The sequence below is a fragment of the Vitis riparia genome, chromosome 13 (assembly GCF_004353265.1).
Source record: "Vitis riparia cultivar Riparia Gloire de Montpellier isolate 1030 chromosome 13, EGFV_Vit.rip_1.0, whole genome shotgun sequence".
NCBI classification, from domain to species: domain Eukaryota; kingdom Viridiplantae; phylum Streptophyta; class Magnoliopsida; order Vitales; family Vitaceae; genus Vitis; species Vitis riparia.
This window is the reverse complement of record NC_048443.1, coordinates 19319133-19391221: the sequence shown is the minus strand read 5'-3', so window position 1 is coordinate 19391221 and position 72089 is coordinate 19319133. Positions and strand designations below refer to the sequence as shown.

The 72089-nt window shown below is 34.1% G+C and overlaps 3 protein-coding genes across 3 annotated transcripts; 2 read left to right on the top strand and 1 right to left on the bottom strand.

Moving 5' to 3' along the window:
• Positions 1-22903: 22903 nt before the first annotated feature.
• LOC117928393 lies at positions 22904-24004 on the bottom strand. The gene has a single exon (XM_034848282.1). The coding sequence runs from the start codon at positions 24002-24004 to the stop codon at positions 22904-22906; it is 1101 nt and encodes a 366-aa protein (XP_034704173.1).
• An 11865-nt stretch (positions 24005-35869) lies between these two features.
• Positions 35870-50208, top strand: LOC117928086 (neutral/alkaline invertase 3, chloroplastic-like). Its single transcript, XM_034847885.1, has 7 exons — positions 35870-36004; positions 36493-37278; positions 38172-38337; positions 38440-38651; positions 48436-48929; positions 49035-49083; positions 49509-50208. Exons 2-7 carry the CDS (start codon positions 36571-36573, stop codon positions 49833-49835), a joined length of 1956 nt encoding a protein of 651 aa, XP_034703776.1. The 5' UTR covers positions 35870-36004; positions 36493-36570; the 3' UTR covers positions 49836-50208.
• Positions 50209-53129: 2921 nt separating this feature from the next.
• LOC117927851 (serine/threonine-protein kinase D6PKL2-like) lies at positions 53130-55714 on the top strand. The gene is made up of 2 exons (XM_034847544.1): positions 53130-53872; positions 54730-55714. Exons 1-2 carry the CDS (start codon positions 53313-53315, stop codon positions 55532-55534), a joined length of 1365 nt encoding a protein of 454 aa, XP_034703435.1. The 5' UTR covers positions 53130-53312; the 3' UTR covers positions 55535-55714.
• The last annotated feature ends 16375 nt before the right edge of the window (positions 55715-72089 follow it).

Sequence of the window (72089 nt, the reverse complement as noted above, 5' to 3'; positions counted from 1 at the left end):
TACCTTCTGCAATTTTAAAAATATTGAGTTTATACTGAAAGTGCTTGTTTAAAAGACACTTTCCACAATTTCCATTCAAACAGTGGAAAATTTCGAATTTATACTGAAGGTGTCTCTTGAAGAGACACCTTCCATAATTACAAAAAACTGAAATTATATTCGGACGCCTTTCATAATTTTTAAAAAATTGGGTTTATACTGAAAGTGTCTCTTGAAGAGACTTTCAACAATTTTTCAGTGAAAATATCGAATTTTGAAAAGGGACATTCTACAATTCCCAAAAAATAAAATTATACTAAAGGTGTCTCTTCAAGAGACACTTTCCACAATTTTCATTATTTGTTAAAAATTTTCGCTTTATACTGAAAGTGTCTCTTTAAGAGACACTTTCCACAATTTCCATACACAGTAGAAAATTTCGAATTTATACTGAAGGTGTCTCTTGAAGAGACACCTTCCACAAAAGAAAAAAAAAATCTATCTCTTAATTAGTATTACCTACTGTACAACCAAATGTTTAAGTTTATCACCTGTATACATTATAATCAGTATTTTCACATTCAATCCAAAACCAATGAAAACAAGTAAATCAATAGAGAATAATAGCACCTTTCCAAAATAGTAACAATACTATTTTGTGTAAAATAAGTCCAAAATAGATAGAATACTATAGAACTTACGTTAATAAAAAGTTAGTTAATCCAAAATATAACAAGTAAAAACATACATCTTGAGTATCTGTCCAAAATAATGATATGCAAAATACTAATAGTATCCAAAATATAAGTCATATGTAGTAACATCCTCAATGTGTACCGCACGAAGGAGCCTTCCTCTTCCGTAGTGGACGTCTATGATGTGCATGCTCCACTGTTGGCTCTATGGGGCTAACATGTAACCCTCCATGAGCTCCACGACCACGTCTCCTACCACGTCCTCGACCATGTCCTCGACCACGATTAGTCTCTTGTCCTTGTTGATCATCATTTGCTATATGAACTAACTCCTCATGAACCAATGTAGCCTCTATCGATGGTGGTGATGATGCAACAAGTGGTACTACAGGTGGAGTGGATGGCACCTCCATAGGTGTAATAGGAGTCTCCTGAACAGGTGGCAGGCTAATGTCAGTCGATGGTGCATCTCTAAGAACAGATGTATGGCTAGTCCCTCTCGTATGAGCCCCTCGCCCTCTAGTCCGTACACCTCCTATAAGTCAAATAAGAGTTAAATTAAATTCTTATAAAAATAAAATAAACTTTAATAAAAAGATAAAACATAACAATTACCAATAGCTCGTGGAATGACCCAGTCCGAGTAAGAAACCGAATAGTAATGGAGCGATACCACACCATGTATGGATCATGATACCCTAATGAACCTATAGCCATCTCGCCTCTAGCAATATGCTCACGCCTAGAGCTCCAACGTCGAATGTAGTCTCCATGTCGAGTAGTCCAATCAACATCATGTCTACCTCTCAAATCACATTTGTGTAAGATTGACTCATTATCACATGGTTGAGGAATCCCTTGACGAAAACCAAACTGCCGCAATACTCGATCAGGTCTATGCCATTCAATTATGTGGAAACATATCAAAGGTGAGATAGTGCACCATATATCTTTCCTAGCAGTACAATAATCAGGAAGACCAACATTCATGTCATCAACATAAGGCTGCCATATAATCTGTACCCAAGAAACGTTAGATATAATCAGTGGTATAGAATTTGTTTAGAGAAACAAGTATAAGAAATGAATCACACTTTTATCACCTGATCTGCTGTAAGTCGATCAAGATGGTGCCTATACTGAGCTAAGACGTGCATGCTAATCGAAGTAGTCCGAAACTCATCTCTCCACCTATAAAATTAAAATAACAAAGCATAGTTAAATAAATAAAAAATGTTAGAATTTAAGTTTATGCATGTATCCTCATAATAGTAAAATTTGTCGTAATTTTATAATATATACCGAATGGCCAATAGAGGTGGAGGCAGCTGGTCACCATGTGGAGCTACACGTAAACGATGAGGTGTAATAAATGGGAACCTCTCTCATACCCATAACTGGAGCAAAATCAGTGTGCCAGATATATCATGTGTATCAATATGAGAAGCTCGACACAACTGTCGATAAAGCCAGGCTAAACATGCACTACCCCAACTATACCTACCAGCAACCTCAAAATCCTCTAGAAGGGGTAAAAACATAATATGCACCTTATCGCTAGACTTTCCTGAAAATAGAAAACCTCCAATGAGCTGTAAGATATAAGCCCTAGTATAACGCTGAATAGACTAATCATCAGCATCTGGTGCCAAAGTAGGGAAGCTTTGACTCAACCATGTAAGATGAAGGCGCTGGCCATCTATGTCTGTATCTCCAGGAGTGAGTCCTAATAGAGAATAACATACACGCCTCCAATCTAAACATGTGCTACCAGTAACTGCATCTCCATCTACTGGTAGTCCAATCAACACGGCAATATCCTGTAGTGTAATCGTGCACTCCCCCTGAGGTAAGTGGAAGGTATGAGTCTCAGGTCGCCATCTCTCAACAAATGCAGTAATAAGATGCCAATCCAAGGAAATGAATCCTAAGCGTGCAACACCATAGAAGCCCGCCTGCTACAACAACGGAATAATACGCCCATCGAGTACACTGGTGCGATGGAAGATCGCCTCACGCCGTCTACAATGAAGCTCCTTAGAATCAACACCTGTCCATGCTACAGATGACCTGTGTGTGGCCTGTCCATGTAGAACTGTCGGATCCAAGGGTCCCGGCTCCATCGTGCGGTGATACCTACATATACCAAATAACCATTAATTCTTGTTATCATTAGTATGATTACAAATTTACAGACATTACATAAAAATATCATATTATCAAAATGGATAATCTTTCATACTTTAATTGTCATGAGGAAGGGGGTTGGAGGATTGCCCTCCATTTTTTGTGGGACAATTGCGACGATTATGGCCCGCTATTTTACATAAACCACATCGAATCCTAACGCTTGGTTCCTTCAAATCCATTTCATTCCTTATCCTTGATGATCTAGGACGCCCCTTATCCCTCATTGAAGTTGGGTCAGGGTGGAGAATAGGAAAATCAGGATACGGCCAATAAGATTCATGAGGAATGGGATGAAATTCAGGAACATAACAACTGGCATAGGCATCCAGCCTATAGTATTTTTCAACTAATTGCCAACTATCAATCCTCATATGAGCAGAAACAGCTAGCACATGTGAGCATGGAATGCCAAATGATTGCCACTTATTACAACTACATGTACCTTCATTAAGCTTAACCACTTGTTTGTTACGTCCTTTATCCATATGAAACCCATGGAGAGCTGTAATTACTTCAAATGTTTCATGAATTCGATGGAAAATGGTGACAGTGTGTCCACTAGCTTTGGCCTCGGCTCTTCTAAATTTTTCAATTGCATACGCAGTGTACATATCTCCAACTGCCATTCTAGCACGTATCTCTGCTCTACGAGTCTCAAAGTATGACACACATCGATAAAAAGTTAATTGAACAAGTGCAGTGATAGGTAACATCCGCGCTCCCTTAAGCACCCCATTAATGCACTCAGCAATATTTGTGGTCATCCACCCATACCGATATCCTAGATCATATGCTTGAGTCCATTTTTGAGTGTCTAACTTTGAAAACCAAGCCACACTTTTTTCATCCAATCGTTTTAACTCCTCCATGTATCTCTCATACTTCCGCGGTTGATGTTGACATCCAGCTCTATACGCCAACTCTTTTAAGACCTTATTCTTAAATTTGTCATTAAAATTGCTCACTACATGCCTAAGACAGTATCGATGTTGCGCATGAGGGGGGCTCCATCCAACTGATGGATTTCTAACAGCAGCATTTATTCCTGCATGGCGATCTGGAATTAAGCATATTCCTTCTCTTTGAGTGACGTGATGCCTCAATGCAATAAGAAACCAAGACCAACTATCCTGTGATTCTTCCTCAACAATTGCAAACGCAAGGGGGAATACATGACCATTTCCATCAATTGAAGTAGCAATTAAAAGCTTCCCCATGTATTTTCCATATAGGAATGTACCATCAATTTGTATAATTGGTCTGCAATGCTTGAACCCTTCAACACTTGCCCCAAATGCCCAAAAAACACGCATAAACCGCACGTTCCCAGAAATCCCTCCTAAAGGTATTGTCTTCCAAACAACCTTTGTTCCAGGATTAGTTAGATGAAGGATGTTCATCCACTTCGACAATGCTTGATAAGATTCATCCCAATCACCAAAAACTCTAAGCATTGCTTTTCTCTTAGCTTCCCAAATTCTCCTATAATGGACATCATATCCAAATTTATCCTTCACTATCTGGTGTAATGTAGCAATAAAGGTAGTGTGATCCCTCTGAACTACATTTTAGATCTCTCTTGCAATCAATGTAGAGTCCAATTGAGAGTGGTCTTGTGATAATTTAGGGTAAACACAAGTATGAGGACCCGCGTACTTGGTTATCTCAAACATTTCATGGCTTTTACGACGACATGCACGAAGCCTCCAATTACATCCTTCCTGCCACTTCTTACATCTCACTACCCACAATTGTGGTTCTGATTCACAAACCACCAAATGTTGATTCCGACATATTGCATAACGTTTTACAGCATATTGCAAGTCTTCTTTACTCTCAAATCTCAATCCTTTAAACAACTCATTGGATTCATTCCACAATCCAGTACGTGGTGTGAGAGGCTCAGCAATCATGCTATTTATTGCATCCCAATTCAATTGTTTGAACATTGGGGAAGGCATAATATGCTCACCATCATCTGAAGAAACCTTATTTGTTGGAGTTCATCATCATAATGCATCTCATTAATCTCGTCCTCATCATAAAATTCCACATCATCATTTTCATTTGTAAATGGGATGTCAACATAATTGTTTGTCACTCCCATGACTGACTGAGTTACTACTGCCAAATTCCCCCCCATTTCGTCATTGTGTGCTAAATTCTCATCCATTTCATCAATCTGCACTGCCGAATTCCCCTTTGCAGGTATTTCCACATCATGACCCATAATTTCTTGATCAAATGATGGACTTAACTCAGATGAATGATCTCTTGGACGTGTCTGCAAATACATTTCAATAGTATTCGATGGTGGGATTTGTGCTACAACATGAAACATTAACCTTACATCATCATCATCTTTAATTGGTAATTGTATATAGTTAATGTTTCCATTTCCAATCGACATAAGAATTAGATACCGAAATATCATGGATAACATGGTATGAGCACGATCGATCGACATAACATGACACAACTTATCCTCCAACTCATCATATTTGATCAAATTGTTCACTAAGACACCTTTTTTAGGAGGACAACTGTAACACACCCCATTTGGCCAATCAATTATTTCATCATCCTTATAACACACAATTGTAAGCAAACTTTCCATTGATGTACCTAAAAAGAATCAAATAAAAGATATATAAGACTAAATCAAATTAAATTTATTTTAATTTATCATATTCAATTTAATGTATTTTATATAATTTAATAATCAATACACTTATCAAATTTATAGTTTTTATTAAAATGTACATACAAAATTGAGTTTTTTTTTGCCACTTGGGGGGATTCGAACCCCCCAACAAAAGGTTCAACATGCATCCATAGCTCCACTAGGGCAAACTTGCCCCATAACATATAAGATACACTAAAGAAATATATATCAAAAGTTAGAATATAAATACAATATTAAAAAAACACTTTAAATAAAAATATAATTATAACTATTTTATAATTGAATGAAAATTTTTCATTTAATTGATTAGTAAAAATATATCATAATTTTATTCATAGTGTTTTTACTATTATGAATATATTAAAATTTATATATTTATCATCATTTATTTTATAATATATCATAATTTTTTTAAATAGATTTTCAAATTAAACATGTCATAATCACATTTCACAATATTATCATCAAATAATATTTTGTATAATGAATGTACACTTATAAAATGTACATACACAAGCTTTTTTTTGCCTCTTTGGGGGATTCGAACCCCCAACAAAAGGTTCAACATGCATCCCCAACTCCACTAGGGCAAACTTGCCCCATGACATATAATATGCACTAAAGAAATATATATCAAAAGTTAGAATATAAATACAATATTAAAAAAAAACACTTTAAATAAAAAATTAATTATAACTATTTTATAATTGAATGAAAATTTTTCATTTAATTGATTAGTAAAAATATATTTTAATTTTATTCATAGTGTTTTTAACATTATTAATATATTAAAATTTTATATATTTATCATAATTTATTTTATAATATATTATAATTTTTAATATTAAATAGATTTTAAAATTAAACATGTTATAATCACATTTCACATTATTATAATCAATTTATAGTTTTTATGCATACAAAATTGAACTTTTTTTTTTCCACTGTTGGGGGATTCGAACCCCCAACAAAAGGTTCAACATGTATCCCAGCTCCACTAGGACAAACTTGTCCCATGATAAACGATATGTACTAAAGAAATATATATCAAAAGTTAGGATATAAATACAATATTAAAAAAAACACTTTAAATAACAAATTAATTATAATTATTTTATAATTGAATGAAAAATTTTCAATTAATAAAAATATATCATAATTTTATTCATCATATTAACTGATTTCGTTTACCTTGGAGTTTAGTCTAATTTTCACTATATCCGTATGGATATCAATCTAACCAGATAAAAACAAATTCAATTCAATCTTATCCAAACCTAAACCGTATATACCCACACCACTTTATTCCTTCAACTGGATAACCAAGGATTCGTATAGAAATAAAGATAAAAAATGAATAAATTATTAAACAAGACAACCAAAGATTCATATAGAAATAAAAATATTTCTTCAACTGATGTATGTGGATTGCCTATTAAAGATCAACATACCTTCTTGCAACAGTTGAGAGCAATGAAACAAATAAAAATATTTCTTATTTGTTTTTAATTTTAACAAAAAAAATAGTATTTTTTATTTTTTATTTTAACAAATAAAAAGTGAAGAATCTCCTTGAATTTAAATTTGAATTTCAATTTCAATTTCAATTTCAATTATTGCAGGTACTAATCTAATCAGGTTATTATTTTTTTTATTTTGTTGCAGCTCCAGACAATTTATCCCCAGGGACCCAAGTTTCTGATTCCAATCTCGAAGCTTCTCCTGTACAAGAGCCTTGGATAGAGCTATGTAGATCTTCATTCCACAAAATAGAAAAAGAAACCCAGAAGAAAAAATCACTACTTGCAAGTGGATATGTAAACAATTTTTATGGCCTAATATAAACCACTACGCACATCAGCATGGCTTCAGAAGTAAAATTTGCAGTTATCAATTTATAAATTCAGAATTAATGCTTGTCTAAATCTGAGTGATGATAGACTGTAAAAGGAGGAACCCCCGTTTGATTCCCAAGTTTTTGCAATCCCCGTTCGATTCCCAAGAAAATCCATCCCCCATTTGCTTTCCGGGAAAATCCATGCAAAACCCCCTAAAAAAACAAACAAAAAAAATGTTTTTTTTTTTGCTCCATGCTTTCTGGATCTATCCAGGGGTCTCTTTGCTTTTGTGCCATTGGATTTAAATTTCACAAACCCTCCACGATTTTTGAGCCACGCTGAAAAACACAACCTTTCCCCTCAAATCATGATCAGATTACGCTGAAAAAATTGGACAGATACCCTGTGCGCGGGTTGGACTGGTAGGAAATATTGGAAAAAAAAAAAATTTTCAACTTTCCCACAATTTCTTGGCAACCAAACAGAATCACAACAAGCCGAACCACAAAAAAATTAAAACTTTCTCCATTATTTTTAGTCTACTCGGTTTCATTGTAAAAAAAAAACAAAAACTTTAATTTTTTTACAACTTTCCCACACTTTCTCGGTGACCAAACACAACCACACAACCAAATATAACCACAAAACTTACAGAAAACACCGGGGGCAATGGTTTCTCAGATCTGCACTTCACTTCCTTCCTATTGGTGTTGAGGCAAGGATCTCCACCTCATGATCAACGTGCGGGATAGTGGGTTTTCGGGCAGAGGAGGTTTGATGCAGAGAAGAAAAATGAGAAGGGAAGAGAAGAAAAACGGGAAGGGAAATGGAAAGTGGGGAATGGTTTTCATATCTCATCCTACGTGTTATCCTACGTGTTCAAAAGTGCCGTAAAATTGGAATTATTTTCCAAACTATGGTATTTTAAATATTATTTTTTTTAATAGCATTATATTTATCAAGAATCCTTGCTAAGTGGTATGTTTAATTGGGAAATGAGTAAAAAAAGAAAAAAACTAGCGTGAGAGAAATGGACTTGTGGGGCCCTAATTCCATAATGCTTTTGAATTGATTATTCTTATTAGGATACTATTCTCATTCCCCATCACATGAATTAAGTTATTTGGATTTGGTGGGCCTACGGGTCACCATTCTCGGGCAGCTAGCATCAAATCCTCCAAAAGCTTCTCATTCCCATTAAAAATACACTTTGTTGGACTTTGAGACCTTCATAGTAGAGAAGCCCACTTTCGGATTTTCTGAAGCAACGTTGAAATTTCTTGGTTTGACTGGTTATGGATGGAGATATCCATTTTTAGGCGACATCCATGGCCAAAGCAGGTGGAATTAACAGAAATGAAAAGCATGATTTTCAGGCATCAAACTCAAATAAAACAGAGACAAAATAATTCCAACAACATCAAAACAAAGAAAGCGAAATGAACTATAGCACAGTCAATGCAATTCATGAATCGGTTAAATATGCTCTCTGATTCGCACCTGGAAATCCTGAAAATCCCTTTTGCTAAAAATCCTTTTTCAACCCCTCTTTCCCAGCTCCTCTCTCTCTCTTCCTGTTCCTCTATTCTGCTCTCCAGATTTTTTTCTCTTCAAAGAATCCTCCCAACTGCTACCCATTTTCCTCTCTTTCACCCAGCTCAAGCTATCTCCCTCTCCAGCCAGCTTTCTCTTTTCTTCCCGAACCATCCAGATTTTTTTATATCCCCAACCTCCGAAAAAAATCTCTCACCAGTAGACAGCCCCTCCTTCATCCAGCTTCAGGTTTTTTTCCGCTCCCCCTTTTCTTTTCTTCCTCCCCTGTTTTTTCTTTCTTTTGGCAACCGGTTTATCTTTTTGAGGAAGCCATTACCTGCTTCCCTGTTCCTCTCTCAGCAAGCATGGGCTTGCAACTACTTTCATGGGCAGCCAATCTCCCTTGCCACACGTCCAAGGCAGCTGCTCTCTTGGGAGGTGTCCCCCCCTTACTAAAAAAATGGAAAATTTTCCTCTTCGGGTCATCTCATGCTCCCTTATTTCAAACCATAATCATAAACAAAAACAGAGCTCACTAGAGGGGGTTTACACCAACATATATACATAACACTATTATAAAATGGTCCATGCCTAGTATGAATAAATTCAAATCCCCAAATTCCCATAACTTTTGTTTGATTTCTCTTCCCAAAATAATTAAAATAGAAAAAAAAAAAAGTAAAATTGGTGATACTGAAAACTATATTTTGAACTTGCACTTATATAGGAATATTGGAAATGAACACTCATAGGATTTGATCTTCAAAGACAAGGTTTTGTTTATTCCCAAATGTACCAAGAAAAAAAATGATTTTTCATATTTGATTTCACTATAAAAAAAAATATATAAAAGAAAATCAAGTATAATTAAAATTGGTGAAAAAATTATATGTTTTTAAATTATTTAATCTTTATATATAATACAAAATAAAATAAAATAAGTTTGAATAATTATATAAAAATAATTTATTAATTTAAAAAAAAAATATTTTCTTTCATTTTTTCTTTCTTCTTACTTTTCTTCTCTATTTTCTTTCTCTCAAATTTTCTAGAACCAAACATAGCCTTATAATTGTCTTTGAAAGATGTTTGGCCAACAGAGAATTAAAGAACACTCTAAAAGTTTCCACTAATGCATTTACTTGTGATTGGTTACTTCTTAAGACTCACTCAAAGGTATGAAATGTATCTAAACTAACATCTACAATTACCCGTATCTTGTTTCAAATAATAAAATTATTATTTTTCCAACTAATAATAAAATTAATTTTTTCAAAAAATTAAAAGTGAATTTGGTTTTATTTTAAGGAAGAAATTATGCTTATGTGTTATAGAAATTGAAGGTTGAAACAAGAAAAGAGGAAAATGTTTTTTTTTCCTATTAAGACACAAAAGTAAAAAAAATTTACCTTTCTATTAAAAAATTAATTTTTTTTAAAAATAATTGCATTATATTTTAAGTCTAAAAATAATTTGCATTAACATATAAGTGTTTAACTTAATAACACTTATCTAACTTATCCACAAAATAAATCAAACGACAAAAGTGTATTTAACTTACAAAAAAATATTAATATACTAAATCTATACTTATTTATCGAATTTCAAATTGTAGTGGTTAAAAGTACATAATGAAATTTAAGTCATTTTATAAAGATATATGGATATATGAAATCAAAATATAAATAAATAAAATTAAAATATAAAAAAATAAAATATAATATAAATAAATGAGCTTAAAGTAACATAATTGTTTTGGATAGATATTGAAAAAGTACACTTCAAACTACGATAAGACGCTTTGACTGTTGGCCTCTTAGTGAATAAAATTTGGACCCATGTAAATGAAAAAGTTGAAGCAATGGCCCAAGTCTTACCTTATCAGACAGAATGAACCAACAATGGAAGGAAGCCCACTTTACTGGGCTTCAATTGCATGTGAAGTTGCCCAAACCTCGGCCCAAAGCTCATCTAACAACGCTGGTTAGTTTAGAGAGACAATCATGGAGTAAATTTTGGTTCAAGCCTAAGATACCTACCATCAATTCAAATTTGTACTCAACAACTTTTAGAATAATATTAAAATTTTCATGATCATTGTCTGTCCTTTCTCATTGTTGAAATGGCTTAGGTTAGGTTGAACATGCAGATTTGGCCCACCGATCCAAACCCAGCCCATCCATGAGGAGGGTCCTTGTCCTTGTCCAGTTTTGGAGCTCGGGATAAGATCATAAAGGCATGGTCACCATTACACCACGTGGCCTTCAACTCTCAAGAATCAGGTGAGAATCCCGTCTTTCTACTCTACTTTCCTCTTCCTCAATTTTGAAAATTAATAAATTTCTACTTTCATTTAAAAAAAAAATTGAATAAAATATATTTGGAATTTGTATTTATGATGTCTTTTTCTAATATTTAATTATACAAAATAAATAAACAAAAATAGAAAAAATGGAAAAGAAATGTCTTATAACTTTTCCCTTTTGTGGGTCATATTTATTTGTCATTCAAAATCAAAATAGAAAAAAAAAATCTTATAAAAATTTTATTTAACTTCTTTATCTATCTATCTATATATAAACTAAATTAATAATAAATCAAAATGATTAAGATTAAAATTAAAATAATTTTATACTACAATTTCTCCATTCAAAATCTATTCCTCCTCTCTGCCTTTAATATTTTTAATTTGTTTATATTTTCAAATATTTCAATTTGACTTTTAGGTTGGGACATAAAAAATTATGGTATCATTTTTTTTTAATTTTTTACTGAAAAAATTAGCTTGTAAATTTTAATTTTTTTTATTGACTTATTCCTTAAAATTTTTAACAAATAAAAAAAGTTACAATATTTAATTTTTTCTAAATATTAAAAGTGAATCACTATATCTAAAATAAACCCATTGAGTTTTTTTTTTTTTTTTTACTTATTAATACTTAATAAAAATAAAATATTAGAAAAATAACTTAATATTTGACCATGTTAAACATTATTAAATATTAAATAAAAGAGTTTGAATAAGCTCTTTTAGTATTATTGTCAGGAGAAAAATAATCTAATTTTATCCATTTTATATTAGGAGTAAAATGAATCTTTTCATAATTTTTCTTATGAATAATGTTAACTTGATTATGATACATATCAGAATGAGTAGGTGACACATGAGAAGATTCTTATTGCTGATATACAAGAATAGGAATTTTTAGAGTAAAATCGACACTATTTAAGTTTGTATTTGAAGTGGAAGATCTTGTAGAAATGAAATCCTGATTAAATGAATATTTTGAAGTTGGATCAAATTCTATTTGAACAATACCATATGTATGCTGTATAATTTTTGAAGGAGTTGTTAAAGGTTTAATTGGTTTTAGATTGGTTAAATCTTTTAATTCTCATTGACCTCCTTGAGTAATTTCAATTCACTTTAGTTTTTTAGGAACAAAAGCTTGAATATTATTGGGATTGTATTGTAATAACAATATTTTATCTTTAACATATTGACACACAACTCTGGGGTTTAATTGAGTAGTCATGACTTTATAATATATCCTATAAATTATTGTTATAGTTTGGGCTTCTTCTATAAAATTCATATTTTTAGTTTTAATGTTTAAAGTTAAACGTGAAAGAATACTTGAATCATTTATATTAATTGAAAAGTTTGGAAAACAATTAAAATAAACATGACCATTTGCAAGGTTTGAATCAATCATGCTCAGAATAGAATCAGTAAATTTTGTTGACCTAGCATCCTTTAAGCAGACAAACACAGGAATATCTAGACTTAAGCGAAACTACACACAAAAGTTATGCACACAACAAATTAATTATGTCTAAGGACTCCAAGCATAAAAATAAAAATAATTACTGTCTAATTTATTACAAAAAATTGATCATAAAAAAAATTAAATCTAAAAATAACTTTTGTATTGAAAATATACATTTATTACAAAGAATCTTTTGTACAACTATATATTGGTACAATTGTCTCCTTGTATTTATCCAGTAAAAATATATGTATTGTGAAGAAGAATGTAAAGAAGAATGCGTATGAAACGCAAGAAAAAAAGAAAAAGAAAAAAAAAACTATTCAAATAATAGTGTATAGTGATAAATAGTATCTAAATAGTATCAAATAATGTCTAGTAAAAGTTGTATATTAAATTGACAACTTTGATTTCAAAACAAACGTGCAAGAACCGTGGCCTCCTCACCTTCAGCAACCCTACAAAAACTTAAGGCATGTTTGGTTAGTATTTTCAAAAATAGTTTTCTATTTTTCAGAACAAAAAACACACAAAACGTGTTTGATAAGAGAGTGTTTTTTGTTCCCATGTGTTCTCCGTGTTTTCTAAAGCCTGGTTTTCAGAGAACAAAAAAAATAGTGTTTTCCGTGTTTTTGCCACTATTCTAAACAATGTGAACAAGCACAATAGCCGATCCGCTGGTTATTATCTACCTCAGCCAAATCATTATTTTCTTATGATCTGGTGGTATAAAAAATAGGTACCTCCTAGGTACCTTTTGGAGGGAGCAGTCCATTCCAACCCTACATCTAAAAAAGAGACAACCTTAGGTATCATGTATAGAGACATACTTTCGTGAATCCCCACCTGATATAAAAGGCAAAGCAGCCCATTGTACCAATAACAAGGAATCTATCCAATAAGAAAAAACGCTTCCATGATGCATACAACTCTACTTTTATTATTCTTTCTTTTAAGTCAGGGAAAATTCTAGGGTACCTCTTCGGTACCTACTGAAAAAGTTTTTCAAGTCATTGGATGTCTAGATTACATCTTGGACATCCATTTTAAATTTGAAATAAAAATTCCACTTAACCAGTTAAGGGAAGAATCGGTTGTGGCCTTCTTTCTTCCTCCCTTCTCAACAATTTTAGGTTTAAATAAAATAAATATGAGATAAAAATAGAATTAGAAAAAAATAAAATTTGAAAACATATTTATTAACAAAAAAAAAATCATCATATATCATAATTACATTATTTTATTTTTAACAAATTATTAAACATTTAAATTCAACATAAAAATGAATATGGTAATATTTTAATATGAAATGAGTATTTTCATTAAAATTTAATATTTTGATAATCATATGTAAAGCTTAGGTAATTAGATCGTCCTAATTTTTTTCCCGTACTCTCCAAGTTTTACATTTTTTGAATTTAAGGTTTTTAAATTTAAATTACAATAAAATAAATTACTAATACTCTTTTGAGTTACTAATGAAAATATTTTTGAAAATAAGTTTGTAATTTCAAAAATTTTAAAACTAAAAATCAATATGAAAAATGTGATGAAAGTACCAAACATGTATTTATCACATTTTTCGTACGTTCTCATATTTTTCGTACCCTAAATTATTTATATTTTTAAATTTTCATATTTACTTTTTAACTTGAAATAACAATAACATAGTTTAATAATATTATTTTGAGTTATTATTGATAGAATTGTTAAAAAAATAAGAATTAAAAAAATTTTAAATTGAAAATAATGTAAATTATCCTAAAAAAAATTAGAAAATTAAAACACTAAAAAAATAGAGAGGATATGAAAAATGTGAGAAAATGTATGAAGATTATGAGAAATCCTCACATTCTTCATACCTTACCTCTACCCTGAAATTTAACAATTTTTCGATTTTTTCGATTTTTTTTCCACTTAAAAATACAAATAATATTGTTTATTGATACTAATCAAGCTTAGAAATGATGAAAATTATTTTCAAGAAAATTAAAAAGTAAAAACACTTAGTAATTGTAGAAGGTACAAATAATGTGAGGAATGTTACAAAGAATGTGAAGAATCCTCACATTCTTAACACCCTTCATCACATTCTCTTTACCCTTGAAAATTTTACAAATTTTCAAACTTTTCAAAAAAAATTTTCCACATGGAATACAATAATATTATTTATTGATACTAATTAAGCTTAGAAATGATGGAAATTACTCTTAAAAGAAATTAAAAAAAAATACTCTTAAAGTTCGTACCCCTTCTCACAAAGTTCGTACCCTCTCTCATAAAGTTCGTAACCTCATCTCACAAAGTTCATACCATCTCTCACAAAGTTCCTACCATCTCTTACAAAGTTCGTACCCTCTTTCACAAAGGTCGTACCCTCTCTCACAAAGGTCATTCCCCCTTTTACAAAGTTCGTACCCCCTCTTACAAAGTTTGTACCCTCTCTCACAAAGTTTGTACCATTTTTTACAAAGTTCGTACCATCTTTCACAAAGTTTGTACCCCATCTCATAAAGTTCGTACCCACTCTCACAAAGTTCGTACCCTCTCTCACAAAGTTCGTACCTCATCTCACAAAGTTCGTACCCCATCTCACAAAGTTCGTACCCACTCTCACAAAGTTCGTACCCCCTCTTACAAAGTTCGTACCTCATCTCACAAAGTTCGTACCCCATCTCACAAAGTTCGTACCCACTCTCACAAAGTTTGTACCCACTCTCACAAAGTTCGTACCCATCTTACAAAGTTCGTACCCCATCTCACAAAGTTTGTACCCCCTCTCACAAAGTTCGTACCCTCTCTCACAAAGTTCCTACCCTCATCTCACAAAGTTCGTACCCTCTCTTACAAAATTTGTACCATCTCTCACAAAATTTGTACCATCTCTCACAAAGTTTGTACCCCCTCTCACAAAGTTCGTACCTCATCTCACAAAGTTCGTACCCCATTTCACAAAGTTCGTACCCGTTCGCACAAAGTTCGTACACTTTCTTACAAAGTTCGTACCCCATCTTACAAAGTTTGCACCCCTTCTCACAAAGTTCGTACCCCCTCTCACAAAGTTCGTACCCTATCCCATAAAGTCCATACCTCCTCTAACAAAGTTCGTACCCTCTCTCACAAAGTTCGTACCCCATCTCACAAAGTTTGTACCCCTTCTCACAAAGTTCGTACCTTCTCTCACAAAGATCGTACCCCCTATCATAAAGTTCGTACCCCCTCTCACAAAGTTCGTACCCCCTCTCACAAAGTTCGTACCCCCTCTCACAAAGTTCGTACCTCCTCTCATAAAGTTCATATCATTTCTTACAAAGTTCGTACCCCCATCTCACAAAGTTCGTACCATCTCTCACAAAGTTCGTACCCCCTCTCACAAAGTTTGTACCCCCTCTAACAAAGTTCATACCCTCTCTCACAAAGTTCGTACTCTTTCTCACAAAGTTCGTATCATCTCTTACAAAGTTCGTACCCCCATCTCACAAAGTTCGTACAATCTCTCACAAAGTTCATACAATCTCTCACAAAGTTCGTACCATCTCTCACAAAGTTCGTATCATCTCTCACAAAGTTCGTACCCTTTCTCACAAAGTTCGTACCCTTTCTCACAAAGTTCATACCATCTCTCACAAAATTCGTACCTTGTCTTACAAAGTTCGTACCATCTCTTACAAAGTTCGTACCCTTTCTTACAAAGTTCGTACCCTCTCTCACAAAGTTCGTATATTTTCTTATAAAGTTCGTACCCTCTTTTACAAAGTTAGTACCCCCTCTTTCAAAGTTCGTACCCCCTCTCACAATGTTCGTACCCTCTCTCACAATTTTCGTACCTCCTCTCATATTGTTTTCCTTCTTCAAAATATATAAAACTTCATTTTCAAATTTAGTCTATGAATACACAAAATAATAATATAAAAATATTGATGACAATTTCATAACAAATGACTAAATGCTCTCAATTTGATTAATAATAACTCTGAAAAAAATTCAAAAATCTAAATGTTATAAATCATTACATATTTAAATGTCATTTAACGTGATATTTCCACCTACAACAATTATATTTAAATGAAAAGAAAATATCAAATGTTACCTTTTAACACTTGTAATCACTTGATATCCTTCATATAATGTTTTCTTCAAGACATATAAAACTTCATCTTCAAATTTAATCTATGAACAAAAAAAATGATATAAAAATATTAATAACAATTTGATAAAAAAAATTTAATAATAAACTCATAAAAAATTCTAAAATCATTATTTAACATCACATTTCTACCTACAAAATTTATATTTAAATAAAAAATATCAAATATTACCTTTTGACACTTGTAATCACTTGAAATCCTTCATCTTCTTCATATAATACAAATTTTAAATTTTCTCCCTCAAAAAGTTTTAAACTTAATCTTCAAATTTGATTCATCAGAATACATCTTACATATTTTGTAATATGGTAGTTGAAATTATTTAATTTTTATATTAAATTATTATCCTTTTTGTATATATGAATAATGAGAGCATAAGGGTAGTTGGTAGAATTTTCTTTTTTTAGATAGAGTTAGGTAATTCATTAAATAACAAATTATATTTGATATTTAATAATAAATTATAAAAAAAGTTGTAATATTTAGATATGTATGAAATGCATGTGATTATATCTCACCAACAAGTCATATTTACCGGTTTGATAAATTTTTATAAATTTTTTAATAACATGTACTTTACACATGTCATTTTATTATTGGGGTCAAATGTGGTAGGTATCCCAAAATGAAGAGTGATACCAAAGAACAACCCTTTGAGTCAGACATGCATACAGTTTTCATATACTGATCTATTCACTGGGTTTCAGGAATTCCAAGCTCACACATTTACTACAGGATTCACTAGGCCAGCGGTTGCATGAACAGATTCATTTTTGGACACTGTCCAGAAAATGAGGGGCTTTTTTAACTTTTGCGGCAATTTTAAAAAATTATAATTAAAAAATTGTGGTTTTGAAAATATTGATAGATTTACGGTAGTTTTGGCCACGTGGAAGGTGTCTTTTGAAGAGACACCTTCCACAATTTTCAAAATCATGAAAGAATTGAATTTAAGCTAAAGGTGTCTCTTCAAGAGACACCTTCTACAATTTCAGAAAATTTGATTTATATTAAAGGTGTCTCTTGAAAAAACACTTTCCACGTGGCAAAAAATCCAATATACATTAAAGGTGTCTCTTGCAGAGACACTTTCAACGTGGTAAAAAATCCAATATGCATTAAAGGTGTCTCTTGAAGAGACACTTTCCACAATTTGACAAATTTAAATGTCTTATGAATTTGATTTTAAAGCTAAAGATGTCTCTTGAAGAGACACCTTCTACAATTCCTAAAAATTTTAATTTATACCGAAGGTGTCTCTTCAAGAGACACCTTCTAGAATTCCAAAAAATTAGATTTATACTAAATGTGTCTCTTGGAAAGACACTTTACACAATTCCACAAAATCCAATATGTATTTTATTTGTAGAAATGATTTTAAAGCTAAAGATGTCTCTCTTTAATGTATGAAAATTGTGGAAAGTGTCTCTTCAAGAGACACTTTCAGTATAAACCCAATTTTTTTAAAAATAATAGAAGAGACACCTTCAATATAATTCCATTTTTTGGGAATTGTGAAATGTGTCTCTTGATACCTTCCACAATTTTAAAAATATTGGGTTTATATTGAAAGTGCTTGTTCAAAAGACACTTTCCACAATTTCCATTCAAACAGTGGAAAATTTTGAATTTATGCTGAAAGTGTCTCTTCAAGAGACACCTTCCATAATTACAAAAAAATGGAATTATATTCGGACGCCTTTCATAATTTTTAAAAAATTGGGTTTATACTGAAAGTGTCTTTTGAAGAGACACTTTCAACAATTTTTCAGTGAAAATTTCGAATTTTGAAAAGGGACATTCTACAATTCCCAAAAAATAAAATTATACTAAAGGTGTCTCTTCAAGAGACACTTTCCACAATTTTCATTATTTGTTAAAAAATTTCGCTTTATACTGAAAGTGTCTCTTCAAGAGACACTTTCCACAATTTCCATACACAGTAGAAAATTTCGAATTTATGCTGAAGGTGTCTCTTGAAGAGACACTTTCCACAAAAGAAAAAAAAAATTATCTCTTAATTAGTATTACCTACTGTACAACCAAATGTTTAAAGTTTATCACCTGTATACATTATAATCAGTATTTTGACATTCAATCCAAAACCAATGAAAACAAGTAAACCAAATATCAAAATCAGCACCTTTCCAAAATAGTAACAATACTATTTTGTGTAAAATAAGTCCAAAATAGATAGAATACTATAGAACTTACGTTAATAAAAAGTTAGTTAATCCAAAATATAACAAGTAAAAAAATACATCTTGAGTATTTGTCCAAAATAATGATATGCAAAATACTAATAGTATCCAAAATCTAAGTCATATGTAGTAACATCCTCAATGTGTACCACACGAAGGAGCCTTCCTCTTCCGTAGTGGACGTCTATGATGTGCATGCTCCACTATTGGCTCTATGGGGCTAACATGTAACCCTCCATGAGCTCCACGACCACGTCTCCTACCACGTCCTCGACCACGATTAGTCTTTTGTCCTTGTTGATCATCATTTGCTATATGAACTAACTCTTCATGAACCAATGTAGCCTCTATCGATGGTGGTGATGATGCAACAAGTGGTACTACAGGTGGAGTGGATGGCACCTCCATAGGTGTAATAGGAGTCTCTTGAACAGGTGGCAGGCTAATGTCAGTCGATGGTGCATCTCTAAGAACAGACGTATGCCTAGTCTCTCTCGTATGAGCCCCTCGGCCTTTAGTCCGTACACCTCCTGATCGAGTAATGGGTGATATCGGCTGCTGATGAGGTGGTGGACTACTCCTCGTATGAGGCCCTCCTCCCCTAGTCCGTACACCTCCTGATCGAGTAATGGGTGATATCGGCTGCTGATGAGGTGGTAGACTACTCCTCGTATGAGGCCCTCCTGCCCTAGTCCGTACACCTCCTGATCGAGTGATGGATGATATCGGCTGCTAATGAGGTGGTGGACTACTCCTCGTATGAGGCCCTCCCCCTCTAGTCCGTACACCTCCTGATCGAGTAATGGATGATGTCGGCTGCTGATGAGGTGGTGGACTAATGTCAGTCGATGGTCGCACTCGGGCAACAACTGGTGTATGCCTAATCTCCCTCGTACGAGCCCCTCGTCGTGTAGGTCGTACATCTGCTAATGGAGGCTAGAGCTGTGTAGTAGCATCAACACTAAATGGAGCATCTAAGCGATCCATCTCATGTATGGCCTCTAATACAGTAGTACATAGCTGCGAATGCGAAAATCATCTGGAGGTGCAATATCATATATCTGGTGTATGCTGGTAGTCTGTAAATCAAATAAGAGTTAAATTAAATTCTTATAAAAATAAAATAAACTTTAATAAAAAGATAAAACATGAAAATTACCAATAGCTCGTGGAATGACCCAGTCCGAGTAAGAAACCGAATAGTAATGGAGCGATACCACACCATGTATGGATCATGATACCCTAATGAACCTATAGTCATCTCGCCTCTAGCAATATGCTAACGCCTAGAGCTCCAACGTCGAATGTAGTCTCCATGTCGAGTAGTCCAATCAACATCATGTCTACCTCTCAAATCACATTTGTGTAAGATTGACTCATTATCACATGGTTTAGGAATCCCTTGACGAAAACCAAACTGCCGCAATACTCGATCAAGTCTATGCCATTCAATTATGTGGAAACATATCAAAGGTGAGATAGTGCACCATATATCTTTCCCAGCAGTATAATAATCAGGAAGACCAACATTCATGTCATCAACATAAGGCTGCCATATAATCTGTACCCAAGAAACGTTAGATATAATCAGTGGTTTAGAATTTGTTTAGAGAAACAAGTATAAGAAATGAATCACACTTTTATCACCTGGTTTGTTGTAAGTCGATCAAGATGGTGCCTATACTGAGCTAAGACGTGCATGCTAATCGAAGTAGTCCGAAACTCATCTCTCCACTTATAAAATTAAAATAACAAAGCATAGTTAAATAAATAAAAAATGTTAGAATTTAAGTTTATGCATGTATCCTCGTAATAGTAAAATTTGTCGTAATTTTATAATATATACCGAATGGCCAATGGAGGTGGAGGCAGCTGGTCATCATGTGGAGCTATACATAAACGATGAGGTGCAATAAATGGGAACCTCTCCCATACCCATAACTGGAGCAAAATCAGTGGGCCAGATATATCATGTGTATCAATATGAGAGGCTCGACACAACTGTCGATAAAGCCAAGCTAAACAGGCACTACCCCAACTATACCTACTAGCAACCTCAAAGTCCTCTAGCAGGGGTAAAAACATAAGATGCACCTTATCGCTAGACTTTCCTGAAAATAGAAAACCTCCAATGAGCTGTAAGATATAAGCCCTAGTATAACGCTGAATAGACTCCTCATCAGCATCTGGTGCCAAAGTAGGGAAGCTCTGACTCAACCATGTAAGATGAAGGCGCTGGCCATCTATGTCTGTATCTCCAGGAGTGAGTCCTAATAGAGAATAACATACACGCCTCCAATCTAAACATGTGCTACCAGTAACTACATCTCCATCTACTGGTAGTCCAATCAACATGGCAATATCCTGTAGTGTAATCGTGCACTCCCCCTAAGGTAAGTGGAAGGTATGAGTCTCAGGTCGCCATCTCTCAACAAATGCATAATAAGATGCCAATCTAAGGAAATGAATCCTAAGCGTGCAACACCATAGAAGCCTGTCTGCTGCAACAATGGAATAATACGCCCATCGAGTACACTGGTGCGATGGAAGATCGCCTCACGCCGTCTACAATGAAGCTCCTTAGAGTCAACACCCGTTCATGCTACAGATGACCTGTGTGTGGCCTGTCCATGTAGAACTGTCGGATCCAAGGGTCCCGGCTCCATCGTGCGATGATACCTACATATACCAAATAACCATTAATTTTTGTTATCATTAGTATGATTACAAATTTACAGACATTACATAAAAATATCATATTATCAAAATGGATAATCTTTCATACTTTAATTGTCATGAGGAAGGGGGTTGGAGGATTGTCCTCCATCTTTTGTGGGACAGTTGCGACGATTATGGCCCGCTATTTTACATAAACCACATCGAATCCTAACACTTGGTTCCTTCAAATCCATTTCATTCCTTATCCTTGATGATCTAGGACGCCCCTTATCCCTCATTGAAGTTGGGTCAGGGTGGAGAATAGGAAAATCAGGATACGGCCAATAAGATTCATGAGGAATGGGATTAAATTCAGGAGCGTAACAACTGGCATAGGCATCCAGCCTATAGTATTTTTCAACTAATTGCCAACTATCAATCCTCATATGAGCAAAAACAACTAGCACATGTGAGCATGGAATGCCAAATGATTGCCACTTATTACAACTACATGTACCTTCATTAAGCTTAACCACTTGTTTGTTACATCCTTTATCCATATGAAACCCATGGAGAGCAGTAATTACTTCAAATGTTTCATGAATTCGATGGAAAATGGTGACAGTGTGTCCACTAGCTTTGGCCTCGGCTCTTCTAAATTTTTCAATTGCATACGTAGTGTACACATCTCCAACTGCCATTCTAGCACGTATCTCTGCTCTACGAGTCTCAAAGTGTGACACACATCGATAAAGAGTTAATTGAACAAGTGCAGTGATAGGTAACATTCGCGCACCCTTAAGCACCCCATTAATGCACTCAGCAATATTTGTGGTCATCCACCCATACCGATATCCTAGATCATATGCTTGAGTCCACTTTTGAGTGTCTAACTTTGAAAACCAAGCCACACTTTTTTCATCCAATCGTTTTAACTCCTCCATGTATCTCTCATACTTCCACGGTTGATGTTGACATCTAGCTCTATACGCCAACTCTTTTAAGACCTTATTCTTAAATTTGTCATTAAAATTGCTCACTACATGCCTAAGACAGTATCGATGTTGCGCATGAGGGGGGCTCCATCCAACTGATGGATTTCTCACAACAGCATTTATTCCTGCATGGCGATCTGAAATTAAGCATATTCCTTCTCTTTGAGTGACGTGATGCCTCAATGCAATAAGAAACCAAGACCAACTATCCTATGATTCTTCCTCAACAATTGCAAACGCAAAGGGGAATACATGACCATTGCCATCAATTGAAGTAGCAATTAAAAGCTTCCCCATGTATTTTCCATATAGGAATGTACCATCAATTTGTATAATTGGTCTGTAATGCTTGAACCCTTCAACATTTGCCCCAAATGCCCAAAAAACACGCATAAACCGCACGTTCCCAGAAATCCCTCCTAAAGGTATTGCCTTCCAAACAACCTTTGTTCCAGGATTAGTTAGCTGAAGGATGTTCATCCACTTCGGCAATGCTTGATAAGATTCATCCCAATCACCAAAAACTCTAAGCATTGCTTTTCTCTTAGCTTCCCAAATTCTCCTATAATGGACATCATATCCAAATTTATCCTTCACTCTCTGGTGTAATGTAGCAATAGAGGTAGTGTGATCCCTCTGAACTACATTTTGGATCTCTCTTGCAATCAATGTAGAGTCCAATTGAGAGTGGTCTTGTGATAATTTAAGGTAAACACAAGTATGAGGACCTGTGTACTTGGTTATCTCAAACATTCCATGGCTTTTACGACGACATGCACGAAGCCTCCAATTACATCCTTCCTGCCACTTCTTATATCTCACTGCCCACAATTGTGGTTCTGATTCACAAATCACCAAATGTTGATTCCGACATATTGCATAACGTTTTACAGCATATTGCAAGTCTTCTTTACTCTCAAATCTCAATCCTTTAAACAACTCATTGGATTCATTCCACAATCCGGTACGTGGTGTGAGAGGCTCAGCAGTCATGCTATTTATTGCATCCCAATTCAATTGTTTGAACATTGGAGAAGGCATAATATGCTCACCATCATCTGAAGAAACCTTATTTGTTGGAGGTTCATCATCATAATGCATCTCATTAATCTCGTCCTCATCATAAAATTCCACATCATCATTTTCATTTGTAAATGGGATGTCAACATAATTGTTTGTCGCTCCCATGCCTGACTGAGTTACTACTGCCAAATTCCCCCTCATTTCGTCAATGTGTGCTAAATTCTCATCCATTTCATCAATCTGCACTGCCAAATTCCCCTTTGCTGGTATTTCCACATCATGACCCATAATTTCTTGATCAAATGATGGACTTAACTCTGATGAATGATCCCTTGGACGTGTCTGCAAATACATTTCAATAGTATTCGATGGTGGGATTTGTGCTACAACATGAAACATTAACCTTACATCATCATCATCTTTAATTGGTAATTGTATATAGTTAATGTTTCCATTTCCAATCGACATAAGAATTGGATACCGAAATATCATGGATAACATGGTATGAGCACGATCGATTGACATAACATGACACAACTTATCCTCTAACTCATCATATTTGATCAAATTGTTCACTAAGACACCTTTTTTAGGAGGACAACTGTAACACACCCCATTTGGCCCATCAATTATTTCACCATCCTTATAACACACAATTGTAAGCAAACTTTCCATTGATGTACCTAAAAAGAATCAAATAAAAGATATATAAGACTAAATCAAATTAAATTTATTTTAATTTATCGTATTCAATTTAATGTATTTTATATAATTTAATAATCAATACACTTATCAAATTTATAGTTTTTATTAAAATGTACATACAAAATTGAGCTTTTTTTTGCCACTTGGGGGGATTCGAACCCCCAACAAAAGGTTCAACATGCATCCATAGCTCCACTAGGGCAAACTTGCCCCATGACATATAAGATGCACTAAAGAAATATATATCAAAAGTTAGAATATAAATACAATATTAAAAAAACACTTTAAATAAAAAATTAATTATAACTATTTTATAATTGAATGAAAATTTTCATTTAATTCATTAGTAAAAATATATCATAATTTTATTCATAGTGTTTTTACTATTATTAATATATTAAAATTTTATATATTTATCATCATATAATATATCATAATTTTTTAATATTAAATATATTTTATAATTAAACTATAATCACATTTCACAATATTATCATCAAATAATATTTTATATAATCAATATTCACTTATCAAATTTATAGTTTTTATTAACATGTATATAGAAAATTGAGCTTTTTCTTTGCCACTTGGGGGATTCGAACCCCCAACAAAAGGTTCAACATGCATCCCCTAGTTCCACTAGGGCAAACTTGACCCATGATATATAATATGCACTAAAGATATATATATCAAAAGTAATAATATAAATACAATATTAAAAAAACACTTTAAATAAAAAATTAATTATAACTATTTTATAATTGAATGAAAAATTTTCATTTAATTGATTAGTAAAAATATATCATAATTTTATTCATAGTGTTTTTAATATTATTAATATATTAAAATTTTATATATTTATCATCATTTATTTTATAATATATCATAATTTTTTTAAATAGATTTTAAAATTAAACATGTTATAATCACATTTCACAATATTATTATCAAATAATATTTTGTATAATGAATGTACACTTATAAAATGTACATACACAAGCTTTTTTTTGCCTCTTGGGGGATTCGAACCCCCAACAAAAGGTTCAACATGCATCCCCAACTCCACTAGGGCAAACTTGCCCCATGACATATAATATGCACTAAAGAAATATATATCAAAAGTTAGAATATAAATACAATATTAAAAAAACACTTTAAATAAAAAATTAATTATAACTATTTTATAATTGAATGAAAAATTTTCATTTAATTGATTAGTAAAAATATATTATAATTTTATTCATAGTGTTTTTAACATTATTAATATATTAAAAATTTATATATTTATCATAATTTATTTTATAATATATCATAATTTATAGTTTTTATGCATACAAAATTGAACTTTTTTTTTTTCCACTATTGGGGGATTCGAACCCCCAACAAAAGGTTCAACATGTATCCCAGCTCCACTAGGACAAACTTGTCCCATGATAAATGATATGCACTAAAGAAATATATATCAAAAGTTAGGATATAAATACAATATTAAAAAAAACACTTTAAATAACAAATTAATTATAATTATTTTATAATTGAATGAAAAATTTTCAATTAATAAAAATATATCATAATTTTATTCATCGTATTAACTGATTCTGTTTACCTTGGAGTTTAGTCTAATTTTCACTATATCCGTATGGATATCAATCTAACCAGATAAAAACAAATTCAATTCAATCTTATCCAAACCTAAACCGTATATACCCACACCACTTTATTCCTTCAACTGGACAACCAAGGATTCGTATAGAAATAAAGATAAAAAATGAATAAATTATTAAACAAGACAACCAAAGATTCATATAGAAATAAAAATATTTCTTCAACTGATGTATGTGGATTGCCTATTAAAGATCAACATACCTTCTTGCAACAGTTGAGAGCAATGAAACAAATAAAAATATTTCTTATTTGTTTTTAATTTTAACAAAAAAAAAATAGTATTTTTTATTTTTTATTTTAACAAATAAAAAGTGAAGAATCTCCTTGAATTTAAATTTGAATTTCAATTTCAATTTCAATTATTGCAGGTACTAATCTAATCAGGTTATTATTTTTTTATTTTGTTGCAACCCCTGTTTGATTCCCAAGTTTTTGCAATCCCCGTTTGATTCCCAAGAAAATCCATCCCCCATTTGCTTTCCGGGAAAGTCCATGCAAAACCCCCTAAAAAAACAAACAAAAAAATGTTTTTTTTTTTTTTGCTCTGTGCTTTCTGGATCTGTCCAAGGGTCTCTTTGCTTTTGTGCCATTGGATTTAAATTTCACAAACCCTAAATCCACGATTTTTGAGCCACGCTGAAAAACACAACCTTTCCCCTCAAATCATGATCACCTTTCCCCTCAAATCATGATCAGATTACGCTGAAAAAATTGGACAGATACCCTGTGCGCGGGCTGGACTGGTAGGAAATATTGGGAAATTTTTTTTTTCAACTTTCCCACACTTTCTTGGCAACCAAACAGAATCACAACAAGCCGAACCACAAAAAAATTAAAACTTTCTCCATTATTTTTAGTCTACTCGGTTTCATTGTAAAAAAAAAAACAAAAACTTTATTTTTTTTACAACTTTCCCACACTTTCTCGATGACCAAACACAACCACACCACCAAATATAACCACAAAACTTACAGAAAACACCGGGGGCAATGGTTTCTCATATCTGCACTTCACTTCCTTCCTATTGGTGTTGAGGCAAGGATCTCCACCTCATGATCAACGTGCGGGATAGTGGGTTTTCGGGCAGAGGAGGTTTGATGCAGAGAAGAAAAATGGGAAGAGAAGAGAAGAAAAACGGGAAGGGAAATGGAAAGGGGGGAATGGGTTTTCATATCTCATCCTACGTGTTATCCTACGTGTTCAAAAGTGCCGTAGAATTGGAATTATTTTCCAAACTATGGTATTTTAAATATTATTTTTTTTAATAGTAGTATATTTATCAAGAATCCAGAAAATGAGCGTCCAAACACCACAAATAAAGTAGTCGTTAGGTTTTGTTTTTAGTAGCATCCGGGGAGTAGGTACCCATGCTGTAGAAAGGTGTCATTGAAAAAGAATGGAATCACTTTAGACATTCTTTAAGGTTATGTTTGGCTCCCGGAAAATACTAAGGAAAAAAAAAAAATACAAAGGAAAATGATTTTTTCATGTTTGGTTGTCCTATGAAAAATATAAAAGAAAATCAAATACAATTAAAACTAATTAAAAACTTATATATTTTAAAATTATTTAATCTTTATATTAATGAGTTAAAATAAATAAAATGAGTTTGAAGTAAAAAATAAAAATAACTTATCAACTTTTAATCCATTTTTTATTTTCCTTCACTTTTTCTTTCCTTCTGAATTTTTCCTGTTTTTGGTTCTTCAAGGTCATTTTTTATATGTTTAACCATTATTTTCTCATATGGGAGGACTTTTTGCTCTTTTCTCATACCCTTCATAAAACTTATCAAAATGTACAACTGTTCCAGTACTTATCAAGAGCCAACCACCCTTTTTAGTATTTTTTTCCTAGTTAAAAATTTATTTTTGATTTGGAATTATTTATCATTTCAATTATTTTATCAAAAAAATATTCCCAATAAAATGGATATCGCCCCCATTTATCCATTTTCTCCCTTTTCTTTTATTATTATTATTGAATATACATGTGTGTTTCCCTTTTCTAAAAATCGGAAATTGGTGATACTGAAAACTATATTTTGTACTTGCACTTATATAGGAATGTTGGAAATGAACACTCATAGGTTTTGATCTTCAAAGACAAGGTTATGTTTATTCCCACACATGTACCGAGAAAAGAAAAATAATAATAAGAAAAATGATTTTTTATATTTTATTTTATTATAAAAAATATAAAAGAAATTGGTTAAAATTTTATATATTTTAAAATTATTTAATCTTTATATAATAATATATAAAAAAAGTAAAACAAGTTTGAATAATCATATAAAAATAATTTATTAATTTTAAATTTAATTTTTCATTTTCCTTCAATTTTTTTTATTTTTACTTTTTCTCTCTATTTTCTTTCTTTCACATTTTCTCTCAAATTTTTGAGAAACCAAACATGTCTTATAATTGTCTTTGAAAGACCTTTGGCCAACTGAGAATTAAACAACCCTCTAAAGTTTCCACTAATGCATTTACTTGTGATTGGTTACTTCTTATGACTCAGTCGAAGGTGTGAAATGTATCTAAACTACATTGACAATTACCCATATCTTGTTTCAAATAATAAAATTATTATTTTTCCAACTAATAATAAAATAAAAATTTTCAAAAAAATTAAAAGTGAATTTGGTTTATTTTAAGGAAGAAATTAGCCTTATGTGTTATAGAAATTGAAGGTTGAAAAAAGAAAAGAGGAAAATGTTACTTTTTTTTTTCCTATTAAGACACAAAAGTAAAAATTTTTACCTTTCTATTAAAAAAAATTAATTTTTTTAAAAAAATAATTGCATTATATTTTAAATCTAAAAATAATTTGCATTAACATATAAGTGTTTAATTTAATAACACTTATCTAACTTATCCACAAAATAAATCAAAACGCACAGGAAAACATTAAGATACTAAATCAATACATATTTATCGAATTTCAAATTTTAATGGTTAAAAGTATATACTGAAATTTAAGTCATTTTATAAAGATATATGGATATATGAAATTGAAATAAAAATAAATAAAATTAAAATATAAAATATATATATATATAATATAAATAAATGAGATTAAAGTAACCATAATTGTTTTGGATAGATATTGAAAAAGTACACTTCAAAGCTACGATAAGACGCTTTGACTGTCGGCCTCTTAGTGAATAAAATTTGGACCCATGTAAATGAAAATTTTGGAGCAATGGCCCAAGTCTTACCCTATCAGACAGAATGAACCAACCATGGAAGGAAGCCCACTTTACTGGGCTTCAATTGCATGTGAAGTTGCCCAAACCACGGCCCAAAGCTCATCTAACAACGCTGGTTAGTTTAGAGAGACAATCATGGAGTAAATTTTGGTTCAAGCCTAAGATACCTACCATCAATTCAAATTTGTACTCAACAACTTTTAGAATAATATTAAAATTTTCATGATCATTGTCTGTCCTTTCTCATTGTTGAAATGGCTTAGGTTAGTTGAACATGCAGATTTGGCCCACCGATCCAAAGCCAGCCCATACATGAGGAGGGTCCTTGTCCGTTTTGGAGCTCGGGATAAGATCATAAAGGCATGGTCACCATTACACCACGTGGCCTTCAACTCTCAAGAATCAGGTGAGAATCCCGTCTTTCTACTCTACTTTCCTCTTTCTCAATTTTGAAAATTAATAAGTTTCTACTTTCATTAAAAAAAAAAATTGAATAAAATATATTTGGAATTTGTATTTATAATGTCTTCTTCTAATATATAATTATACAAAATAAATAAACAAAAATAGAAAAAATGGAAAAGAAATGTCTTATAACTTTTCCCTTTTGTGGGTCATATTTATTTGTCATTCAAAATCAAAATAGAAAAAAAAAATCTTTTAAAAATTTTATTTAACTTCTTTATCTATCTATCTATATATAAACTAAATTAATAATAAATCAAAATGATTAAGATTAAAATTAAAATAATTTTATACTACAATTTCTCCATTCAAAATCTATTCCTCCTCTCTGCCTTTAATATTTTTAATTTGTTTATATTTTCAAATATTTCAATTTGACTTTTAGGTTGGGACATAAAAAATTATGGTATCATTTATTTTTTTAATTTTTTTACTGAAGATAATTGGCTTGTAAATTTTAAATTATTTATTTATTTATTTATTAACTTATTCCTTAAAATTTTTAACAAATAAAAAAAGTTACAATATTTAATTTTTTATTCCTTAAAATTTTTAACAAATAAAAAAAGTTACAATATTTAATTTTTCTAAACACTAAAAGTGAATCACTGTATTTAAAATAAATTCATTGGGTTTTTTTTTTACTTATTAATACTTAATAAAAATAAAATATTAGAAAAATAACTTAATATTTAACCATGTTAAACATTATTTAATATTAAATAAAAGAGCATGAATAAGCTCTTTCAAAATTATTGTAAAGGGAAAAATAATATAATTTTATCCAAAATGAGTCTTTTTATAATTTTTCTTATGAATAATGTTAACTTGATTAGGATACATATTAGAATGAGTAGGTGACATAGGAGGAGATTCTTGTTACTGATATATAGGAATATGAATTTTTGAAGTAAAATCGACACTATTTAAGTTTGTATTTGAAGTGGAAGATTTTGTAAAAATAAAACCCTGATTAAATGAATATTTTGAAGTTAGACCAAATTCTATTTGAACAGTACCATCTGTATGTTGTACAATTTTTGAAGGAGTTGTTAAATGTTTAATTGGTTTTGGATTGGTTAAATCTTTTAATTCTCATTGACCTCCTTGAGTAATTTCATTTCACTTTAGTTTTTTAGGAACAAATGCTTGAGTATTATTGGGATTGTATTGTAATAATAATGTTTCATCTTTAACAGATTGACACACAACTCTAGGGTTTAATTGAGTGGTCATGACTTTATAATATATCCTATAAATTATTGCTATAGTTTGGGCTTCTTCTACAAAATTCATATTTTTAGTTTTAATGTTTAAAGTTAAACTTGAGAGAATACTTGGATTATTCATATTCATAGAAAAGTTTAAAAAAACAATTAAAATAAACGAGACCATTTATAAGGTTTGAATCAATCATGCTCATAACAGAATTAGTAAATTTTGTTGACCTAGTGTCCCTTAAGCAGACAAACACAGGAATATCTAGACCTAAGCGAAACCACACACAATAGTTATGCACACAACAAATTAATTTTGTCTAAGGACTCCAAGCATAAAAACAGAAATAATTACCGTCTAATTTATTGCAAAAAACTGATCATAAAAACACAAAAAATTGAATCTGAAAATAACTTTTGTATTGAAAATATATCTTGATTACATAGAATCTTTTGTACAACTATATATTGGTACAATTGTCTCTTTGTATTTATCCAGTAAATAATATATATATATTGTGAAGAAGAATGTAAAGAAGAATGTGTATGAAATGCAAGGAGAAAAAACTATTCAAATAGTTGTGAATAGTGATAAATAGTATTTAAATAGTGTCTAAATAGTAAAAGTTGTATATTAAATTGGCAACTTTGGTTTCAAAACAAACGTGCAAGATACGTGACCTCCTTATCTTCTACATCCCTACAAAAACTTAATATTTTCAATTCGTAATACCACTCGGTTCTTAAGCAGAACCGTGGCTCTAATACCATTCACACCCAAGACATACAAAAGTTATACACACAAAAAAAAATATTCTATTTAAGGACTCCAAGCATAAAAATAAAAATAATTGTTGTCTAATTTTGTTTAATTTATTGCAAAAAATTGATCATAAAAACACAAAAAATTTGAATCTGAAAATAACTTTTGTATTGAAAATGTACCTTAATTATAAAGAGTTGTTGATCATAGTCTTGTTGTCAACAGAGAGATAATTATAAGAAGATGAATATAAATGACTAGATTTTTGAAAGGAGAGAGAGGTTACAAAAGTTAAGAGAGAAATTTAGAGAACACCCTTTGCTCGCACTACACACTCTCTTGGGTTCTTGAGCTCTCAAGTTCTACCTTGTGATGAAGGTTGCATATCTATTTAGGTTATGGAGGCATATTAAAGCAAAAATAGAACAATCAAATACATATAGTTGTATATCATTAAGGAATCTGATTGGGCGTTCAAATAAATTATTCAACTGTCAAAAAAGAAGTTTTATCTATAGTTTTATGTATTTCAAAATTTCAAAGTGATTTGATAAACAAAAAAAAATCTTTTAAAAATTGATTGCAAAGCTGCAAAAGATATTTTACAAAAGGATATTAAAAAATTTAGTTTCAAAACAAAATTTTGCAAGATGGCAAGCTTTACTTTCAAATTTTGATTTTGAAATTGAATTTATCAAATGAGAGTTTAATTCTCTTCCTGACTTCCTTATTCGGGAGTTTTTGCAGGATAAGGATCCTCCTATATCTTAATGGGTACTTTTGTTAGGCCCCAACTTCGTTCATCATCCAAGAAAACCAAAGCTTCATATGCAATGATTTCAAATTTCCCAAATATTCATCCTACTTTTCCAATACAAATGTCATTCCTTTCAAGTCCCGAATCCAGATTTTCCTCCTCTTCAACCTTCGAAAAGTTTCATTCAAGTTTCTAAATCAACCTCTAAGATATTTTTGTTCAAAGTCAATCCAACCCTAGCAATATTTCAACACTACCTTCTTCTTCTTCTTCTTCTTTTTCAACCAATCAATATGTCAAAAAACCGAAGAAAAAAAAATAAAAAATTCAAATAGTAATGAATAGTGATAAATAGTATCTAAATAGTGTCTAAATAGTAAAAGTTGTATATTAAATTGACAACTTTGATTTCAAAACAAACGTGCAAGATACATGACCTTCTCACCTTCAACAATCGTCTGAAGATGGAGAAAAGGAAGCCAGCTGTCTTCTACAATTATTCAAGCATGTAGATTTTGTCAAGACTCAAGTCCGAACTTCTTCCATAAATAGAGATGCAACCTTCATCTCAAGGCAGAGCTTGAGAACTTGAGAGCTCTTAAATTTCTTTCTTAGCTTTTGTAACCTCTCTCTCCTTTCAGAAATCTAGTAATTTGTATTCGTCCCCCTGTAGTTATCCCTCTACTGTCAACAAACCTGTTTGTAATCAAGGTATATTTTTCAATACAAAAGTTGTTTCAAATTCAAATATTTGTGTTTTTATGTTCAAATTTTTGCAATAAATTAGATAGTAATTATTTTATTTTTTATGCTTGGAGTCCTTAGACATAATTAATTTGTTGTGTACATAACTATTGCATGTCCTAGGTGTGAATGGTATCAGAGCCCTGTTCTGCTTAAGAACCAAGTGGTATTACGAGTTGGAACATTATTTAATCACTAATTTAGTCTTGACTTAGTTCAAATTGAATTTCTTGTGAACGGCTTAGTGAACCTAGTTAGCGGTGTTTGAGGGCAGAAGGAGCATAAGTCCCGTGTTGATCTGCTTGTGGTGGTCCCTGTTTAGAAAATTATTTGAATTGATTAAGGACAAGATTGTAATTATTTTATGTGACAATGAGTAATATTATAAGGAAATTAACTAAATCTAGTTTTTCTAGATCTCTTAGGTCTAATGATAGTTCTGTATTTTCATCAGAAAATTGAATATAAAAATACAAAGTTTTGAATTTGAAAATAACTTTTGTATTGAAAAATATACCTTGATTACAGAGAGTTGTTGATTACAAACAAACTTGTTGACAACAGAGGGATGAATACAAATTACTAGATTTTTGAAAGGAGAGAGAGGTTATAAAAGCTAAGAAAGAAATTTAGAGAACATTCTTTGCTCGCACTACTTGCTCTCTTGTATTCTTGAGCTCTCAAGTTCTGCCTTGTGATGAAGGTTGCATATTTATTTATAGAGAAAATGTCGGACTTAAATCTTGTTGAAATCCACAATCAACTTTTGGACAGCTGGTTATATGAAGTATGACGAAGGAGGTAAGTTTTATTTTCTTGTCAGATGTCTTTTGAATGATGCCAGAAGAGAATAAATTCTCTTTTCTCCACGTTGCTTTTTGAAAATCACATTGGTAGACAAAGATATACATAAGACTTGAGTAAAACTCAATAGAATTAAGATACAAAAGAATAAAATTAAGGTACAATATAAATAAAATGAAAGTATAACATAATGAAATCTTAATCTGTATATATAAACAAGATTTTGATATAAAGCACTGAGAATTGAGTTGCAGACGTGATATTACCTAATCAATGGTACGTTTGGGTTGATGTACAAAAGGTACTATGATATCACCCTTTATGACTTCTTAGTGAATAGAATTTGAACACATGTAAGCGATAAAATTGGTGCAACGGCCCAAGTCTGCCTATTAGACAGAATGAGCCAACAATGGCAGGAGGCCCACTCTACTGGGCTTCAAATGCATGTAAAGCAGAATTGTCCAAAACTTCGGCCCAAAGCCCATCTAACAATGCCGGTTAGTTGAGGGAGACAGTTTTGAACTGAATTTGGGTTCAAGCCTCACAAACGTACCATCAATTCAAACTTGTACTCAACAACCATTACAATAATATTAAATTTTTTATTTTATTATTATTGTTTGCACTTTTTTACTGTTGAAACGGCTTAGGTTAGTTGAACGTACAGATTTGGCCCACTAATCCAAAGCCCCCCAAACATGAGGCGGGTCCTTGTCCATTTTTGGAGTTTAGGATAAGATCATACGACGCACGAAAAAGGATTGGTCACCATTATACCACGTGGTCTTCAACTCTCAAGAATTAGGTGAGAACACCCCGCCTTTCTGCCCTCAATTTTGAAAATAAATAAATTTCTAATTTTTTTAATAAAATATGTCTACAATAATTAAACAAAAGTATTAAAAAAAAATCTTTTTACTTTAAATATTCCAAAATTTTCAATTGGACTTTTAGGTCGCACGTGCCATCAAAGCCAACGACAAAAGTAGTGGTGGTATCTATCACATGCAACGTTCACAACACAACTTCACAAATATTATTCAAATAAATAAATATTAAATTTTATTTATTTCATACATTATTTTATTTGGTATAAATCTATTTCAAAAATTAAAATTAATTTAAATTTGGATTTATGAATTTATTTCTGAATTTCTTTTTTCTAAAATACAATTATCTAAAACTATGTTTGGTTCCCAAAAATATTAAAAAGAAAAATGCTGAAAAAAATATATATATTTTTTATTTTGGCTTAATTATATAAAATATAAAAGAAAGTAAAATATAATTAATTTTTTTTTTAAATTTATAAAATTTAAAATTATTTAATATTTATATAATGAGAGAGAATAAATTAAACAAATTTAAATAAATATATAAAAATAATTTATTAATTTTAAATATATTTTTATTTTTCTTCCAATTTTTATCCTTTCATTTTTTTTTTCACATTTTCTCTAAAAATATGTGGGAATCAACAAATGGAGCATAAAACAAGTGAGATTAAAAAAAACAATTTAACAAATATAGTAATTTTTTAAAGGTTTTCATATTCTAAAAAATATATATAAAAATAAAATAATTCAATATTTAAATGCAAAAGAGTTTAAATAAATATTTAACTATGTGATTCCTATTTTGTAGATTTATCCTATTTATATTAAAAATGAATAAATCTGACATTATTTCGTATTTTTAATCAATTAATTTTTTTATCGTATAAATAACGGAAAAAAAAAGAAGCCATAATTTTAATTTTTTTTTAAAAAGGAAAAAATCAATGACGTGAAAAGGGGCAAAAAAGTGAGGAAGGTCTTTAAATCTGTTTTTCTAGTTTTCCCTTAAATTTGCCTTTCAATAGCTCATTTCCCATTCTGTTTGGTTCGCGGGAAAGGAAAATCTTCGTTTTACAAGCTTCAATCGTATCGATTGTCTGAGACACCTCTATATTAAGGTGACCGCTTTTTTTTTGTTTTGTTGCATGTAAAATTCCTTTCTGAATTGGATGATAAACCTGAAGGGATGTGTGTGTGTGTGTTTTTTTTATTGAATCAAGATATTGTTTGGTTGCCGGAAAAGTTGAGAGGAAGGAAGGGAAAATGAGTTGGTGGCTCTGTGTTTTTTGTTGCCTGGTTTCCTAGGGGGGAAAAAACCCGAGTTATTTTAAGTTATGTTTCTTTCGGTAAATGATCACGGGGCTTCGATTTTCTTTTTCTTTTCATTCTCTCTGGAGCAAATAGGGGCATATGGAATTTGAGAAGAGCTTGTTGAAATTGTCAACTTAGCTAGCTGATATATTTTCTTTCCAATCAAATAGGGTGTGATGAAATTTTGGATTTTTATTTTTTACATTTTCAATGGAGGGATATGATCTTATGAATGCAATTTCTTTGTCTTATAAATTTGATGTCTTGATGTCCTGTCTAACTCAATGTGTTTCAGGTTAAATTTGAGGTCTTGGATTTTCTTCATCCATAACGATTTTGAGTTGAATATAGTTCATCTTATTTGCAAAATACTATGGCAATGGGAACTTCAGAAGCAGTTTTGCAAGTTTTTTCTGGGGCAGTACCATGCCTTTTTGGTTCTGATCCATGTTTTAGCAAATCAGACTCCATGAGCCCTTTTAAATCCCACATAAAATCTGTAAAGAAAAGGGGATCAAGGTATATGCTCAAGTGTTCATATATGATACGGAGTCACATCATGACCCATCGGCTTCATGGGGTTGGTGGTGGTTTGTATGGAAATACATCAATTCACCGATCACAGCTTCAGAGTTGCAAATGTCAAAGAGCTGACAGTGTAAGTGGGATAGCTTCAGAGGCTGGAAATGGAACCTGGTTTGTGGATAATGCAAAGAAACGGAATCCAATTAATGGTGTAATGGATACACCAAACGTTCTAGAGTTTCAGGATGTTCAAGAGCTGAAACCAGAAATGGAGGGTTCCATTTCCAATGGCGCAGTTGAAACAGCAAGAGATACCTTTGTCAAGGTTAGAGTTGACTCCATTGAGGATGAAGCATGGGACTTGCTGCGGGAATCTATGGTATATTATTGTGGTAGTCCCATAGGAACAATTGCTGCAAAGGATCCAACCAGTTCCAATGTTCTGAATTATGATCAAGTCTTTATCCGTGACTTTATACCTTCTGGTATTGCTTTCCTTTTGAAGGGAGAATATGATATTGTTCGAAACTTCATCCTTCACACACTTCAGTTGCAGGTAATTTAACAGTTCTGATTATGTTGACCATTTAAGTTTAGCAACCAATTGTGTGCAGAATTTCTTGTCATGATTAATTTTTTTATTCCATTTATTTATTTTTGTGTTTATATAACTGAGTTTAAATTTGCCATTGTATTGTTTTAAATTTGTTATTCCTTATTTCTTTATTTTGGAAGTTTCTTAGCACTGTTAAGAGGAATATTAATACATGATTACTTCTATTTTTCCACCAGTTTGTTAATTTTTTATGATTAAGATTCACATGAGTGATGAATTTTGACTAAGAAAACTAGCTTCTAAATTCAAAGCTGACCCCCCTCCCTAGTAAAAATTAGATGATAGTTTATATTGTACTTGTTTGTAACTTTTGTTAACATAAACTCATAGTATTGATGGTAGTTCATCCTGTTGAATGAATGTTAATGAGAAATGTATTCAGTATGTAAACAAAACTTCTGCATAGTCTTACTTGTTCAATTAAATTGCGTGGTTTCATATTTTATCCACTCCTTCTTAAAACAAAAAAAGTTACATATATGCCATACCCAAATTGCGTGGTTTTGTATTGTGTTTGAGTGATCACAGCTCTTCGTAAGAAATTGTATATGTGAACAAATGCATTAGATGTCCCCTTGTTCAAAAATTTTAACTTTGGAACCTGTTTGATTGAAGATGTCTGTATATGGTTTCATGTGCAATCAAAATATGAAATAGAACACCTGTTCTCACATGCATGCGTTGATGGATATGTAATTTGTGTCCATTTGACAACATTGCATGTGTAACTGAAGATGATTAATTATTACCCTAACTATTTATCATTTACTTTACTTCCTTTTAAACATGGAGTTTATCTGCCCATTTGGGCACTTTTGTGGCTCATCCTGCAGAGCTGGGAGAAGACAATGGACTGTCATAGTCCTGGTCAAGGGTTGATGCCTGCAAGTTTCAAGGTGCGCACAGTTCCCCTGGATGGTGATGACTCTGCAACAGAAGAGGTATTGGATCCTGATTTTGGAGAAGCAGCAATTGGCCGTGTTGCACCTGTTGACTCTGGTAAATCAATACAGCAGAGCATGTTTTAAGAAGAACTAATTTCACTTGCATTAGAATTTAAACTCTAGCAAATCTAAGTTCATGTTATGATGTCAACTTCAGGATTGTGGTGGATTATACTGTTACGCGCTTATGGAAAATGCTCTGGAGATCTTTCAGTTCAGGAGAGAATTGATGTGCAAACTGGAATTAAGATGATTCTAAGGCTTTGTCTTGCTGATGGTTTTGATATGTTCCCAACTTTATTGGTCACAGATGGTTCTTGTATGATAGACCGCCGCATGGGGATTCATGGCCATCCATTGGAAATCCAGGTAGATGGTTTTTCAATTTGTTCTTGAGTTGGTTTCTTATTACTGTTGAAGGGAAACATTTTCTGTCTTAGACCTTGGAACCATTAATGTTCTTACTATTGTAAAATTTTGGAATAGGACTATGAACAGAATCATCCCATTAGTAATGGCAGGTTTGCAAAGGGGAAAAGCTGTTTCTCCATAAGATATTGATGGAAGTTTCCTAAGATGTGAGTTGGAATGGCTACTTCTATATTAGAGGAATAGAAGAAGTTCTGGAAAGATGTCACAGGAGCAATCATTTACATACATGCACATTTAATTTCTAAGGTTTAGAAGGCCATTACTGAAAAAGAAATGGAGATGAGAAAATTGAAAACTAATATGAACAAAAAATGCAGCCAAAAGGGTGAGAAGGTTGAATATAAGCGTATAATGATCAATCAGATGTGATGGGCCTCAAGTAGGGTGAGAACATGAATTCAAACTTGAAATGTCAAGACAAATTACAGAACTTTTCTTGTGTTGCAGGGGATGGTTACAAAGCGTTGTGAACGGTGATTAGATTATGGTGAAGCAAAGAGGCTAATCAACAAAGTGCTAAATGTTTATTGCAAGAGGTCTCTGGTAGAGAGGAAAATGTTCTTCAAATGAGGCTAGCTGAAGCTTGAATTTGGTAAAGCCAAGTGTTAGTATAGTATTGAAGGAGTTTTGAAGTACATTAGAGAAATGAGTTGCCTTAGGTAATTAATTTGCTTAATGATATCTTATAGAGAGAAAATACTAGTGGTTTGGAGGAAAATTTTTATGTTGTAATTATATAAGAATAGAGACAATATTAGCACCCATTAGACTGGTGGTACTTCTTTTTGAATTAAAAGATTGGATGAATCTTTGTACTGGAGCTCCAAGACCTGAAAAGGAAGAATGCCTGGGGAAAGGCAAGTTGCACTCTGAGACTCTATAGGGCTTGATGAAGTGAAGATAGGTATGGAGATTTTTAGACACTAGTTTAAATTTATGATATGGAGGTATGTTTTCCCTCCGTATTAACTTATTATTTAGATAATTGATTGAAAATTTAAAGCATAGAGATATGGTTGAAGTAGCATTTTGGAGCATTGGAATGATGCTCTTATTCTATGTGATGCCTAGAACGGGCCTTTAGAGCATTTGAGTTGGCTTTCATGTGATTTGAGTTGGCATTTTGTAGCTTCTGCACAGCTCTGTATTTCCTTGGGAGCTTGTTTACAAGTGTGGAAGATCTAGTTAGGGTTCTGGGATGTAGAGTGCGGAACCTCCCTACCAACTATTTGGGCCTTCCATTGGGAGCCCCTTTCAAATCCTCCTAGATTTGGGATATGGTGGAGGAAAGATTTTAGAAATGACTTGCTATGTAGAAGAAATAACAATGTTTTAAAAATTGGACCAGTCGATTGGACTAGTTCAACTGAACCGATCATATGTTTGGTTTGATTAACTTTTTAAACCACACTTGACTTTAAGTCGAAGTTGAACTAGTGGACTGATTGGACAGATGGGTGAATTGGCTGACTGGATAGGTGGTTCACTACTTGCTAATTTTTTTTTTCCAAATAGGTGGGTTGGTTTTCTAAAGCCACTTTCAAACACCAATAGCCATTTCATATGGACCCCATACATACTTCAAACAGACAAGTTAGGCTTCCGAAGCATTTTCAAATGTTAATTGCCATTTCATGCAGGCCCCATGTGTTTCAACATCTTGCAGACATCAATGGCCCTTCTCCCCATGCATCACTTTTGGTTCTTAAATGACCTTTTGCGAGCCTGCCTTTTTTTTTTTTTGCTTTTTAACTCGACTTACTCAACCTGTAGGAAGGGTATAGGTATAAAATACTTGAGGTAGGTTACTACTAAGCCCATGAGCTCTTTTGTTAAATATATCATTTATAATCGAATATTTGAATATCTACTGATAAAGTAAATAATAAAATTTTATTTATATATATAGAGTTTACATTTTATCATTATTCGTGATTTAATATATTAATATTAAGGATAAAATGATAAAATATTTTAAGTGTTCATACTTATTCATATATAATTTTAGAGTTAAATACACTTTATCCCCTCATTTTTTTGTATTCTTTACACTTTGCCTTCTAACTTGTTAAATAATAACACTTTGCCTCCCAAACTTGTTAAAGAGCAATGCTTTGCCCCACAAAGTTGAATGAGTAGCTTATTAGGTAAAGAAACAAGGTTGAAATGCAAAGAAAAACACTTGTTGTCCAAGTTCGAAGTTGTCACCCTTTGCAGTTATATGTGAAAATTATGAATAGTCATACGAACATCTCTTTAAAATAAAAAATTGAAACTGGTGGCTTCCATATTTCGAAAGTGTTTGAGAAATTCCACTTAAAGGCTACCAAACTAGTGTTCTAACTAGAGTGAGAAAAAGAGCAATCCTTTTTATAATTTATGGATAGTTTGTAAATGATGCTATAGTATTGTTTTTTAACAAGTTTGGGGGGCAAAGTGTAAAATACACAAAAGGTTGAGAGGGTAAAGTGTATTTAAGACATATTTAATTTTTTATAATTATTTTTAATTTTAATAATATATAGGCTATATATTTATAATCTTATGTTGACGTCATAGTTTAACTATCAGTCCAACCACTGAATTGTGATCTAGTAACTTTTCTAGTTTAATCATTGGTTTGATTATGAAAACATTGAGAAATAGTATGCATCGAAAGGAGGAAGTCTAACTCTGATAAAAAACATGACATTCAATTTGTCAATTTACTTCATGTCTCTTTTTGTCATCTTGAGAAAGGTGAGCTCAAGGTTAGAGAAGATTTAAAAGGATTTCCTTTGAGGGGGGAGGAGGAGCTTTGGAGAGAAAACTGCCTCTAATGAATTGGTGTATAATTTTTATGGATAAGAGGAGTTGGGGTGTAGGAATTTAAAATATTTCCACTCTTAATAAGACTTTTTGGAAAATAGTGTTGAAGATTTGCAATTGGAAGGGAATCTCTTTGGAAATGAGTAATTTCAGGGAAGTATAGGGAGGAAAAGGGGGAATGGTGCTTTAGAGGAGTGAGGAAAGGGTACGAGGTGGTTGTTTGGAATGCAATCAGGAGTGGGTGGGTGACCTGTAATAGTAGAATGGACTTCAAGTTAGACAATGGAATGAGGGTGAAATTTTGAAAGGATAAGTGGTGCAGTGATGTACCACTGAGGGAGGCTTTTCTGGAGTTATTCTCAATAAGATGTGGGAGCAAAATGGAGAGAGGGATTGTTGGAACCTTAGGTTTTCAAGATAGATTCATGATTGGGAGTTGGAGGAGGTTGAGGCCTTTCTTAGGAGGCTGCAAGTGCATTCTCTTAGTAGGAATATATAGGATAATATGGTTTGGCTGAATGCAAAGAGTGAATTTTCTCGGTTAAGTTATTCTATTCCTCTTTTTTCATGTGGTAGAATGTAGGCGTTTCTCCATAGTATTGTTTGAAATCCTTGGGTACCATCAAGGGCTGGCTTTTTGCATGGGAAGCTGCATAGGTAGGATAGTGGCATTGGATCAACTCAAAAGGAGATGAAGGATATCAAATAGATGCTATATGTGCAAAGGAGAAGAAATAGTTGAGTTCATCCTCCTTCACTGCACAAAAGCAACTATTTGTGACAATTGATATAATGCTCTTTTTGAAATAAAATGGGTGACGCACTCCTTAGCGAAAAATGCCCTTTTGAGTTGACATGGATATTTTGTCAGAAAAAAGAGGAAAAAGGCTTGGAGAGCTACTCCTTTGTGCTTGTTCTGAACCATTTGGAGGGAGAGAAATGAGAGAGTGTTTGACAACACTGAAAAAGTAGACATAGTAATCAAACAAACCTTTATGTATGATTTGGGTTAGAGTTTATATAAGAGATTGTTTTTTGTCCATGATGGACTTTGTAGAGTAGTTAAGCTCTAAGTAAGGGGTGGGTGGAGTTTTTTTTTGTGTATTCCCTTGCTTTATTTTTCTTTTGGTGCCCTTGTATACATCGTGTATGCCTTTGTATGCCTTTTTATTACATGTTGATACAATTGATCTTTGTCTATCAAAAAATTGGAAAAAAAAAAAAAAAGTTCCAAGTAGACAGAGAGATGAAGTCATTCAAGATTAAATTCCTTATTTTAGGGTGGAGAGGGATTCAAAGAACTTGGCTACTAATATTTTCACCTTTTATTAGGGTGGGTTTCAAGCAAAGGTTTACAGTTATGATAAGCTTGGATGACTAACCAGTGAGAGTCCAAGTAATCTAGGCCTAGATTATTTCCTAGTAAGATTATGACCCAAGAAAGCCCAATCACCAAATGTTAAATAAGAAAGGACAGAATGATCTCTACGGCAGAAACCTATAGAAGCATCAACCCACCCTTGAAGTTACCATTAACAAGCAACAAAAAACTAATCATCTGAGCCCATTACCCATCCTAGTAAGGACGTCATCCAAGAAGCCCCATTCCTTGTGGTAATAAACCATATACAATTCCTCCCTTCCTTGGGCACAATATCCTGTTCACAATTTCATTTACCATCAAGGTAGCATACTGAATTTGTCTGATCATGGCAAAGTTCCCTTGGAAGCAGGATGTATGGATATACTGAGAAAGTGTCTGTATTAAGACTTTGTCTAGACTAGTCAACGAGTTAATCAGTTTAAAATCTTCAGCTTCCACGGAATTCACACGCCTCTCTATTTCTTTTCCTGAAAGTGTCTTTCCGAAATTCGCATACTAACCTTCCAAATGGATGGCCAATCCATATGCTCATTTTCTCAATCTTTCAGCTTCCATCCCTCTGAAGAAACATGTAAGAATCTCAAAATCATTCCCAAAATAAGATATTGGTGTTCTAAGATATAACCCCATTGTGCCTTGTGAAAATTGCTTCGATCAAGAAATAAGTTAAGCTGATAGGATTCACATCGAACATGATTTTTGTAAGGTCATATATCAATTGCAGTTATTAGGATCGATTCTTTTCTAGTAGTTTTCAATGAAAATTTTAACTTACCCTGTTTACCAATAGTATTAGACCTCGGCTCATTGATGGGTTGGATGGTCTTAGGATAAATATGCTGTGATTGACTTCTATCAATACTAAAATAAGTAACAAAATCCACATTTAGTAGAAAGACTTTTAGTAACGTGAAGAAAAACTATTTTGATGTGCAAAAATCTAAAGGTAGTGGAAGTAAACCTTTGATTTTTTCTTTTTAAAACTTTTATTCTAATTATTCTAACTTCAGATTTTAGAATGAGAAACTTAAAATGTTATAATGTATTGCTTCATCTAATGGTAACTTTTTGGACTGTCAAGCTTTTTACTGCAGGTTTGAGCATGTGTACAACCACTTCATGCAAAAAACAAAAAAAAAAAAGGAAAGAAAAAAAAAAGGTCCTCTTCTTAGTTCGTGCAAGCATTCTGTAATGGGACTTGCACTAGATTTTTGTATTTCTTTCTCCCTTCTTTGATCCGGGTAGATCTAGTAAATGAAAGGGACTTACCTCTTATTGAATTTGCTTATAAAGTCCATTGAAGACGCATAAACTCTATTAAAAAAAGCACCCCTCAATGAGAAAAGAGAAACAACATTACTGATTTCAGTTTGATGTTCATTGGCTGTTCCTCCTAAGAAGTGCACCTGTTTGTCCCATCCCACCAGAGAAAATGATGAGGGGTTACCACCCAAGCTGGAGTTCTCCTCTTACAGTCTCACCCATATATCTCAAAGGCCATGGCACAAGAAGATATCATCATCCATCTGATAGAAAATAGCAAAAATAAAGGACCAAAATTGTAATAAAAGGCAATTTACCAATTCCCCATCCCTATTACACATACAAAACCAATCTGGAAGAAAATTTCCCTGTTTAACAAATTGATTGATTGTGAGACTCCTGTCCTTTGCTCTAGGCAAAATAAAGAACGGAACATTGAGATACAAATCTGGTTAGGATGATCATTAAGTTTTTAGAAATACTTTTTGTTTGAGGCACACATCTAGTTGTGATGAGACATAGAGAATCCATAAGTTTAAATATGGTGTTTTGTTATCATTTAGGTTTGAAATGGTGTAACAGATGCTTGATTTGAATAGTTCTCTGCATCATTTTATGGGTTGCAGTTGGTGACTTTAGGCTTCTAGAGGCTCTTAACATTCTAATGACTATAACAATGTTTCTAGTGGCTTGATTCAGGATTTTGATCAAATGAAGTCATCCTTATGACATCATGGGTGGTTGGTTAACTCTCCTATCAAGTGATACAATAGAAGTAAGCAGTTCTGTTGTAGCAAGTGAATATTTACATTTCCTTCATTCCATTTTGTAGGTAGCAACATTGTATTTCTTGGTTCTAAAAAGATCAATACATATTTTTAACATAGTCTAAATGCGCTTTTGGGGATATATTAGGCATCAAGATGAACTTGGTTTAGATCAGCTTATTAGGTATCCTCAAACAAAGGTTAAATATGAAATTCAAAGACTTGCCTGGTTCCTATCTTCAAAAACACTTTTCAAGAATAGGTTTTTTGAAAATAAGAACACAGAACATGTTTCAGAGAAAATCATCTGGGTAGTATCCCATTTTTTAACTAACATTAGAAGACTTTTCTCAAGTCACTTAACTAAACAGTTCTTTAATCTGTTAGACTTGTTCCTTTTTTTTTCAGCTCTCCAAGCACTGAATATTGATTTCCTGTTTCTGTGTTCTTCAAGACAGAAAGTTGTTATCATCAAACAGAACTATACCCCCCAATGCTTCATCTGTGTCCGAATATCTGATAAAATATCTTTAGTTATTGCTGGGAAGTAATTCTATGTTAGATTAATATGTTGATCCTGTTGTGAGGAAGTTTAAAAATAGATCAACTTGTGGAAGAATCAATTTTTTGTGAGATGGAATCACTACTCTCTAATCCATGTTTTCTAGCCTCATGTTTTGATCTATGCCACTTCTCAAATTTTGTGGGGATTTAGAGACATGGAGTGCATTTACCTGTCAAGCTTAGTTGACATTTTCATAAGATCTACAGTTTTATGGTTGGTGGGGCATATCAAGCTTGATTAGCTTGGTATCATAGTTTATTAATTAGACTTTTGAGTCACCAAAAAATTTTATTCTACAATTTACCTTATATGAATCAAAGTCCCAACTTTAGGTGGTGTTTGGATACATTTCCTGTATTTTGTTTTTTTTAGAATAGAAGAATAGTATTGGCTCCTATATAAAATGTAAGGACTGTTGAAAAACCTTTTTTCCTCATTTGTTTCCTCTGAATAATACAAGTTTATAATGCATCATATAGTTGACTTCTAAGGCCTAAAAATGGAAATACAGCTACCTATTCTAATGACACTAGATTTTTAGGAATTACACAAGTAACTTTGGATGGCTATGCATTAATTTACACTGCTATACAATCTATTTTAGGAAGGAGAATTAAGTCAAAATATTGTCAAATATTCAAACAATATTTCCATTTCATCCTTATTCATGGCCAATGTTGTAGTCTATTAGGACGCAAACTCTATTCTTAACACCATTACATTTTTATTATTTTTTAAATGTAGTAATGAGAGCATGAAAATATTGAATGAAATAAAAAAGATGACATGATCTGCTAAAATTAATTCAATGTAGTAACGTCTGCATGTGTAAACCTCATGTTGAATATTTCCTCTTGGGTTTTCTTTATTTATTTTGATTTGTTTGCATACTTGACTGAATGGTAAGAGGACAATGCTGATAGAATGTGCCACTCTCCAGTCTACAATCCCTGGCAAATGTAAAAAATTAGAAGTTTGTGAAATATGGATCTTCTTGGAAATTATGATATAATTTGGCTTTGTTACCAAAAGATGTGACCTACAATTTTTGTTTAGATTTTTAAGATATACATTCTAAGAAATATTGGTTTAATGCTAAAAGCATAAAATTTAAGGCTCTGTTGTGGATAGCTTTTAACTCATGCTTTTGATCTGTACAAGAAGTAGAGCAAGTATTATTGTTGTGCAGTTGATTTTATGTTTAATTTCTGTATTATAAAAATGCTTTTAAGAATATGGATAATTTTGACATTTTGAAAAATATCCATTCAACAGAAATACTTATCCCCATCATGTTTGAGTAGAAGTTGTTTTTCAAAATGTAAATAAATCATGTTGGGAACTGTGAGGTCCTTATTTGAGAGTTTTATCTGAACATCTTTAGAAGTTACGTTTAACCTTCAAATAGTGCTCTTAGCATTTAAGAAACTCTTCTAAACAACTAGTAAATAAAGAGAAGAGAGGAGAGGGGAAGATAATGGATGATAGTGGATATCTAAACATGTGGAACATCACTGCTTGTGAGGTAATTTTTATTTGTTTATTTATTTTGTTTGAAAACTTCATTGACTATGTTGATAAGCTTAGAATGACTCTCTCTCTCTCTCTCTCTCTCTCTCATCTTCTCTCTGCTTAACTGTGTATTTTAGACTTTTTTTTTTTTAATTTTTTTTAATCATTTTATTACACAAAGAAAAAGAAAAGAAAAGAAGGGGGGAAAAAAGGAAAACAATAACAAGAACGCTTGGCCCCTAATGGTTGTCAAAAACTATTATGTCATCTGACTCTGTTTTTCCTTTTTCTATATTTCTCAAGGAGATCTTGTCCTGTGTCCCATATCTTTCTTTCAGTGATGCCACATAAGAAAGTGATGAGAAGGAGAAAGTAAAAGAGAAGAATGAAAGTAATGGAAATGAGAGAATTGTATTATGTTGGTCTCGTTACAAGAGTCTTGTCTAGAAGAGAAGTCAATGATGTGGTGTCCCACCATTGAGTTCAAGATCTCTAGAGGATTATTATACATTAATCTGCTCAGTTGTTTCTATAAGCTGTATTTATATAGAATAATAGCTGCTAATGCAATTTAAAATTAGAGACTTCAAAGTAGAAACTTCTACTGAACAAATAATTTCTAAAATCTAGAAGGGTCCACCTCAAAAAGCCATAATGAAACAAGAAACTTCTATAATTATTGCTTGTACAGAAATAAATATTTGACATGAAAGCTTAATTGCCACATTTTACTCTTAAATTTGGAAGTTTTGTTGAGATGATAGATCCATGGGTGGAATCACCATGGTCTTTGCAATTTTTTTTTGAGAGCTATCTTCATCAATAAATGCACAATGATATCTGTCGGTTATTTGTAGACTTATGCTTTCCAGAATTCCACTTCTATCACCATTTTAAAATGAAAATAAAGTGGAAGACAAAGATTGACTTGTATAGATAGACTGCCCGTAAAGGTTACGAAGTCAAAGTCAAATCAACCATTCACTTCCGGACCTAGGCAATAGAGAGGTGAGACATGTACAAATAGAGTAGACATGATACTGTCTCTATGACTGAAGGACTTCAAAGGATTTAAGCTTCAAGTCTGAAAATTGTAAATCTTGAATCAATGAAACAAAGGAAAGATGAGTGGATTCTCTGGGAAATGATGTGAGTCTAATTCTCAGATAGTTTGTAGTAAATTCAGTTAGGTTTTCTTTTGACAAGAATATAGTTCTGCACTTAATCTCCTTAAAGCTGTGATGAGTTTGAATCTGCTTTCCCCATTTGAGCCCTTCATTATCTGAAACTTAAATTATCACTCAATGATAAAATGACTAATCTAGTTGTGAGTGTTGTTTAATTAGATTTCATTGTACCATTTTGAGTTTCCTTGTTTCCTAGTAAAATAATAAGTTTAATTTTGGTACAACATTGTTGTAGGCATTATTTTATTCAGCATTACTTTGTGCACGGGAGATGCTTGCGCCAGAAGATGGATCCGCTGACCTTATCCGAGCACTGAATAATCGTTTAGTAGCATTGTCATTCCATATCAGAGAGTATTATTGGATTGATATGAAAAAACTAAATGAGATCTATCGTTACAAAACTGAAGAGTATTCATATGATGCAGTTAACAAGTTCAACATTTACCCAGATCAGATATCCCCTTGGTTGGTGGAATGGATGCCTAATAAAGGAGGCTATTTAATTGGGAACTTGCAACCAGCTCACATGGATTTCCGCTTCTTTTCTCTTGGAAACTTATGGTCTATCATAAGCAGTCTTGCAACAATGGATCAGTCGCATGCTATCTTGGATCTTGTTGAAGCCAAATGGGGAGATTTAGTGGCAGACATGCCACTGAAGATATGTTACCCTGCTCTTGAAGGTCAGGAATGGCAAATTATCACTGGTAGTGATCCTAAGAACACGTAAGAATTCCATCTTATTACCTATGCTATTCCTTTTTTTTTTTTTTTTTTTACCCCTTTGATTTGATTGTTTTCATGTCACTATTGGGTTGCATTTTGATGCAGGCCTTGGTCCTACCATAATGCAGGTTCCTGGCCAACTTTGCTCTGGCAGGTTAGTTATGAATTTTTGGTGAATCTTTTGTTGGTAAATATCTTTGTTTATTGTCAATATTAGGAATGCATTTTGAGACTAGGGATGGTAATATAGTTTTAAGGATGAAAACTTTATTTTCTCTTTGATGGAGTCAAGGCTCTTCTGTTGTATGGCTGGCCAGGCGGACCAAATCAATATCTATGTAAATGTCAAGATTTCTAATTTTCAGAATCTCTGTCCCCTATAAAGGATTTCTGCAACAATTGCTCACCTAATTGAATGATCCTAACCATTTGGAATGCATTTGAACATTTGCTATCCAAAACTAGCAATACACTTGGATGGTTACTGACATTCAATTGAATTGGTTTTAACTCGTATTAGGATTGGTAGGTTGTTAGAAACAGCTTATGATGTTAACCTATTCAAGATGGCTTCTGCAGCTCACAGTTGCATGCATTAAGATGGATAGACCACAAATTGCGGCAAAAGCTGTTGAAATAGCTGAGAGACGCATAGCACGGGACAAGTGGCCTGAATATTATGATACCAAAAAGGCAAGGTTCATTGGGAAACAAGCACGCCTATTCCAGACCTGGTCAATTGCTGGATACCTCGTGGCAAAGCTCCTCCTTTCTGACCCCACTGCGGCCAAGATTCTGATAACTGAAGAGGATTCTGAACTTGTCAATGCCTTCTCCTGCATGATCAGTGCCAACCCAAGAAGAAAGCGAGGTCGAAAGAGTTCAACTCAGACCTTCATAGTATGAGTATTGTCTGGCAACTAATAATTATTTGGAAAAAGGTATTCGATATGATGCATGCATGGAAAGGTTGGTAAAGTATTCACCTGATTTATGATTTAATTAAAGTCATTCATTGGCAATTATTTGAAATTGGGTTTATAAATGTAATAATATTCTTTTCTCTTTTCTTTTTTCCTTTGGATAAGCTGAAATTTGTAATGTAGGCTTATCCATTTATTGTATGATATCTGCGTTATAAAGATTTGTGTATTCTGATTTAGGACTAGAGTTTGCATTTGAAGCCTCCTGTAATTGTATGGACAATGGGGAGACTGGTCTTTGATTTGTACTGTCTATGTTACTAGATCAATGAAATGGAAGTCACTATTTTAGAGAATTTGTTGTGAGTTTATCTGAATTGTCTGTAATATTTTATGTATGAATGTTATGCCTTTTGGGTTTTTAAATCAACATTAGTTTACTTTATTGGGGGCGGAGTGCAAACAAAGAGGCAGGCTCTTTAAGGGAGTTACTACAAATTCTACTATTCTTCCAGCTGAGAAGATGACACAGGTATATAAAGCCTTCTATATGATTGGTCTATTTTACTAGGGATTATGTATACATAAATTTATCATTGCTGGATGATTCATTCATCTGTTCAACTTAGAAATATTATCTAATTTTCGGTTTAGAAAACTTTTGTTGAATGGTTAAAACTTACCTATTCAAACTGATTTCAAGTAGTTAATCTACTAATAGGACTCCCTATTAGCAACCTCCATTTCTTTCCCTCTTTGGCTGAGCCTATTAGGAGTCAAATAATTATTATAACCATCAATTATTAAAGGAAAAATAGAGAACATAAATACTGCTTTTGGGAAATGTTCAATCAATCATATTACTGCTTTTGGCTTTATATGATGGTATCTGCATGAGACTTTGTTTCGTAGTATCAGTGATAAGGTTTTCTTCTAGTTTAGTGTATAGATGATTATATAGTTACAAAAAGACATACTTTTTGGGTATGTATATTGTCCACTAGTTGATCTGACATGTGGCAATCTTAGCCAGGATCTCCTTAATCCTACTATGGTAAACAAGTTGAAATTGTCAGCTAGGACCTCCCTGGATCAATCCAGTTGCCTGCAGGACATCAACACAAGACAAAAGGTTAGTATATATATACATATATTAATGCTTTCAATTTATTCTATTTCTACATGAGTTGTCTTTTATAAATGGATGTATGGATGACTACAGTTGTTATTTCAATAAATTATCATAAAATACCACTGCCACCAAGCAGGATATTTTATGACTTGCTGCATTTTTCTCTTTTCTGTTAATTGGTTTTTATGTTATCTCTGATGGCAAGCTGACTTATGCAACTAGTCAAACAGTGTTGGCTATAGATTTGATCCTTGTCTCCAACTCCTGCTGACTGGACCTACCTGGTCTTTTGAATAACCCTGTACAGAGACATCAGGCTCCATTTATTACAATGGAGAAAATGATTGATATGTTTGCTTTACATGCAATATTTACACAGGTGGCTTGGTTTGTTTGTTCATATCTTATGGGCTCTCCAACAAGAGTTTTAGGGGGCTGGAAAGCAAAACTTTTATTATTTATTGCATTCTATTTTCTCAGTTCTTGAATTTGTTGCTTTTTAGTGAATGTATCTTTGCACTTCTAGGATCAAGTAGAAATTGGAGGAGAAATAAACAAAGTCATGTGTCAGTGTCACGATCGTGTTTAATATATACACACTTGATATACTGCATGTACGCCCTTGATATTTACTTAAACATGAGAAAGCTGGTTTTATAGTAAGGTTTTAGATGAGTATGTCAGTAGAGAGCAAGCTAAATCTGTGAAGCTAATGCACTCAAGCACAAACACTAGAAGACAGGAACAAAGCTAATTAGCAGTATTGATATATAGGTGCTAACATTAAAGAAAAATACCCAAGATACACCCTAAGATATCTTAGAGTAAAATTAATTGAAATAAGCCATCAGTCATTTTCCTCCACAGTGAATGAGGACCTAGTCTTATTGTTTGTGTACAAAGCTGTCTCTCACATTTTGACATTTCCCTTGTCCTCACCCTCCTCCTGCTGTCTGGTGGGTATCATGTATTAATCTTTTTCCACATTGCCAGTGTGAATTAACAAGAGTGTTGAGCACATGGACTGAAAGTCAACCTTTTTTAAAGCCGCTTTACCTTGATGTATTGCAGTTGAGGCCCTCCCATCCCAACCCCCTTTTGCTTCAGTTAGGGTGAAATGCCAACTGCATCTGTAATTTTCTTCTTAGAATGCGGGGTGGCTCATTGCACCTGGAATCAATCAAATTGTCGCCCCTGTTTCATCTTTGGAGTGAAACTAGAACCACCCCCTTCCAATTCCTGAAATCAGATGAAATTAGGGCAACCACAATGTGGGAGATCATTATTGGTGGTGTCCTGAGAAGAGAAAGGATAAAAGGATAAACGGATAGGATGACTGTCACTTCAATGGTTAAATATAAGGTTGTTGAGCTTAATAATTCCTGGCACATGAAATGTGTGGCAGACCCCTCTGTCTGTAGGATGGCAACTGCCAAGGCGTGCTTTCCTTTTTGGGGGAGAGTAGGGTAGGTGTAACTTTGTAAGCCTCAGCTTTTCTGGGAGAATCTCTCGGTATATGAAACCACATTTCTTCTCAATAATGGATAGAGCTTACAGTGAATGGACCCAAATTCTTGGCCTGCTGGGATTCTTGTCTGAGACATGCATTGCCTTGCCTACATGCTAGTCTATGTATGTGCACATCGAAGATATTTGAAGGGAATGTTGTTTTGATTGGTATCAGGATCATAACCAACTATATCTTGGAATAATGAGGATCCATTTTTACATTGATGATACTATTTTAGCAGCTTAGCAGGGGATGATACTACCAAGAGTTGAATTGCTAAGTAAGAAACGAAGAAAATATCATCATTAAATGTGCCATTATTTTAGCCTAAAAGGACACCAGAATTAACCAAGTCAAATGGTATTTTGATGATCATTGAATCCCGTCAAATCTTTAACCCTATCATTTCCTTCAACCCCCTCATATTCCAGAATGATTATTATGGTTTCAATCTTCCTTCATGATGTCAAGGGAATATTACCAAATTCTCACCACCGGCTTAAAGTTTAGATTAATAAGAGGTTTTTTCTGTTTTCTGACAGGGATTATAATTTAAGATGCTAGTATTGATCATATTGGGGGTGGGGACCAACCTCCCCATCAATAATTAAAAGAAAAAACTCCAAATATGGAATATATTGCCAGAAATGGAATCCAGCGTTTGGGCCCATGGTCAGGAGAACAGCCGGCCTTGACAGCCTAATCTCACTTTGCCGGCCCAAGCCCACGCATTCCCTCCTCCCACTCTTCAAAAACCTTTCCTCCACTCCCATTCATCGTTCAATTCTTTTCTGTCCATCGCCACCCCCGCAGTGACGATGCAGTCGTGTTCCGACGACATCGCCTACGAATTTGACAGCCTCAGCCTCAATTCCACCACCACCACCGCCTCCACCACCGTTGACATCAAGCACAGCTCTAGCTCCGGGTCTGAGGTCACCTGGGCTCCGCCCAGCATCGCCACCTCCTCCTCCAAACCCCACGCGCCCTCCGGAGACCCCTGCTGGCAGGCAATCCGGCGCGCCCAGGCCAGTAGCGACGGCGGCGCACTCGCCCTCCACGAACTCCGGTTCCTGCGGCGGCTTGGGAGCGGCGACATCGGGAGCGTGTACCTGGTGGAGCTAAAGTGCGCGGGAGGGTGCATGTTTGCGGCGAAGGTGATGGATAAGAAGGAGCTGGTGAGTAGATACAAGGAAGGTAGGGCGAGAATAGAGAGGGAAATATTGGAAATGTTGGATCATCCATTTTTGCCCACGCTTTATGCCACGTTGGACTCTCCACGGTGGTCCTGTCTGTTGACGGAGTTCTGTCCCGGCGGCGACCTCCACGTCCTCCGGCAACGCCAGCCTGATAAGCGCTTTCATGAAGCTACTGTCCGGTGCGTACAGTTAGTTAGTTACTCTCACTCTTTAACTCCCTATATTTACTATACGCTTCGCTATACAGAAACATGCAATGTCAGGTCAACGTGATGATGAAAAATGATGCTTCATCATTGTCTTGGGGGTCCATCGGAGGGCTGAAAATCTACACTGTTGATTGTGGTGGGGCCTTCATTGCTTTGAGTGGAGGCCCACACAATGTTTAATGTGTGTGTCCTGCACTGGATCGTTGACTGCCTGAGAAGAAAATAGGAATAATAAGGTCAGCAGAATCAATGGTGAGCTCAATTCGATGATACTTTGTCGTGGCTCACGTGCTTGACTACCGTTGATTCACTCGTAATTGCAGGAGTTCAGGCGGTCGCGACTTAAAATTCCTGTTTCCATAAAACACCGCCGGATCTCCTGCTTAGCTTAATTCCTTCGAAATTTATGGTTTGTCGTTATTTAGCATTATTCTAAATTTCTAATTACACTAATTCCCACTATTTTCGCCGGAGTTTTGGGATTATTTCGTAAATTCCTCCTCCATTTAGGATGTTTATGTATTGTGTATTATCCCTGGCTGGCCTTGGTGGCATTTGGGTAATTTCGAAGCCGTCCTCGTTTTTGAACTTCTGCTGGCTAAACATGCTAGCCCCTACCACTGGCGCCGTGATGCTGGTGCACAGCAACCCTGTGGACCCCTGCGTGCAAGATTATGGAGTGGAGATATTCCACGCGCTTTTGTCTGTGGTCAATAACTGAGCCTATATGTCTCTCAATGATCACGCGCTGTTGATGCGCCTGGGGTCGAACTATTCGCTTATTTTATTAATATTGGAGTTGGTCTTGTGTGTTTCATTATGTACAGATTCTACGCATCGGAAGTGATCGTGGCTCTAGAATACCTTCACATGATGGGGATAATCTACCGTGACCTAAAACCCGAAAACGTGCTCGTGAGATCGGACGGTCATATTATGCTCACAGACTTCGATCTCTCATTAAAAAACGATAATTCTACATCAACGGCCCAGATCGTCTCGGATCAAAACCCGGCGTGCAAAAACTCCAGCACATACCCATCCAGCGACTATCCAACGGAGCCGCCTCCATTTGGTGAGTCATCATGCATAATACCCAATTGCATCGTTCCAGCTGTCTCATGCTTCCACCCAATCCGACGGCGGAGAAAGAAGCCACGTCACAGGAGGGCCCTGGAGATCGTGGCGGAGCCGGTGGACGTGCGATCAATGTCGTTCGTTGGGACGCACGAGTACTTGGCCCCAGAGATCGTATCGGGGGAAGGGCACGGGAACGCGGTGGATTGGTGGACGCTAGGCATTTTCATATTCGAAATGCTGTACGGGACGACGCCGTTTAAGGGCGTGGACAATGAACTGACCCTGGCCAACATCGTGGCCCGAGCGCTGGAGTTCCCGAAGGAGCCATGGGTGCCAGCGGCAGCCAAGGATCTGATCACACAGCTGTTGGTAAAGGAGCCCAGCAGGCGAATGGGAGCCACCATGGGCGCCACCGCCATCAAACACCATGCCTTCTTCAACGGGGTGAACTGGGCGCTGCTGAGATGCGTTACTCCACCCATCGTTCCCCGACCCTGCAACGACGTAGTTTCACCCCAAGGTTGTACGGACATCTCCATAGAGTATTACTAGGAGAGAGTGGGTGTGGAAACCTCATTGTGTAGCAGTAGCCCCCGCAGGGCCACACCACATATAAAGTTAGAACCAACCAACCAACCACATTCATTGTTTTAAGAGGTCCCCAACATATACGTATGCATCTCAAATTGTGTAAACCAAAATTTCATATGAAAAAAATGCTTTCGATTATTATTACCATTAACAGTTAGTTTACTTTTTATTTTTGTAATTAGTGGGCGGTGCATGTGGAGTGGGTTGTGGGACGTGGGGCGTGGGACATGGGTTGAATTTGTGTTTGCTTATGCAAAATCAAAACAACCACCCATGTGCTCTGTTTTAGTGTGGGGGATGTCTAATGAATGCAGATCTCATAACAAAATTACAATCAAACAGATAGGTGGATTTCATGGATATATTGGATATGTTGAAAAATATCTACTGATATTTTGATAAAAATATCGGTGAGATAAAAATGAATGAAAACTCATAAAAATATTAGGAAAAATTAAAAGAAAATAATAAAAAAAAACAATAATACACATATTGAAGTTTTATAAATATCTATCCAATTTTGAATGCATAAGAGAAATGGTTGTATGATTTTTAAAAATATTTATAGTTTTATTTATTTTTATTTCAAATTTATATTTATCTTGTATTTAATTAATATATAAAAGAAATAAAAAAAACTCATTAAAAAACTATGATAATGATTTTTATATTTTAATAATCATTGAAATTCTTGAATATAAGATAATTAAAATTTATTTATTATTAAAATTTTATTTATTTATTTATTTTTTGTTTTGTAGAAATGGGTTAGAAAGTATATTAAGTTTTAGAGTAGATTTTGTACATACATTAAAATAGCAAATATGTGTTGAAGGATATGGTAGTCAAGTGTTGAAGGTTAGTTTTGTTAAACTTAGGGTTTGGGGTTTGAGTCTTAGTAGTGTCCAGGTGACTTTTAGGAGTCTGATTGCTTGAAGGAATTAACCTTTTCCTAGGGAAGTGGCTTGTTAGGAAGCTAATCATAAGGGATCATGTCAAGCTCTCCATTGGTTAGCCATATCTATGTTAGGTGGCGTATGGCAGACCAACAGGGCAACGCCTCCTATTGATGGGACAAGACAAGCTTCATATCGGGATTTGTTTCTCATGTGTGTTCCTTGGTTTCCTTTGTTAATGGGACAAGATGAGCTTCATCTTAGGATTCGTTCCTCAGACGCATCTCATCCTAGCCCTTGATACCAATGCCAACGAACCTTTTTTAGTAGTTTGCTTTGGGGGCCGAGAAGGATTCCTTGGGTGTTAGTAGTTTGTGAGGTTTAACCATTCTAGTAGGTTTGAAATCCCTATCAGAGCATCCCTTTGCATCCACGAGGTCCTAGACCATGGAGTTTTTGGAACAACTTAAGTTAAATAGTCAATCACTCCTAGATAAGTTATGAAGTCTGCCTAGAATCGGTATATCCAATGGGTCATTTTCAGTATCTGGTAACTCTAATGGGTTGTTTTCGGTACCCGACACCTCTAATGGGTCATTTTTGGTACCCGACACCTCTAATGGGTCATTTTCGATACCCGACACCTCTAATAGGTCGTTTTCGGTACCCGACACCTTTAATGGGTCATTTTTAGTACCTGATACCTCTAATGAGTCATTTTCGGTACTCGGTACCTTTAATGGGTTGCTTTCTATACTCGGTATCTCTAATGGGTTGTTGCCAGTACCTTGTACCTCCAATGGGTCGTTTTTGGTACCCGGTACCTCTAATAGGTTGCTTTCGATACCCGATACCTACAATGTGACCCATTAGAGTTACCAGTTCTAGGCATGCTTCATAATCTGCCTAGGAACGATTGATTGTTTAACTTAAGTTGTTTAAAAAACTTCAAGGTTTGAGACCTTGTAGTTAGGAAGGGATGCTTCGGTACGGATTTTAAACCTGTAGACATAGTTAGCAAATCTCACAAACTACTAACACTAGAGGAATCTTTCTTGGCCCTTAAGTAAACTATTAGAAAATGTTTGTTGGCATAGGTATCAAGGGGAGTAGTGGGATGTGTCCAAGGAATGAATCCCAAGATGTAGCTCATTTTGTCTTATTAGCAAAGGATGCCACAAAATGCATACGAGGAACGAATCCTAAGATAAAGCTTGTCCTATCCCATTGGCGGGAGTCACTACCTTGCTAGTCTACCATGCACTGCTTCACATAGATTTGACTTAGCAACGGAGAGCTTGATATGATCCTTAATGATCAACTTCCTAACAAGCCACTTCCCTAAAAGGTTGACTTTTTCATCTAGGTTTAGGGTGAACTTGATAGACGCAGATCAATGACTACCTGTATCGATGATCATACGATGGTCCATACCTAAAGTGTGTGTGAAGCGATGGGGTCGAATACTTGCTAGCAAAGATCCACGAAGTGCATTACAACAACTATGACGGGGGATGCTCCCTAGCTCATAAGGTGCTCTCTTAGGGTTATTTCTACTTGACCATTCAAAAAGATGCTTCTACACACATTCAAAAATGAGAAAAGTGCACACGGTATGCATTGGTACCTCACTTATCAGTTGAGCAGTCGATTCCCCATTATAAGCCCTTGGCTTTTTGCACAATGGGGACTCAACATTGTAGGGCCACTCCCTATTACGACAAGATGCATCCAAGGAACGAATCCTAACATGAAGTTCATCTTGTCCCATTAGCAAAGGATGTCATAGAATTCATGCAAGGAATGAATCCTGAGATGAAGCTTGTCTTGTCCCATTGGGTAGAAGGCGTTGCCTTGTTGGTCTGCCATGTGTCACTTGACACATATCTGGCTAACTAATGGAGAGCTTAACGTGATCCTCAATGGCTAGCTTCTTTGCAAGCCATTTCCCTAGGAAAAGGTTGACTCCTTCAACTAATCAGAATCTAGTAGGAGAAACCTAGCCATAAGAAGAAAGGAAGAGCGATGAACAAGGTAGATCTCCATTCCTCCACAATCTACATAACCCCAAGTCTTAAACTAGATCATTAGTGGACTAGGAACTTAATAATCCACGAAAATCATATGTGGAAGGGGTGTGCAACAACATATGCGTGTGTGTGTGTGTATGTATGTGTGTGTCTATATATATTTTAATTTTAATGCTCACTTTATTGCACAAGGTTACCAACTTTTCTTTGTCAAAGGACAACTTGCTGTCCACACTTCTTCTTTCCGACAGCTTCTTTCCTTATTTTAGCCCACACTTGCTGTCCACACTTCTTTCCTTATTTTAGCCCACAATTGTTTTCTTATTTCTCCATTTATTATTCTGTACAGTTAGCATACATTATTTGACAGATTATAGTTTACATGTATAGGGCTAGAATCATGCGAGAATTTATTTGCTTTTATTTGCTTTCTATGTATAGCATCCTTGTAAAGTCTATATATAATTTACAAAACTCAAGGCCAAGGCATTCGACTATTCACACAATATTTTGACATAGTATAGAGCAAGGTTGCTAATTTTTCTTCCCTCAAATTCTTTTCTGTCTTTTCGATTTCAGAGGTATCTTTCGTGTTTTTCGGTCAAGTCTGTGTTGATCCGTGCTGCACCCAACCACAACCATTTTTCTCGGTATTTCTGTGGCTGTCGTGGGTCAATTTTCTTCTGGGATTTTTTTTTGGTCCATCATTTTGTCTCGAGTTCTATTTATTTTCTATGGATTCCGCATTTCTGTGTGTTAAGTTTACAAACATAAATTATTATACCTGGGCATTTCAGTTTGAACTTTTTCTCAAGGGAAAAGACCTTTGGGGTCATATTGATGGCACGGATGTTGAAAAACCATCCACTTTTGACAAATCTCAGGATGTTGGGTCTTCTCCTTCATGGGTTGTGCTTGATGCACACATCATGTCTTGGCTTCTTGGTTCAGTGGAGCCTCATATTGTCACTCACTTGTGGCCCCATCGCTCTGCTCAATCTATGTGGGCTTATTTGAAGAAAGTTTATCATCAGGATAACGATGCTCGTCACTTTCAGTTAGAACATGCGATTACCATGTTTCAACATGGTAGTCTTTCCATCTAGGACTACTACTCGGCATTTATGACTCTTTGGCATGAATATTCTGATTTGGTTACAACGCATGTTCCTATTGCCGCTCTCTCAACTATTTAGACTATTCACACGACTACTAAATGTGATTAGTTTCTTATGAAACTACGTCTGGAATATGAATCTGTCCACTCCTCTTTACTAAATAGATTTCCTATTCACTCTCTTAATATTTGTTTTGGTGAGTTACTTCGAGAAGAGCAACGCCTTAGTACTTAAGCTATTCTAGAGTAATCTCATGGCAGTTCCGGGATGACAACTGTAGCTTATGCTACCCAAGGACGCGGACCACCTATGCATTCTAAAAACTTGCAGTGTTTTTGCTGCAAGGAATATGGGCATATTGCTGTCACTTGCACTAAGAAGTTTTGTTCTTATTGCAAGAAGAAGGGTCACATTATCAAAGAATGTCATATTCGCCCCCAGAATCGTCAAGCCTAAGCATTTCAGACTTCGATTATTGTTCCTTCTGTAGCAACTTGTGCAGCACATGACTCTCCTTCAGCTATGTGCTCTATTCCTACACCCCAGAAAATGGTGCAATATATGTTAATTTCAGCATTATCAGCAATGGGGTTTCAAGGTAACAATTCTACTAAACTCTGGTACGTGGACTTGGGGGCCTCTAATCACATGACTAATAATCCCATCGCTTTGTGTCATGTTCGGCCCTACGCTGGTCAATCTTCCATTCAGACTGCCAATGACAGCTCTTTACCCATAACTGCTATCGGTGATGCCTCTTCTAAGTTCACTGATGTGTTTCTTGCTTCTCAGTTTTCCACGAATCTTATTTATGTTGGCCAATTAGTTGAACAATTGTGCTGTTAATTTTTTTGGTAATGGTTGTGTTGTGCAGGACCAGGTAACGGGGAAGTCGATCGTGAAGGGACCTAAAGTGGGGCGCTTGTTTCCACTATTTTTACCTGTTCTAGATTTTTCTCTACTTTCTTCTATTAAGTCTTTTGCTTGTAATAATGTTTCAGATCTTAGTGTGGTGTGGCATCGTCGTTTAGGCCATCCCAATACTCATATCTTATCTCATGTATTGAACTCTGATTTACCTAGTAATAAGGATCGTTCTTCTTTATCTCTTGAGTGTGATTCTTGCAAACTTGGTAAAAGTAAAACTCTTCCCTTCTCTTTCCTTTGCATGCAAGTAGAGCATCTCACTGCTTTGATCTTATCCATAGTGATGTTTGGGGACCTTTCCTGGTTAGTTCACATGAGAAATTTAAATATTATGTGACTTTCATTGATGATCATAGTAGATTTACTTGGGTATACTTTCTTCGCTCTAAATCTAAGGTCTTTTGTACTTTCACTGAGTTTTTAGCGTATGTTGACAATCAATTTTCTATTTCTATTAAGACATTATGCACAGATTCCGGTGGTGAGTATTTGTCTACTGAGTTTCAAGCATTCTTGGCTTCTAAGGTTATTATTCATCAACGTTCATGTCCCTTTACTCCTCAACAAAATGGAGTTGCTGAACGCAAAAATTGTCATTTTCTAGATGTGGTACGTACTCTCTTGTTAGAATCTTCTGTTCCCTCCATGTTTTGGGTAGAGGCTCTAAAAACTGCTACTCACTTGATTAATCGTTTACCTTCTCAAGCCCTACATATGAAGTCTCCCTATTTCTGTTTATTTGCTAAGCAACCTAGTTATGATCACCTTCGCATTTTTGGTTGTGTATGCTTTGTTCATTTACCTCCTCATGAGCGACATAAATTATCTGCTCAATCTGTTCGATGTGCTTTCTTGGGATATAATATGTGTCAAAAGGGATTTGTTTGCTATGATCCTACATTACATCGTACATGTATTTCTAGGAATGTTATTTTCTTTGAAAATCAACATTTCTTTCCTGTATCCTCTTCTACTATGTCATCCTCTTCTACTGTGGTCCTCCCCTCCTTTGACCAGTAGTTATTAGATCTTCATCCACTCAGTTCTCATTTTCAACCAGGTATTGTGTATACGAGACGCTCCCGCCCACAGTCTTTTTTGGTGGCTCACCCGATATCTGATCCTACCATGCTCCAGATTCAGTCGGTTGCAGCACCTCCAGCACCTTTAGTACGTCGCTCTTCTCGAGTGTCTATACCTTCGAATAGGTATGGATTTCCTTCTTTTAGTTTTGGCAATTCTATTTCAGCCCTTACTGATGCATTGTCCAATTTTGATATTCCCACATGCTACTCACATGCTGCCAAGCATGATTGTTGGCGACAGGTTATGCAGGAAGAAATTGCCGCTCTAGAGGTCAATCACACTTGGGACATTGAGCCCTGTCCTCACACTATTGTTCCTTTGGGTTGCAAATGGGTTTACTTAGTTAAGGTCCGATATGATGGAAGTTTGGATCTTTACAAAGCTCGGCTTGTTGCACTTGGGAATAATCAGGAATATGGTGTCAATTATGAAGAGACCTTTGCTCCTATGGCTAAAATGACTACTGTTCGTACGATTCTAGCTCTTGCTGCTTCCAGTGATTGGCCACTACATCAGATGGATGTAAAAAATGCTTTTCTTCATGGGGATCTTAAAGAGTGTATTTATATGAAGCCAGCCCCGGGATTGTTTCCCTCTTCGACTTCACATGTGTGTAAGCTTCGTCGCTCTCTTTATGGTCTCAAATAGGCTCCGAGGGCTTGGTTTGATAAATTCTGCACCACTTTATTACAATTTTCATTTAGGCAGAGCAAGTATGACACTTCCTTGTTTCTTCGGAAATCAGACATGGGTATTGTTGTTCTTTTGGTTTATGTTAATGATATTGTGATCACTGGTTCCGATTCTACTTTACTTGGTTAGCTCAAAATTCATCTCTCCGAGTCCTTTCATATGAAAGATTTTAGGTCTCTCACATATTTTCTTGGTCTTGAGGTGCATCATAGTCCCTCTGGTATTTTCCTCAATCAACATAAGTATGCGAGTGACTTGGTGGCTATAGCTGGTCTACAAGGGGCTACTTCTGTTGATACTCCCATAGAATTAAATGTCAAGCTTTGCAAAGAGGAGGACAACTTACTTGCTGATCCCATTTTATATAGGAAGTTGGTGGGTAGCCTTGTTTATCTCACCATTACTAGACTAGACATTTCTTTTCCTGTACAGCAAGTTAGCTAGTTCCTTCAGACTCCTCGTCATCTTTATTTGACTACTGTCCGTAGGATCATACGCTATGTTCAAGGCACTTCTACTCTTGGCTTGTTATTCCCTGCAGGCAATCCTACTCGCCTTGCTACTTATAGTGATGCTGATTGGGCTGGTTGTGCGGATACCCGTTGCTCCATCACTGATTGGTGTGTGTTCTTAGGTGATGCATTGATATCTTGGAAAAGTAAGAAGTAAGACAGAGTCTCTAAGTCATCTACGGAATCTGAGTACCGGGCGATGTCTCTTGCTTGTTATGAAATCATTTGGCTTTGAGGTTTGCTTGCGGAGTTAGATTTTTCTAAGACCGATTCTACACTTCTACATGCTGATAATACAAGTGCTATTCAGATCACGACCAATCCTGTCTATCATGAGCGCACAAAGCATATTGAAGTGGACTGTCACTCTATCCGTGAAGCCTTTGAAGCTCATGTTATCACTCTTCCACATATTTCCACTGACTTACAAGTTGCTAATATCTTCACCAAGGCTCTCCCTCGTCATCGACATTGCTTGCTAAGTAGCAAATTGATGCTTGATGATCAACCTGCATCAATTTGAGGGGGGTTGTCAAAGGATAACTTGCTGTCCACACTTCTTCTTTCCGATAGCTTCTTCTTTCCTTATTTTAGCCCACACTTGCTGTCCACACTTCTTTCCTTATTTTAGCCCACACTTCTTCTGATCACAGGCCTAGTTGTCGTTGTCCTTATGGTCGAATACTTTGGCCTTGAGTTTTGTATATTATATATAGACTTTACAAGGATGCTATACATGGAAAGCAAATAAAAGCAAATAAATTCCCGCATGATTCTAGCCCTATGCATAAACTCTAGGTTCAGAACACAAGCTCTGATACCATGTCAAAATATTGTGTGAATGGTCAAATACTTTGGCCTTGAGTTTTGTATATTATATATAGACTTTATAAGGATGCTGATTATTACCCAAAAAGTGCTATTTTGCACCTTTAAGTCATTATGTTTTAAGCACTTTTGTGTAGTAGTTCTCCATTTTTATTCCAATTGGCATGTTAAGGACCTAGCAATGACTTCTAATCCTATTTGTGGCTAGTTTTAGTGTTTTGACAGCTTTTTGAATCATTAAGACAAGCTAAGCAAAGGAGAGAAGCAAAGAGGAAAACAGAGGACAGTAGATGCAGTCTTCTTTCGCACTTTTGGAGCACTTCCCGAAGTCCATTTTCTACATGCTATATACCATTTCAAAGCTCAGGAAGTTAAAAATCCAATGCTTCAAACCGTGTACAATTTGGAGCTGAAATGAGGAAGTTACAGCCATTGGAAGCCAATCACTCCAAGCTGAAGGAAGAATTTTGCACGGCTGCGAAATCACCCTTTTGCTGCGAAGTGATTTTGCAGCCCTTTTTGTGTGTTTGTGAAATCTTGCAGACCTCGTTTTCACCTACGAAATGGTCCTTAGTGCTTCCCGATATTTGTGACCGACACTTTGAGATATTTTTCTTCAGATTTTTGTGTCTAAATTTCCATTTTCTCCTTGTATTCAACCACTCATGTAATTCCTTAGCTAGGAAGTATCCAAGGAAGGGTAAATTACCTTCCTATATAAACTCTCTTGTAAACACTAAAAAAGAGACTCTCGGAGGAGCTTGTTCCAGGAGATCCATCATATAGATATAATATATGTGAAATCGAAGAACAGGGCACTTGCTCTGTTTCTTCTATATATTTTTGTTTTCTCGTTCTTTTTCTTTATAGCCAATCAAACTCTGAGGATTTTTCCTCAGAGGATGAGAGGTTAGGCTCTTTGTCTCTTGGAGTAAAGAAAGCCGGGTAAGTTTCCGAATGCATAAATTGGAAGTTTTGTTGTTTTAGTTTTTAATGAAGAGAAAGAGTGACCCGTTAATGGTTTTTATCTTTTTAGTTAACTTAAAACGTCTTTAAATCACCTGGGCCAACACTTGGTAAGGCAAGTGATCTCCGTCCATGGAGATTCACTAGTTTACCTCTTGCGAGCCTCTGAGAGGTGACTTGAAGGTAGGATTTTCTAGAATTGCCAACACTTGGTAAGCTTTTGGACTCCAAGGAGACATCCATTAGTTATCTCTTGCGAGCTTTTGATGGGTAATCCAAGGTTAAAGATCACCTTGAATGGCAAGTGCTAGGTGAGAGGTATGAGCCATTGCAAGTTGCATCAGTGAGAGGGATTTAGTGTTTGAACCCATTAATGGGAAGCATCTGTACAACACCGGTTGGAGAAGGAACTATATGTTAATTATCTAATGCGAGGAAAAGAAACAAGTGACCGAAACTCCTTTTTTGTATGAGGAATTTGAGCCTAGTGATCTGAAACTCCAAGAAACACTTTTCTTTGTAATTAAAATCAGTTACTATTTTTGGTTAGCTTAAAACCGATCCTTTTTCATTCAAACATCTTTATGTTTTCTTTTAAAGCTAACCTTGAAATGAAAAGGCACCAATTCAGCTTTGAATTAATATCATTTGCAAAGTGAAAACCCATCCTAGTGAACGATCCTAGAGCCACTATGCTATAGTAGCTTTGTCTTTGCTACCCTAGTTTATGGTGTAATAGGTTATAAATTTTGTTGATTACTCCCTCAATCAAGGAGCACCAGCTGGACACGAATCAGCTGAGACACCAATTGGGCACGAATCAGATGCTATACATGGAAAGCAAATAAAAGCAAATAAATTCCCGCATGATTCTAGCCCTATACATGTAAACTATAATCTGTCAAATAATGTATGCTAATTGTATAGAATAATAAATGGAGAAATAAGGAAACAATTGTGGGCTAAAATAAGGAAAGAAGTGTGGACAGCAAAGCTGTCCTTTGACATTTGTAACGACCTACTTCCAACCATGTAGATATTGTCCACTTTGGGCCCAAGGGGGCCCTCACGGCTTTAAAACGCATCTACTTGGTTAAGAAGAACCTCTACATATATAGCGCCAGAAACTTTCTCCCCTATTTGATGTGGGACATCACAAATACCCTTCATGCAGACACAACGTCCTCATTGTATCCCATGAGATTGTGGGATCAAACAGACAAACACCCTTTACGGGGCCAAACAAATCCCCACACCGGGGTCAAGGATCGGCTCTAATACCATTTGTAACGACTTACTCCCAACCATGTAGATATTGTCCACTTTATGTCAAAATATTTTGTGAATAGCCGAATATGACACAAAGCGGTGGGATTATTAGTCATGTGATTAGAGGCCCCCGAGTCCACGTACCAGAGTTTAGTAGAATTGTTACCTTGAAACCTCATTGCTGATAATGCTGAAATTAACATCTGTTGCACCATTTCTAGGGTGCAGTAATCTGGTGTAGGAGGTGCAGGAATAGAGCACACAGTTGAAGGAGAGTCGTGTGCTGCAGAAGTTGCTATAGGAAGGACAATAACCGAAGTACGAAATGCTTGGGCCTGATGATTTTGGGGGCGAATACGACATTCTTTGATAATGTGACCCTTCTTCTTGCAATAAGAACAAAACTTCTTAGGGCAAGTGGCAGCAATATGCCCATATTCCTTGTAGTAGAAACACTGCAAGTTTTTAGAATGCATAGGTGGTCCGCGTCCTTAGGCAACATAAGCTACAGTTGTCATCCCGGAACTGCCATGAGATTGCTCCAGAATAGCTTGAGTACTAAGGCGTTGCTCTTCTCGAAGTAACTCACCAAAACAAATATCAAGAGAGGGAATAGGAGATCTATTCAGTAAAGAGGAGCAGACAGATTCATATTCCAGACGTAGTTTCATAAGAAACTGATCATTAAGTGGACAATATCTACACGGTTAGGAGTAGGTCATTACAAATGGTATTAGAGCCGATCCCCGACCTCGATGTGGGAGTTTGTTTGGCCTTGTAAGAGTGTTTGTTTGTTTGACCCTGCAATCCCATGGGACACAACGAGGAGGTTGTGTCTGCATGGGGGGTATTTGTAATGTCCCACATCGGATAGGGGAGAAAGTTCATGTGTTATATATGTAGAGGCTCCTCTTAACCAAGTAGATGCGTTTTAAAACCGTGAAGGCCCTTTGGGTCCAAAGCGGACAATATCTACACAGTTGGGAGTGGGTCATTACACAAGCTCTGATACCATGTCAAAATATTGTGTGAATGGTCGAATACTTTGGCCTTGAGTTTTGTATATTATATATAGACTTTACAAGGATGCTATACATGGAAAACAAATAAAAGCAAATAAATTCCCGCATGATTCTAGCCCTATACATGTAAACTATAATCTATCAAATAATGTATGCTAACTGTACAAAATAATAAATGGAGAAATAAGGAAACAATTGTGGGCTAAAATAAGGAAAGAAGTGTGGATAGCAAAGCTGTCCTTTGACATTAACTAGCTATCTGTCAAGATGCTTTGCTTTGTTGGGGTGAAGTTTATCCAAATGCTTTTCTCTGTTCGAGTGAAGTTTGTTTGGATGCTTTTCTCTATCTAAGTGAAGTCTATTCAAATGTTTTTATCTATTTAGGTAAAGTATGTCTAGATGAAGGATGTGCTCATCTATCCAAGCACTCCATCTTGTACATTTGGATTAGCTTTCTACACCTTAACCAAGGATGTTCCGTTGCTCCCACAAATGTGATATTCCTAAGGCCTGAATCTTAGAAATTAAAATGGAACTAAAAAGCTTGAACCTATTTGATTTTTCATTTAAAATTAATTTGGGGTCCTAGCAAGTGCAAAAATTATGCACCAAATTGATAATCTAACCAATGTTATGAAATACACATAATATATATGTGTACAGATAAATTCCTGTTTGATTTGATTTATTATCAATTTTTTAAAATGGGAAAAAACGAATTAGACCAACCTAGCTAATTTGATCAAAGGTGAGGAATGACCTTTATTATTTGGAGTTATGAATTTAATGCATGCATGAGAAAAATAAAAAATCAATGAAGACCTTTTCAATTATGCATACCGAATGAAGCATGGTATCATAATTTTTGTAAAATAGACTTCTCTTCACCTAATTGATCTAAGATGAATTTGAAATATGGACTTTGAAGATAAATTTTCATTAGGAAACAATGGAAAGCCTTTTCAAAATCATAAAATACGCAAATCACAAAAAAAAAAAACCAAATAAAGAATTCTCTAAGATAGAAGTGTGTGTGTGTGTGTTAAAGCAAGTGATAAAATAAGCTAAATTGAACCTCAAGGTAACCCGAACATATACTAATTTGTGATCTAAATGAGCATCTAAAAATGACCTAAAAAAAGGTAAGTTGAATGATGAATTAAATAGGGCTAAATGGTGAACTAAACCTAAATCAAATTATATCCTAAGTGTGATTTAAAGTGAGCTGAAAGTGTGAATCAAATGAGAGCTGAATTGAACCTCAAATTGAACCTAAAAATGGGTTGAAAGATTACCTAAATTATAAGCTGAAAGTGACCTCAATAAAACTGAATTTGTGAATCTAAGTGTGTAGTCATGTGAACATAAATTGAGATTAAGTTGCAACCTAAATGAGCAGTCGTGTAAGTGAACCTAGATGAGCAATTGTGTATGTGAATTATGGAGATAAATAACTTGCATACAATGGAGATCAATTAACCCTAAAAAAATGAAACCAAAGATACATAAATCAAATAAAGAAATATATACATTCAAAGCCTATTTTCATGATTCTTCCATGGCTTATTTTTTTTAAAGAAGTGGAACCTAATCCTCATTCCAATTCATCACACAACAATTTACATTCACACAACATTCAATCATCAATTAGATCAACACTCATGTGTGGCTTATGCATCCCCACCAAACTTAATATAATATATTTAAAATCATGGAAATAAGAACAAGAAGGAGAAGAAGATGAAAACTAAAAATAAAATAAAATTCAACAACTTACCTCAATTTTTCTCAAAATTTAGAGATGTATTCTCAAGAATTTGATGGTGTTGATTTCTCAAGTTGCTAGTGAGTGCTGATCTCAAGTTAATGTGCATCTGTCACTCAAGCTGTTGATGGTATTCTCAAAATTGAAATGCTAATGTTCCTCCTCAAAACTAAAATGTTGTTGGTCCTCAAAACGAAAATGTTGTTGTTCATCTTCATCGATCAAAGTTACTGCATCTCTCTTCCTTTCCACTCAACTGCATGCTTTCTCTATTAGAGCAGTCATCTTCCATTGAATTCCACTCAAAACACCATGTACTTAGCTTCCTAATAAAAACCTACTACAACTCTCCAATGGGAAATTTTGATTATCCTCTCATTCCATTTAAGCAGTTGCATCTCACAATGAAAAACTAAGCACTAATTTCCTTTCTAATATGATATTTTCTCTTTTAAATCTTCTCATCTATTTCTCTCAATAGATGTTCCCTCCATTTTTCTCAAAGTTTTTCCCCGAAGCACCAAAATCGTCTACCTTAGTTTTAGAGAGGTTTCCTCTTCCCTCTTAATTTTCATTTCAAATTTATTCCTTCTCTAGAAGCTTCTCCAACCTTCATTTTTTTTTTTTTTGTTTAGAAACCTCTGGATTCTCTTTTAATAGCCCATTCCCTCTAAGGCTTCTCCAAAAATGCAAATTGCATTTCTTTTCTCTTTCAATTTTCATTTTAAAAATTGTTCATTCTATAGAAAGTTCTCCAACCTTCAAGACAACTCACTTCACTCTTCAAAAAAATGTCAATTGCACCCCTTTCCCTCTCAATCTACCATTCAAATTTTATTATTTATCTACAAGTTTCCTTCAATCAATGCAATGCACTAAAAAGATAAAATCACAATCACACGCATTAAATCAAAATATCATACATTCAAAATCAAAATCAAAATCAATCATGACTTCAAATTTAAGATCAATCAAAATAAAAAATCTAACCAATACTTGTCTAACCTAAAAACATGCAATAAAAATCAAGGATAAACTAAATGCATTAAAAAAAACAGCAAGAACTAAACAAAAAAAGGATTCACTAAAAACACACTCCTAAACTAAACCTAAAGACCACTAAAAAAAAATCACACTAGGGATCCATATAATCCTTCTAAGATACAACTCTAAAAGAAGTTAAAAAACAATGATAAGGTAACAGTGGACCAAGACAAAATTAAAGGCTTAAAAATGAATCCTAAGTGTGTATGCAACAAAGGAACATGAATGAAGGAAGACAATCATGGGATAGCATGTACTAAGAGGACACAATGGAGGGTCTATACTTTTTAAAAAAATTTCTTATTCAAATCCTAAATTTAATAACTTAATGAAGAAATGCAAAAATAGGAGATAATAATAAAGTAATAAATTAAAATGCAATAAAGAAAAAAAAAAGCAAATGTAAATAAGGATTTTTACCATGGTTCAACAAATCCACCTAAGTCCATGCTCCCAAGCTTCTTACAAGCCTTACGAATTTTTCCTCTCTTCCTTCATGAGTCTTCCAAAAAAGACTCAAATACATACCTTAGGTTTACTAGGTACTAAGGGATATCTACAAACTCTTGGTTTTATCCTCCCACCTTTACAAGCTTTAACAAAGCTCTCACAAAATCCTTTTTAACCTTTCAAAAATTTACAATTGAAGAATGATTAAACATAACTTTCATTTATAGTAAATATACAAATGAAGACTTGGACTTGAGTGCAATCAAAGAGAATGTAAGTTTGGGATTTGATGCACAATAAATGTTCAAGAAATGTTTTTAAGTTGTTTCTCTCATAAATAAATTCCAATTGTCATATTTATGGAATTTTGCAAAATACTAGTCATTAGGCATATTTTCTACTCAATTGATTGGCCACCCAACTAGTAGTTAGAGATTTGTAGGTGAAAATGGCAATTGATTAAGCAACCAGTAGATTGATGCATCAACCGGTTGAGGTTCTCCTCAATCAATAATGAAATGGTATGCACTACTAACATCATCTTCCATTGCATATTAAATCAATGGATCACTTTGGTCAATCACTAGTCAACAATCTAAGAAACTAAAAAAAAAATATATATGTACGTTGCATAATTGACATTTCATAGGTCAAGTTAGTTCAGTTTGAAAAATTGAAATTGAAAATCCATTTAATGATAAAAAATATGTCAAAATATAAGTTTTTATCCTTAAAATAATGAATCTTATTTTTCACAAAAATAATCAACAATGCATAAATGATTCATTTTAAAAAATTTATTTATTTATTTTGTTCAAAAAGGCCTAATTTTTAGTCATTGCTAAGATTTTCTCATCCTCATTTGATTGCATAATCCTAGGTTAACATGCTAAGGCCATCTAACATATACAAGTCTTCTATTGCTTTCACCAAGACCTTAATTTAAGGTCATTTTCATATGGTTTTTTTCTTGATTGATCTATCCAAATCTTTTTGCCGATCACACTTGAAATTCAACATTAAATCAAGTCTTATTTTATTATCAACAAAATTTAGGTTTAATCAAATCTTGAGGTAATAAAGTCTATATAGTCTTCTCATTCCATTAAGAATCTTCATATTTCTCTTTTGCTCTAATGTATGTTAATAATACTCAAACTTTATAGTAATCTAGTTCATCTAAGTTTCTTTGATGCATTTTTCTTCTAATTCTCTTTTTAACCTTTGGAGCAGTATATTAGGTTATCCATATGCTAAAATTGTAAACTTTGTGATGTCTCAATATAACATTTCTAACATCAACAAAAAGGTACAACTTTTAATTTTATTTTTATTTTTTTGTTTATTGTTTAAGTAAAATGCATAATTTTCTATTTTATTTACTTTAAGCTTAATACATTAAACCACTTGCATTGGTTTGTTTTTATTTTGGAGTTCTTTACTAACTATCTAGTGGCTACAATTCTTACATTCAAATTATTAATGCCCCTACTATATTTACATGCATTTATCTTTTGAGAAATAAGTCGAATGTCATTCAAACATTTTTTTTTCTAATTTCAAAAATCAAGTTAAATTATAATTTGGTTTTAACATGAAGGCTATTTAAATTGATTACAACGGAGAGTATAAAGCTTTTGTTAATTGTTTTCAATCATTGGTATCCTATGCATAACATCTACTCCTCATACTCATGAACAAAATAAGGTTGCCAATTAAAAATATTGACATATTATAGGAAAAGACCTTCCAATCTTAGGAAATGCTTTAATGCCTTGAAAATGCTTGGATAAATTAAAACTTTTCTTGTAAGTGTCTTTCTCATCAATGAGCTTCCCGCAACAACTTTATGCAATGTCTCACTTAATTAAGAGTTTTGATTACTATATTGTATTTTTCTAAGATATAGT

Coding starts and splice junctions, on each gene's coding strand:
- LOC117928393 (XM_034848282.1), bottom strand. CDS start 24,004: ATGGGTCATGATGTGGAAATACCAGCAAAGGGGAATTTGGCAGTGCAG.
- LOC117928086 (XM_034847885.1), top strand. CDS start 36,571: ATGGCAATGGGAACTTCAGAAGCAGTTTTGCAAGTTTTTTCTGGGGCA. Junction 38,338..38,439: donor TGTTGCACCTGTTGACTCTG/GTAAATCAATAC, acceptor TGTCAACTTCAG/GATTGTGGTGGATTATACTG. Junction 49,084..49,508: donor GGCCAACTTTGCTCTGGCAG/GTTAGTTATGAA, acceptor TGGCTTCTGCAG/CTCACAGTTGCATGCATTAA.
- LOC117927851 (XM_034847544.1), top strand. CDS start 53,313: ATGCAGTCGTGTTCCGACGACATCGCCTACGAATTTGACAGCCTCAGC. Junction 53,873..54,729: donor TTTCATGAAGCTACTGTCCG/GTGCGTACAGTT, acceptor CATTATGTACAG/ATTCTACGCATCGGAAGTGA.